General features: G+C 34.5%; 6 protein-coding genes and 1 non-coding gene across 24 annotated transcripts in view; 2 read left to right on the top strand and 5 right to left on the bottom strand.

Moving 5' to 3' along the window:
• LOC103498111 (SUPPRESSOR OF GAMMA RESPONSE 1) overlaps nucleotides 1-2,501 on the bottom strand; it is a 5,304-nt gene extending 2,803 nt beyond the window's left edge. Inside the window, exons 1-2 of one of the 2 annotated variants that reach the window (XM_008460599.3) lie at nucleotides 2,267-2,501; nucleotides 31-163 (exon numbers count right to left, since the gene is read on the bottom strand). In XM_008460599.3, coding sequence (XP_008458821.1) covers nucleotides 31-163; nucleotides 2,267-2,274 — 141 coding nt within the window. In that variant the 5' untranslated portion in view covers nucleotides 2,275-2,501. The remainder of the gene's footprint in view (nucleotides 1-30; nucleotides 164-2,266) is intronic. The other variant, XM_008460598.3, reaches the window with a different exon arrangement.
• Nucleotides 2,502-12,742: 10,241 nt separating this feature from the next.
• TRNAD-GUC (transfer RNA aspartic acid (anticodon GUC)) lies at nucleotides 12,743-12,814 on the top strand. The gene has a single exon. It is a non-coding gene; the product is annotated as a tRNA-Asp (tRNA).
• Nucleotides 12,815-12,858: 44 nt separating this feature from the next.
• On the bottom strand, nucleotides 12,859-17,343 carry LOC103498110 (serine/threonine-protein kinase STY13-like). 5 transcript variants are annotated; one of them, XM_051089691.1, is made up of 7 exons: nucleotides 16,926-17,343; nucleotides 16,051-16,198; nucleotides 15,152-15,284; nucleotides 14,789-14,984; nucleotides 14,350-14,474; nucleotides 14,111-14,269; nucleotides 12,859-13,580 (listed from the first exon to the last, which is right to left on the bottom strand). In XM_051089691.1, the coding sequence occupies exons 2-7, from the start codon at nucleotides 16,176-16,178 to the stop codon at nucleotides 13,260-13,262; spliced, it is 1,062 nt and encodes a 353-aa protein (XP_050945648.1). In that variant the 5' UTR covers nucleotides 16,179-16,198; nucleotides 16,926-17,343; the 3' UTR covers nucleotides 12,859-13,259. The 5 variants fall into 5 exon arrangements, with proteins under 5 accessions (XP_050945648.1, XP_008458816.1, XP_050945650.1 ...); XM_008460594.3 differs by adding an exon at nucleotides 15,435-15,806 and having other exon boundaries at nucleotides 16,051-17,342; XM_051089693.1 differs by lacking the exon at nucleotides 15,152-15,284 and having other exon boundaries at nucleotides 14,789-14,929.
• A 6,015-nt stretch (nucleotides 17,344-23,358) lies between these two features.
• Nucleotides 23,359-26,669, bottom strand: LOC103498109 (ribosomal RNA-processing protein 8). Of its 2 annotated transcripts, XM_008460590.3 has the most exons (9): nucleotides 26,421-26,669; nucleotides 26,251-26,312; nucleotides 26,058-26,109; nucleotides 25,322-25,436; nucleotides 25,090-25,184; nucleotides 24,271-24,377; nucleotides 24,064-24,178; nucleotides 23,943-23,987; nucleotides 23,359-23,561 (listed from the first exon to the last, which is right to left on the bottom strand). In XM_008460590.3, exons 1-9 carry the CDS (start codon nucleotides 26,607-26,609, stop codon nucleotides 23,490-23,492), a joined length of 852 nt encoding a protein of 283 aa, XP_008458812.1. In that variant the 5' UTR covers nucleotides 26,610-26,669; the 3' UTR covers nucleotides 23,359-23,489. The 2 variants fall into 2 exon arrangements, with proteins under 2 accessions (XP_008458812.1, XP_008458813.1); XM_008460591.3 differs by lacking the exon at nucleotides 23,943-23,987.
• A 3,549-nt stretch (nucleotides 26,670-30,218) lies between these two features.
• Nucleotides 30,219-33,321, bottom strand: LOC103498108 (altered inheritance of mitochondria protein 32-like). Its single transcript, XM_008460587.3, has 5 exons — nucleotides 32,954-33,321; nucleotides 32,708-32,793; nucleotides 31,960-32,265; nucleotides 31,772-31,855; nucleotides 30,219-30,866 (listed from the first exon to the last, which is right to left on the bottom strand). Exons 1-5 carry the CDS (start codon nucleotides 33,317-33,319, stop codon nucleotides 30,494-30,496), a joined length of 1,215 nt encoding a protein of 404 aa, XP_008458809.1. The 5' UTR covers nucleotides 33,320-33,321; the 3' UTR covers nucleotides 30,219-30,493.
• A 6,954-nt stretch (nucleotides 33,322-40,275) lies between these two features.
• LOC103498107 (uncharacterized) lies at nucleotides 40,276-42,307 on the bottom strand. The gene is made up of 3 exons (XM_008460586.3): nucleotides 42,059-42,307; nucleotides 41,787-41,909; nucleotides 40,276-40,581 (listed from the first exon to the last, which is right to left on the bottom strand). Exons 1-3 carry the CDS (start codon nucleotides 42,101-42,103, stop codon nucleotides 40,402-40,404), a joined length of 348 nt encoding a protein of 115 aa, XP_008458808.1. The 5' UTR covers nucleotides 42,104-42,307; the 3' UTR covers nucleotides 40,276-40,401.
• Nucleotides 42,308-52,023: 9,716 nt separating this feature from the next.
• On the top strand, nucleotides 52,024-55,265 carry LOC127150950 (uncharacterized). Of its 12 annotated transcripts, none has more exons than XM_051090013.1 (4): nucleotides 52,024-52,431; nucleotides 52,538-52,622; nucleotides 52,709-52,808; nucleotides 54,599-55,265. In XM_051090013.1, exons 3-4 carry the CDS (start codon nucleotides 52,769-52,771, stop codon nucleotides 55,189-55,191), a joined length of 633 nt encoding a protein of 210 aa, XP_050945970.1. In that variant the 5' UTR covers nucleotides 52,024-52,431; nucleotides 52,538-52,622; nucleotides 52,709-52,768; the 3' UTR covers nucleotides 55,192-55,265. The 12 variants fall into 12 exon arrangements, 9 of the variants coding, with proteins under 9 accessions (XP_050945970.1, XP_050945971.1, XP_050945978.1 ...); XM_051090014.1 differs by having other exon boundaries at nucleotides 52,531-52,622; XR_007823590.1 differs by lacking the exon at nucleotides 52,024-52,431 and adding an exon at nucleotides 53,909-53,975 and having other exon boundaries at nucleotides 52,449-52,622.
• Nucleotides 55,266-70,405: the final 15,140 nt, after the last annotated feature.

Below are 70,405 nucleotides of genomic sequence, written 5' to 3'. Positions count from 1 at the left end.
ATGGCAATACAGGGTGGAGGCCGAACTTACATCGGTATTATCAATCATAAAGTTACAGTTTGGACATTCTCGTTTCGCATCACAATCTTTAATTACTTGTGAAGGAGGTTGACTGATGTGCCTGACTTTTCTTGCAATTGTTCGGCTATCAATTATCCAAGACCTGTGAGAATGAGACAATGAAAGTTAAAATGCAGTCACTAGATAACTAAAGAGGACATAAAAAATATTAGATTGTAAAAGCAACAATAAAGAGAACTACAAGCATTCTCCAGGTTTCAAGTGTAGGAGTGGGCCACTAAAAATTAGTATAACTAAAGAAATAAATTCTTCCCGAAGTTTTCACTGTTGATACGGTCAGTATCAATGATTCAAGACCCAAGTGCACATAAATAATCTCATGAGACAAATGGCTAAATACAACAATGTACACTTATCGAGAAACGCTCGAATCAGGGAATGCGACTAAAGTTACACATTGACAATAAAAGAAGGAAGATCATGAGTAGATAAGTTAGGAACATCATCTCTATTAATATGAGACCTTTTGGATGATTCTAAAATATTGAAAATGTGATCGAGCTCTCTCATTGGCTAGATAAGGAAATGATCATAGGTATATAAGGGAGAAGAACTATCTCCAATAGTATGAAGTCTTTTGGGTGATAACAAAAGCAAAACCACGAGGTCCTATGTCCAAAGTAACCAATATCATACTATTGTGGAGATATCTAGAGGTTCGTTGTCCCTAACACAAAAACAAATCTATAAGGACTTTTGTCCAAAAAAGTGAACAATATCATAACATTGTAGATTTTCTTTTTTTTATAGAAACAACTTTCATAGAGAAAGAATGACAGAATACAAGGACCTACAAAATGACGAGCCCACTAAAACACCCCCACTAAAAGAAGGGGAACGGAGTAAAATGTTACCAATGGAATAGTCACAAAAGGTCTTTGAAATCGAAGTCCAAAGGGACACATGAAACCTAATCAAAGGCCAAACCTCACTATGATCCCTTTCGGTACCACAAAACACCCAATCGTTCCTCTCCCGCAAACATTCAAAATCACCACACACACCTCAACAAGTCACAAAAAACACTCTTTCTCTATGAAGGGCAGTTGGAGGAGGAATTCCTTGAACATCCTTTGGACAGCATAACTAATACCAAACTTCTACAGAAAATAGCAATAGCACCACGCAGCCCACACATACTTAAAATCCCAAAAGAGATGATCAAGGTCTTCCTCCGCCTTCCGACAAAGCAAACAACAAAAAGGCCTTATTAGGGACTACATACATCTCCTCATCGTCCCTAATAATTAGAACCGTTGTTTATCCTTGCTAGAGTACCACCTTAAGATTTAAAGCCCCCAAGCTCAATTACCACTAGGACAATTTGTGGTGGGTTGTACATTTCTTATCATATTAGTCGAGTGATTAAAATGATCCAAAAGAGTCGTTTTAGTGTAATGACAGGAAATGAAAGCAACTACCCTTCAGTAGGTTGTCTACTTTGGGTCTGGTAGCTCCAACCATGGCAAAAAGAAATTGAGTCTAGACTTTACATGATAAACACCATTTAAAATAAAACATTGGATGGATTTACAGTTACAGTTCCAAACGCTTTTGCTGGAAATAAATAGGCACAGTCCACACAAACAAAGAAACTCCAGACATTCTCAATCTCGTCACTCGAACCATGAAAAGAATAGCTGAATCTTCATTAACAATCAAACCCGGTACAACTTCTGCAAAACTTTTAACCAAAAGTGTGAAAACAGGAGAAACCCCTATTTCTTCCCCTCAAAGGATCTCGTTGAGCTTTAGAGATGTCATAATGGAGCATGTTCAACTACGCCATTAACGTAAGTGATCAAGCTCTCAAACACCACCACCAAGCTCTCAAGCAAGAAACACAACAAATATAGCTTAAACAAAACAAGTATTGTGTTTCCTTTCAAACTTCAATACTGACAGCCACCTCAAACCCACACCTTCCTCTGTATCAGCGTTTTTCCTCAAATTAGAGTCCAAAAGTAAGACCTATACTTCCCGATTAACTAAAACCAACTTTACATATAAGAAAAAATGAAACGAAACCCATCATTTTCTCACAAAAATTAAATCGACCCAGAAATATAAACTACAAGAAGAACCAAAAGAGAATGAAAAACCACATTTTGCTATCTGGGGTTGTAAGAACTCATCAAACACTCAACAGAAAACCAAGAAATTACAAGAAGAGAAGAAGACTCACCTTGCCATATTCTTCAAGAGCTAAGAAGAAGAAGAACATTTCAGAGAGCAAGGGAAAGATATAATAAAAGCTTCAGCGCGTTTGAGCTTCGGATATTGGTCCACTAAGCTAAGTTTTAGTGAAGAGTGTAAGGGAAAGGAAAGAGCGGAAACCCAAATCCCAACTGTGCTCAGGGTGAGCGGGAAAACTGAGCCTTGGTTCGGTGGAGGCTCGTATTCCAGAGCATAGGCTCGGAACAAAGACCAGGGGAAACATGAAAGGGTGTTGTTGATGGATGTGGGACCCAACGTTGACGGGAAGGTAGGACGGAGGCTGAGGTAAGGCAAGCCGAAGCTGAGGTGTGTAGGTTCGAAAAACAAGTAAATGTAATGTGTGGTGAAATTTCAGGTGGGGACATTGATACTTGCGGTCCAAGCTAAAAGTCACTTCGTCTTTGGATACTTTTTCATATTTGCTACTTTGTTTTATGGGCTATTTCCTTAAATTTTTGTGTGTGTTTTTTCATATTGTTTAAATATATATATATATATATATATACATATATATATATATATATATAACCATAGAAAGTAGCGCTTCAAATTAGGTTTATATTAGGGTAAATTGTAAAAAAAAAAAAACGATATCTAAGTAGGATGGTAATTACAATTATATTCTTCAACTTTCAAATTAAAAATTAAACCTTCAAACTTACCTAATAATATAAATTTTAATAATTATATAAGTTTGAGGATTCAATATTTATCATCTATAGGTTTAGTTTTGGGAAATTTTCATAAATATAACAAACTACTAAAATATTTACGACACGTGTGACAAACCTATAAAGTTAGTCATTATTTAAATATTCCAAATTTGCCTTTACATCTTTTTTCTCCTCTCTGCGATTCTTTTATCATCTTTGTACGATTTCTTTCCCTCTTCTTCTTTCCCTCCTCTTTTTTACGTCGTTTAGATTTGGGTAACCAAATCTAAGTTCTTTCTATCGTCTTTCTTCTTTTTCTCTCTTTTTTTTTTTGCTACATGCATCGTCTTTCTTCTTTTTCTCTCTTTTTTACGTTGTTTCAATTTGGGTAACCAAATCTGATTTCTTTCTATCATCTTTCTTTTTTTTTCTCTTTTTTTACGTTGTTTAGATTAGGATAACCAAACCTAAAAAATCGTGTATAAAGAATCTTGAAAAAAATCGTTTAGCCAAATCTAAACGATCGTGCAACCAATTAATTAAATGATCGTGTAACCAAATTAAACGATGAAAAAATAAATCGTTTAGATTTGGCTATCCAAATATAAACGAACAAATAAACGATCGTATATCAAACAATAGCCAAATCTAAACGATCGTGTACCAAATATATTTTTGGTATTTTTCATGGTGGGCCTGTGTTTTCCGTTTTAGAATTTTTTTATACAGTGTAAATATTTTGCCGCTTTGTTATATTTTTTGAAAGACCCCTTTAGTTTTTACAATTATTCTAAGTTTGAGAGTCCAATTTTAACATTTCTATAAGTTTATCGTTTTAATTGTTATTTTTTGAAAGTTTTAGGATGTAATTACAATCTTTTCAATTAAAAGAAAAAAATATATAAAAGGTCTTTGATTTTATTTGATCGGCTTTTTAACTTCCGAATTTTACCTAATATCTTTTTAAATTTGAGTTTTGTGTATGATTGATGATGGATCGACTTTATTTATAAAAAAAAATTACATACTTCTTGGTATAGGAAACTAAGGGGTGCCCAGTGTCACAATCGTAACTTTTCAAACACGATTGTGCGGCACTTGTTCTGCTTGGTCAACAAATCAGCTGTTTAAAATTCGAAATCCGTAGACAAACTCGTGATATGATGTAGTCTCCCTTCACGTTCTTGAGAAAATTGTTTTATAAAACGTGAGAGAGAGGAAATCATTGAAAACAATATCATAAATGAAAGCATTGAATATTGTCAATTGCAAAGAAAAGCTTAATTTGCAAAAAGTGCGACAAGGTTTGGTTGGGGATTCAACTACTATGTCTCCCCTATAGTACATTTTTAACATTTTTTAACATTTTTAACCTGGATAGGCTTGCATATGAAAATACCAAAATGTCACACTCTAGCTCGGCGACATGAAATGAAAGTAATAGACTAAACAATAAATAAAACATAAAGACAAGATAAATTGGGGGTATTTGAACATGCGGTCATAGGCAAACAATGCCTTGGACAAGCATGTTCATGACAAAGCTTGAACTCTTCTATCTTCTGCGTCTAGGCTTCTAGATCTTCGACACGTTCCCAACTGGTTTCTTCCACAAAAAGGTTCTTCCACTTTACCAGATACTCGTGGATCCTTTATGTGAGTCTTCTGTCCTTTTTTACTCGTTCAACCAAAATTTCTTTGACGTCTTTATCTTCTTTCTGACTCAAGTCGATGATTGGACGGATTACGATATTCTACTACAAGCCTTCAATATCTTGATGGTAGGGCTTCAGGTTACTCACATGAATTACTAGGTGAATTTTCATCCATGTGGATAATGCTACTCTGTAAGATGTATTTCCTACCTTTTTCAGCACTTCTACTAGTCCATCGTATTTTCTAACGAGGCGTTGGTCTTTGCATCTCTGAAATATGATCTATTCTAGTTGTAGTTTAACGAGTACCTAATCCCCTACCCAAAACTCAAAGGGTGTCGCTTCTTATCCGCCCACTTCTTCATCCGTCTCAAGGCATTCTCTAGGTATGCTCAAGCGATGTCTGTTGTTTGTTTCCACTCCTTCATAAAGTTGTGGGCCTGAGGGTTCTTCCCTACATAAGGATGATCGACAAGGTGTGGCAATACAGGTTGCCTACCAAAAACAATCTCAAATGGGCTTCTCCCAGTAGATGAACTCGTTTGAGCGTTGAAACAGAATTGGACTACATCCAACAGCTGGACCAATTCTTTTGTTTTGCGTTTACAAAATGATGCAAATATTCCTCGAGCATGCAATTGAATCGCTCAGTCTAACCGTCTGCCTAAAGGTGGTAGCTTGAGGATATGTTTAGACTCGTCCCCAAGAAGGTAAATAACTCCATTCAGAATGAGCCAATAAATCTACCATCCCAGTTGCTCACTATACTTGTCGTCGGGACTCCCTACAACTTAACAACATGCTTGAAGAATAACTGAGTTATCAGTTCGGTTGAACACTGCTTGGTAATGGGGACGAAGGTGGCATATTTTGAAAACCGATCAATGATGACCAAGATGGCCTCAAAGTCACCTACCTTGGGAAGATGAGTGATGAAGTCCATAGAAACACTCTCCCAAGGTCTTGTTGGAAATGGCAGAGGGTCGAGAAGTCTTGCAACCTTTGCTTTCTTGACTTTATCATGTTGATAGATGAGACATGTCTTTGTGTACTGTATGACATCATCTTTCATGTTTAGCTAAAAGTAGCCCTTCTTCAACAAAGCTAATGGATAGCATACTAACGCAACGGAATTAAGGATCAAAATCTTACCCTAGATGCATTGAAACTAATTTAGATGTTAACATGAATTAAGCAAAAAATCCTAATTACACTAATTAGGGTTTTAAAAAAATCATATCTTTGTATCTTTTCCCAACTTCTCTAAATTTCTTCACGATCACGAACTGGGACCACCATTAGTGTTAACCCGCTATTTTCCGGACTAAGAATCGGGTTGTGGGATCCATTCAAAGTAGAAAATTTGAGAAAGAGATTGATGTTAATGAATGGAAATTGGAGAAGGAAAATTAAGGTTTGAGATTTGGGAGAAAGGTTTATTTGTAATTAAAAATTACCAATTGGCAAAAATTCTTCTTCAAAATGAAAAATGCCCCTTAAATAAACTAATTACATGAAAAATTTGCATGTAATTGGACCACCAAAACCCAACACCTCACAATCTGCTATCCATTAGTGGATTTATTCACCATTCCATTTTCTCTTAGTGGGCTTAGTGTCATCACCATAAGCTTCCACATAGCCCACTAAGAGTTAGTGGAATTATCCAACAAAATGTTGAATTTTTCCACTAACTTTGGTCAAGGGGCAAAATGGTCATTTGACCATTCTAGTCAAAGTCAAACTTTGACTTTTCAAGTCAAAAGTCAACATTTTGACTTTTCATTTTGTTCATCTTGACTAATTTCGACCTCCCGAGCATGAATCCTCATTTATTTTCTTGAAATTCAAATCACATTTGAATATAAAGTTGGTCAAAGTTTGATTTTTCAAAGTCAAAAATCAACATTTTGACTTTTCACAACTTTGACCATTTTCATCAATTCGAGCTTCCAAATATGAATCCATATTCATATTTTTAGCATTTAAATCACATTTAAACATAAAGCCCTATAACCGACTGCTATATCACATATATTCGTCGGTTTCTCTCGTTCTACCTAATTCGAACAATTCGAATTATTCCAACATATTGTTCTGAGTTAATTTCGTATGAGCTAGCAAGACAACCTAATGGACCTATAGATTGTGGGTTCCAACGATCCAAGATTAATTGGTTAAACCTTTTTTAGACTGAGCTAATCAACATTCGTTAACTAACGGGTCATTCCACTAAAGTCCTGTAGTTACACTCTCCTCACTATAGATATATTTGTGTCCATTTGATATAACCATGATCAGTAAGTTAATCATTCACAGGTTGTTCGTAACCTCGGTTGGGTCAAAATACCATTTTACCCTCGAGACTACATCTTGTTCCTTAAGTCTCATTGATCCACTATTGAACATTTGGTTTAAGGTCCAACCTATAAACTAAATCCCTCTCGGTCCAATGAGAGGGCGGGATCCCTTGTTCAAGAATTGGATTCAGTCCATAAGAGAATAACCTATCTACTAACCCTAAAGCTGGTAGGAGTGAGTTTCATCTTGCACCCTATGTCCCTAGCCATCCACCCAGTCTTACCCTTGAAATGGGAGGCTTGTTGGGCCAGTGACATTGAGTTGCCCTCACCCATGCAGATCTAAGAATAATACCGTTTGAGCAAAAGTTCATAGTTAACTCAGGATTAAGATTAAGTTACCTAGGTCATCATAATTGAAATAGTCAGTTTATATAGTCAACGGTATTATAACTTAAAAGTGACTATTTAATGGTTCCAATCTTATGCAAACTCTTTACATAGGATGCTTCTACTCCCATGTCTTTACATGAACGATTTAGGATCACATTGTTTGTACTAACTACAAAGCGGGCCACATCCATAATGTTCCAGAAATAAGGCGTCCAACCTTATTCATACACTATAGACCTTTTGGGCTATAAACTTGAACTTGATCCATATTTATGTCTCTATATAAAGTTCAAGTCTACACTAGATAGCCTTAGGACCTTAGTTATTTGATTCAATATTATAGTATTCTATTTTCACTAACAAGTCCTCAATAAACACTTTATTGAATAGAATGTAATTTTAAACTATAAACTACGAGTTTTAGGACATAAATTCCAACAAAAGCGTACGTCCTCTGCCATCCGAGATGACCAGCCCATAGAGTATCGTAACACTCATGCAACAATTTCTTCCTCAGGTCCTCTACTCTAGGGATGTATAGCCGATTACCCTTTGTTACCAACAAGTCCCCTCGACCCAAAACTGTCTTGTTTTACCTACCTTAGCGAAATTCATGATGTTCTGAGTGGTGAGATCTTTCTGCAAGAACTCTCTTAAGATATCTCTAGCTGACTTGTCAATCTAACTCGTTTGGAGATGAGTTAACATGCACATGACCGCATGTTCATTTTTTTACTCAGGGCATCAGCAGCCCGGTTGCTCGACCCCTTCTTATATTCAAATTCAAAATCAAACTCAACCAGAAATTTCTGTCATCTTACTTGCTTCGAAGTCAACTTTGGCTGAGTAAAGAAGTCTGCACTGTTGTCCGTCTTCACCACAAATGACAAACCTATAGGTATTGTCTCCAAGCCCTCAAGCAATGTACTACTACGCGCATCTCTTTTTCAGACATGGTATACCTCTTCTCAACTACATTCGACTTTCAACTTTCGTATGCAATCGAGTGTTCATTATGTAGGAGAACATTACCCAACACATAATCGGATGCATCCGTCTCAACCTCGAAAGGTTTGGTCACATCAGTAATTCAAAAAACTGAGCCCTTCATCATGGCTTGCTTCAGACCATCAAAGAAGGCTTGACACTCAGGGGTCCATCCCCATTGAACGTCCTTTTTAGTAACTCAGTCAACGGACTTGCTCGTTTGGAATTCAGCTAACTCCAATGCCGCCATACGATAAGCATTTCTTGCAGACAGTTTTGCATCTGACAATAGCTCGATCTCTGATCAATCATCCTTCGAGGTGGTAAAGACTTGGGCAAACTGTCAGGCATCACATCACGATACTTCTCTAGGACACACAGAATGTCCTTGGAGACTGTCTCCCCCGAGTTCTCCAACGAATCAAGTGGGATGGTCATAACGTTGGTTTGTCTCGAGCGAGACCTTTCTTTAATTGCATGACAGAAATCATTTTCAACCCGTTAGGCTGGTGAATGTCAGTCTGTACAACAGTAAGTGCAGATCCAGTGATCACCAAACATTTCGTTAAAGGCATTGGTATCACCTGATATTCGAGTAGAAACTCCATTTCTAGTACTACATCAAAATCATCCATTTTTACAACCATAAAATATACGAGGCCATTCCATCCTTCCAACCTTATCATCGTTTGTTTTACTTGTCCGATAATAGGCAAGGCTGCATAATTCATGGCTTTCATTCTTTTGTATCTTTCTTCCAACGAAGATTTAATCGCCTAGCTTTTGCCTCCTTTATGAAATTGTGGGTTTCATCAGAATCAACCATAGTGCTCTTGATCGGTTTCTGGTTGATTCAAGTTTCAACATACATTAAGCCCATTTCCACTGGTGTACTTGTCTCCCCTACGTTCTTTTGGACAGACGACAAAAATTTTAAGGCTCCCATTCGAGGGTTATCACCTTCCTTTGTATGATCCACTTCCCTCTCGGCTTGATCCAGTTTATCGTCTGAATCTGAGGCTAAAGAGCCCTGGAAAGCATTGAAGGCAATTTTGTTCGAACATTCTCTAGCCAAGTGTGGTCCCTTACATATGAAATAACTGAGAGGATGATTGGACACATTTTGGTTATTTGGTCCTTGCCAGGTGTTTCCTGTATTTGGTTGGTAGGGGTTGCGATCTCCACTAGGATGTTTGTCTCCTCCGACAGTTTTGGGAGAACTCAGGCGGTTGTTTTTATTTCCCACAGACAATGAGCTTGGATGACGTCTCACATCCTAAGAGTCGTTAGACAAGTTAAACAACCTTTCAGCCGTAGCGTACGCTGATGTGAGGTCTTGAACCCTCTGTTCATATAACTGTCTTTGCCCACGGTTTCAACCCTTCAAGAAAATAGAAAACTTTTTCTTTCTCGGACATATCGCGTATGTCCAACATCAGCCTCGCAAACTGTTTTACATACTGACGAATATTGTTGGTATGTTTCAGTTCATGCAATTTTCGTCGAGCCAAGATTTCAACATTCTCGTGGAAGAATTGCAAGCAGAGTTCTTTCTTTAAAGCATCCTAAGTGTATTGTGCAATGTCCTTCTTGAATGTCAACATACAGGGACCTCTACCGTAACTTGGCAACCTCAGATAGATGCATCGTCGTTGATATGACTTTGGCTTCCTCTGTGACCGTGTTCGTGGCCTTAAAGTACTGCTTGAGATAAAAAATGTAGCTCTCTAAGGCCTTTGCATCCCTTGCCCCACAGAAGGGCTTGGGTTCCAAAATTTTTACTCTACTAACAAGAATTGCTCCTCCGGCCGGAGCTTGGTTTGCCATTGCTCGCATTGTGAGATTCATACTCATGTTCACATCTGCGATTTCATTCCTAACGACATCGAGGGTAGCTAAAAAATCCTTTGACATGCCATTTATTTATCTCTAAAAATGTCTTTTGAGAGCTATCTAGCTCAATGACACGTTCCTCAATATGGGAAACAGAGCCCGTCAAACTGTCCCCACATTCGTGGCTACCGGTTCTTTCAACTTTTCCTTCTAAAGTGTCGACTCTTGCCAACAGCTCTTGTATCTATAATCCTTTGATACAGCTAGATACCGCATCGATCGTATCAACTTTCTCGGAAATTTCTTCGAGACGGGACTCCAAAAGTGGATGGAGTCGAAAACTTCCTTTAGATAGAGCATCTGCTTTTCCAGCTCTACTAGTCGGTCTTTTTGGGCTTTGCCCAATTGATTCGTCGTCGACATGTTTCGGTCTTAACTGTTGATTAGTCAATTTGGCTCTGATACCACTTGTCACAGTCGTAACCTTTTAAACATGATTGTGTGATACTTGTTTTGCTCGGTCAATAAGTTAGCCGTTTAAAATTCAAAATCTGCAGAAAAACTCGCGATATGATGTAGCCTCCCTTTACGTTCTTGAGAAAATTATTTTATAAAACGTGAGAGAGAAAGGAAATCATTGAAAACATCATAAATGAAAGCATTGAAGACTGTCAATTGCAAAAAAAGGCTTAGTTTGCAAAGAGCGCGACAAAACTTGGTCGGGGATTCAATTACTATGCCTCCCCTATAGTACATTTTTAGCCTAAACAGGCTTGTATATGAAAATGCTGAAACATCACACTCTAGCTCGGCGACATGAAAATGAAAGCAATAGACTAAACAATAAAGAAAACATAAAGACAAGATAAATTGAGGGTATTTGGACATGCAACCATAGGCAAACAACGTCCTGGACAAGCATGTTCGTGACACCCAATAATGAGTTTGTAATGTGCTATAATAAAAAAAAATTCATGTGTTGGATAGCGTTTTGGGTTTAATTTGTAACGTCAAACTCATGTTGTCCCTACAATTTTCAACTCACCATCTTTTCCAACGTTTGCATGTTTCACGCTCTCATTTTTATCTTGTCCTCGATTTTCCACACATTCCAACACTACTCATATTTCCAATAATTTTGATTACACTTCACTTCCTCAAAAAGCCCCTAAATACGTTATGCTTCATCGATAATAATTTCGTTTTCGTTTTTGTTTTCTTAAATTTATGATTGTTTCTTTTTACATTTTCCTATTATATATCATTTATCTTTCAAAAAATATTTGAATTTTTAACCAAATTATAAAAACAAAAACAAGCTTTTGAAACTAGAACACCGTTTTGATAATCATTTTATTTTTAGTTTTAAATTTTTGAAACTTTTGTTTGTTTCCTTATCGCTCACATATTATATTTTCATAAACATGTTGATGTCAGATTGTCGACAGATGGAGCGGTAATGTAGTGAAAAAGACAATGAGACCAAATCCATGACCAAGCAAGAGGAATCCATCCGTAAGAAGATAAAACTCCCCAATAACTAAAGTTCAATGTTGAAATATGATCAAAAGCTTCTTCTTACGATCCTAAATTCGTTATTTATAGCATTACATGAAAATAACATAATCTCAACTAATTAATTCTAATTTTATGCTCACTAACAACCAAACAAATATGAAACGTCAATATACTATTCATCCTATAATTCTCCTCCATCATACACCCCGACTTAAAAAAAAGGAACTCGTCACGAGTTTGAGTTGATTAGAGGAAGTTTCCTTTACTCATCTCTTTGAGTGTGGTAGACTTCAACTTAGAAACTTGGGCGCAAAATTTTATAAATCCAAATATGAATTAACATTATGTAGATGCTTCATAAAAGTCCCTTGAAATAGGATTTTGTTCAAAATGATTTTATTTTAAAGTGATAACAACAATAAATTTGTATTTTAGGAAGAAGATCATCTCCCGATTAGACATACCACTTAATTTTCATTTAACGCTTAAGAAAATATAAAACTGAATAACCTAAAGTCTTGTGCATAAAACTTCCAAGTGGATAACAAGACATAATAAAATAAAAGTAGTTATCAAATATAACATTAATTTCTTATATTTACAAATGAATTTTATGTTTGATACATTCATTAATTTTAGAAACTTTAAAATGTGTCATGAGCTTTATAAAACACATAATTTAAAATCTAATAATCTATCGTGCAATCAAATTTAAAGTTTAGAGATTTATTAGATATTTTTTAAAGTTTATAGTCCTACTCGATACACATTGAAAATTTTGAAATAAACTTTTGATTTCTCTAAAAAAATCATCATTGATTTTCCCTGATAAACCAGATATTGATTATGATAAACTTATATAATTCTTTTTATAATATATAGACGGGTGGAATCAAATTTTCAATTTCGAAATTATACTATAAGCACGACCCTAGTTGAGCTAGATTTTAGGCCAATACTAAATATTATGTCATGCCAAATAATTTTTTAACTTTTACCAACATAGACATTTTTTGTTATTTAAAGTTAATGTAAGTGATTAAATTGCGACCACTGCTCTCGTTTACTTCCGTTTTAAAATTACTTAGACAACCTTCACCAACAAGTCGTTGTAGTATAGTGGTAAGTATTCCCGCCTGTCACGCGGGTGACCCGGGTTCGATCCCCGGCAGCGGCGAAATAAATTTTATCCTTCCTTAAACTTTTGCTATCCAACTAAAATATTCAAAACTAAAGTATATATTCATCAGTTGAATAACGGTATAAAATTTTTGTTATATGTGACATTTGCAGCTGAAACCCAGATAAAATAGCCACATCATAATATGTATGTTTCAGTTTTAAAAACTCAATACAGAAGAACAAGCAGGAGAAGAAGGCATTTGGATGAATCTTTGTTCTTACAGTTGACATCACAGCAACCCCAACTCCACACTCTCTCTAAGTCCCTTATACGAACTCCATGTCCCTATTATCAGCTTAAACAGATACTACTAATGAAATCTGAATCACTATTTTTCTTCAATTAACTATAAATGATTTTTCTTTCCCATTTTTTTTCCATGACATTTGTGGTTAGGTTTGTAAGGATCTCCAGCTCCAATCTGTGTTTTCTGGATGAATCAGTAACAGTTACCAGCGAAACACGAGAAGAAACCGGTCGGTTTCTCTCCTAGTTCACTGTTCATGACTTCCCCAGTGCCACGTCTTGTGGTTGCCATCAAAGAACTTGTTCCAGGAGACTCTGGTGGCAGCACTGCATTATCAGGTGGGTGCATAGTTGGTGGTGGAACATATTCTGGTTGTGGAATGGTGGATAGACATTTCAAGAGCATCTGTATGATTTGGTTGAAGTTAGGCCGATCGTTCGGATCCTCTTTCCAACAGGAAGTCACAATTGGTGCCAAATCTGCTGGGAGGTTCTCAGCACTCGGTCGTAAATTCTGCATCAACAGTGTCAAGAGGAAAAAAGAAAAAGACGGATATATTACAAGTATTAGTCATGGTTTTACAGTTACAATGCATGAATTTATTCAATCAAAAAGAGGCAAAACAACAATAAGAACAAGTAACGTGACACATAAATCTGCAGCCATAAGTATATTTTGGAAGTTCTACAACTTGCATAACAGGGAGATTCCTCCAATATTGTTATAAGAAAGAAAAGAAAAAACCCCACTAAAATAAGAGGAAAAGAATCACATCTGCTCCTATTGCTACAAGGATATGGTCGCATATTTTGTAGCTACATAGCTTTACCAGGGAGAGATATATGCCAATCATATTCATATGAACCTAATTCTTCAATTTTCTTTCTCTGAACTCCAAAGGGAGAGATCTAACCAAGCTACTCTTATTTACCAACTTATACCATTAAGTTGCTCCAACAACCAACTGGACGACAAATACAAACTCAGAGAAACCACTCGACAGTTGATTGTTTTATTCAATGTATTTTGATTATGATTGTCACCTTAAAAGCAGCCGCATATGCGGCTTGCAGATTTGACATGCCTTCAAAAGGCAACTTGTTTTGGATAAGCTCCCAGAATACAATTCCAAAGCTGTAAACATCCACCTTGTGATTGTAATGCTTCTTCTCTCCATTTCGTAAAGTGACTGTACTGTATAGCTGCCACCAAGTATACAAAGTGAACTATCACAAAGCAGTTGCATTGGCAAACCAAAATAACAGATCAAACAAGATTTTACCTCTGGAGCCATCCATCGGTAAGTCCCAGTTTCAGCTGTCATCATCTCTGTTACTGACTCTTCTCTAGCAAGGCCAAAATCAGCAAGTTTAACAGTTTTGTGGTCTGCAGTCAAGATCAAATTCTCTGGGAACAGAAAGCACTGTTGTTAGAATTATAATGACTGATCTTCCTTAAAAAGTCCAGGATCAAGTTAATACCAGTGTACAGTACTACTAAAATGAAATCTAAAATCTAACTATAGATGAGATGCAGTGAGCCTTCAAATCTTACGCTCATTACACAAAAAACATGTTGATAGTAAAATTCTGAACAACCATCTTGATGTAATTCTAGCCAACTTATATAATCTCATCGGACTTCAAACGTAAATTATATTCTATGTTAACTGAGGAATTATGGTTCATAGAACTTAGAAGTACTGTAAGGTAGAAGCATACCAGGTTTGAGGTCACGGTGAATGATCCCATGGGAATGCAAGCAATCCATTGCACGGGCAATATCTAAGGCAAAGCCAACTGCCTCACTGAAGTCCAAGCACCTTGGCCTTATACTCAACAGGTACTTTCGTAATGTTCCGCCTGAAAGAAGCTCAGTTACTATCACCATAATAGGCTCCTTGCAAGCACCTATAAACTGGGACAAATCAACCCCACAATCCCACAAGTTAGTATGCAACTCTATTTATTATCAAAAGAGAGAGAAAAATGAAGACCCAAGAAGGCTACACAAAGGCATATGCCAAGGGGACAATCACATTACTTCAGAGTTATATGTTATCAACTAAGAACTGCAATTACAACCTTTGCAAGATTCTTGTGTTGAACTTTGGATAACATAGCGACCTCCCGAGCAAAGCGTGCCTCAGTTTTCGTAATTTCTTCTGGGGTTTCACCTTTCCGAATTATTTTAATTGCAACATTTTGGTCTTTATATCTGGATGGTGCAAAAGAATTATCATTGCACTGAAACACGAACCACTAAACAGCATAAGCCACTAAAAATGTGCATTACCCATCTCAAAGAGAGGCACCATAAATGTTCATATAAAATGCACACTTAAAACTCAAAAGATTCAACACCTACCCCATCCAGAAGAATAAAATTTCCATCCTTGCTCCTTGGTCGTCCTTTCTGATGTGGTTTCCTTCTATTTTTATTAAATAGGTGGAATCCACCGATGCTTATTTCAAGTTAAGACAGACCCCATCAGAAAGTAACGACCCCTTACTTGAGAGGGTCAATGTTTTTTTTACTTTCTCCCCAATTGATAGCCTGTTTCTGTTTGTTATCACCTCTAACAGGACCCTTTTTAATCTTCAATACCTCACTCTATGCCAAGTATGAATAAAGTAATTGGAAAATCTATGTACATATACGTAGAGCGTATCCCAATCGGTATTCAAAATCAGAGAAATGAAGAATATTCTTCAATTCCCATCCACAGCCCCAAGAATGCTAAGGAACAAAAGGAAAAGAAAAAAAAAACAACAATTTCAAAGCAAAAACTCAGAAATTAATCAACAAGAACTTAGATCAATTGGCACCCGATATATACTTAGAACCAAGAGGTTCTAGTTCAAACCCCCACCCCAAACTTGTACTAAAAAAAATTCAAAAATCAGAACCAAACAAAATATGACAAACTTCAAACCCAAGAATTCAAATCTGAGAGAAAGATACCAAGGTTAGAATAACTTACTTCCCCTTGTGCACTTTGCCGTGCGCGCCCTCCCCAATCCTTGGCCCAACCAAGATTTGCTTCGGATCAACCAGCCACTTAGCATCCAAATCAAACTCTTGTGAACATAACTCATTACCGGACCCCATTTCTTATACTAAAGAAGACTCTTTAAGACATAGTAATAAGAAAAAACAAAAGGTTTTTGAAGCAAAGTTAGATTAGAACTTCAGAGAGATAATTAGTTGAATTAAACAGCAAGCTAATGAAGTTAAAGAACTAGGAAAATATATGCATGATTTTGCATGATTCCATCCCTGTAATTCTCAGCGGACCGGAATCCAAAATTCATCTCAGTTCAATAGATACTGTAAAAGGAAATCAAAGACTCGGAATTCTAGAAGTTCCGCCATTGGCAGGGATAAAAAATGAAGGGAAAAAAGAAAAAGAAGGGAAACAACAAAAACACAAACAAACGAATTTTAAAGGATAGTTAGCAAAACAACAAAGTTCAGTTGAAAGAAAGCTGAAAGACCCAATTGAGCCCTGGAACTTAACCCCCAAAAAATTGTTCATTCAAGTATGAAACATGTCAAACTTGGTATCAGAAAAGGAAAAGCCGCGGAAGGAACTGGGTCTGTCTCGTAAAACAGTAAGAAATAACTAAAAAAGTTGAAAGGAAAGGGAGAAAGACAGAGAGGGAAACAGAGCAACGGATACGTGGGGAAGAAAATCTGACGGTCTGAAAAGAAATGAAACGATACTCGACGATAATTCTAATCAATCCGATCGAATTCTTAAAGAATTACAAAGTGGGACCAGAAAGAATCATCTTGAAAACGCACCCAAAAGAAAGAAAAATGCTTTGGGTAGCTTTCACTACACGGATTTATTACCTCAGAACTCAGAAGCACCTCCGCCTGCAGGGGAGTTAGTTCAAACATTTTCACAAACAGTTGGAGTGCGTCAAAAGAAAGTAAAAGGGTTTGGCCACCAGGTGTTTGACTTTTCAATCAAAATAAAAACATTTAGAAAAACACCCAATTGAGAACCCATTTCAACCATTGGTAGTTTCAAATTCAACTTCCCCAGACAAGTACAAATGAAAAAAAAAAAAAAAGGAAAGAAAGATGAACAGCAAGGAAATAAAGGGGATTAAACGTAAGGTCATTGGGTAAAAGAGAAAGTTGGGCATGCTTGACAAATGGGCAAGAGAGATCATTCATGAAACCCAATTGAATGAAGTGAGAAACGGAACTCTATTGTCAAAGACTCAAAACGAGAATTTCTCAACCAAAATTTGGTCAAATTTGTAGCTTATTCTTTGAAAACGTATCGGTGGAAAATGGTCAAAATCCAAATGGAATACGGAGCAAGTTAAAATATTGATAGAGGTAAATATTGTTTTTTCTTTTGAAACAATTGGAATGCGGAGATTCAAATCACGGTCACAATAGTTATTAAATTGTACGTGAGTTAGAGCTACGTTTTAACAAATATTATAGAATAATTAAAAATAATTACGAATATAACACAATTTTACTTTAGAGATGTTTATTATTAAAGTGATAAATATTTGTCTATCACATTTTATCATAATAAAAATTAATGTATTTATAAATATTTTTAATAGTTTGGCTATATTTGAAACGGTTCTAAAAATATTGATAAAATTTTACGAAGAAATTACTTTTAAAGAAGTTATAAGAAAAACATATAGACAAATGGGAAAACTATTTGAAATATGAAAGTATTTGTAATTACACCTTCAAAAATTTATTGGCAAAAATTGAATTGTCAAACTTTTACTCAACCTTAAAATTGGACCCTCAAATTTACAATAGTAGAAGAGAGACCCTCAATGATAAAATTTGAAGTCTCAAATTTATACAATTGTTACAATTTTATATTTACATAAGTTTGAGAATCTAATTTAACACTTTTATAAATTTTAAAGATTAAAAAATAAGGTTAAAAGTATCACCGCAACCAACCTCATATGTTACGTTTTTAAATCAATAAATGAGCGTTTTTAAAAATAGCAAAATATTGAAATTATTTACAAAAATACGGCAAAATTCATCCAACCCTCTTTAGTTGATCTGAAAACTTTATTATATTCTGTAAATAGTTTCACTTTTTTTTACCGTTGATAACGATTTCTAATTAAGTTAAATATATTTATTTATTAATTATATTATATTGATATTAATAACCATTTTTAGGAAATGATAATAAAAATGACAATTCACAATTCACGTTGATGTAAAAATGTAGAAAAATGTGTAAATATAGATGAAAAATTAATAAGGTGATTAAGACATGGATTGGTTTGGTTTTGTTTAAAGGGAATTGAAAAGAGATGATAAGAAGATATAAAAGGGTGGAAGGTGGCAGTAGATGAGAGAAGATGAGGGGATGCATTCTACATTGATTTTGGATTAGACAAGGGACATGGTGTGTTTAAAATAATCTTAATTATGAATGTCTCATTCATTATTCATTTCATTATTAATTTGGATGGGTGAGGAATAGTTCTATAATGACCACTAATTTATTGACTTAACTATGGAGAGAGAATAATGAGAAGTTAGATTTACTATTCAATTTTAACTTTAAGTAAAGATTCGAATCTTTGACCTCTCGAATGATCAAAATGTAATGTAATAAGTTAATGTTGGTGATTATATATTATGATTATGTATGTATTGAATGGAAAAACCCATGTATACTAAACTTATTTAGAAATTGAGAGTGAAATGAAAATGATTGTCAATTGATGTTGTCATACTAGAATGAGATTCATATTTAACTTGGGCGCAAATAAATAGTACTCACAACTAAAATAAAGAGAATGAGACTTATGTTGGGTACCTTTGAAAAGAAACAATAATAGTCTAAATTATATAAACTCCCTCGAATTTTTGTACCTTTGTACAAAAAAAAATACATTAAAACTTCTAAAAATGATTTAAAAATTTCTTTAATGTTAGTTTGGGATGAAAATCGTCAATATTTTATGTTAAAAGTATCTATAAGTTTTTAAATAAACGGACAAAGCAAAAAATCGTTAACACTCTCTTGCTCGTCTGATTTAATTTAATTTACTCTATGTCTGTTAATTATTTGAAATTTGTTTATCTAAAATAAATAATATGTAACTAAAATTATGAATTTGAGTTAAGGTATATAGATTATAAAGAGAGTAATTGAAGTATAAAAAGATCTATTGATATAAAAATTTGACAAATAGAAAGGAACATGAGAGTATCTCTAAAAAAAGGATATCTATAATTTATTTTAAAATTAGGTTTTCTTTCTTTTCTAAACAAATCGATCCTTACAACAGTAAGAGCATTTTTTAATTAAAAACTTAGAGCTTTACTATAAGATATTAATTGTTTTTTTCATATATTAATAATTTTTGAAAGTTTAAGATTATTTTTATAAATTTTTGGAGTATTTTCTTTTACGCAAAGTATAAACGTAAGTGTATTTTTATAATTTAGTTAAATTAATAATGACTTTCACTGAAGTACCAAAGTCAACTTAATTTATTAGGAATAGACATGATAGAAGTGAAAGGTTTGATCTTCCTCTCCACAATTGTTTTACTAATTAAAAGAAATAATAGCTTTTGATTTTCATTTATTATCTAAAGAAATTTAAACTATGAAGCAAGTATATATATTTCATGTGAGACAAACAATCTGTATCATATATTGATACTTTCATAACATATTTTTCTAAAGAAAAAAATAAAGCTCATCTAATATTTCTCAACCTAAAACTAAACATTATCTTGTCCAAAACTTAAAAAATAAATAAAAGACCAAATCTTAAAATCATCGGATCGTCATCATCATATTTGAGTCCTCGTAAAGTCTTAGTAAAAACTCTCTTAAATATCTTCAACAAATTTAACGAAGATGTTCTTCATTTATATTCACACTTTCCTCTAATCTTCTTCCTCTTCTCTAATTAATTTGTGTTTATTTTCTATCTCATGCTATTGATTATTATACTTTAATATTTTAATTTTTATGTTATTTTTCTGTGTTACACTTTGGGATTTGTAGTGTATTTCACATCAATTGTCATTAATTTGACCGTTCATGATTTTTTGTTGACTTAGTAAATTAAATTTAGTATATTTATATGTTAAATTTACCTATACCCTAGTATATCTTTAAACGAATCAATAAAAGTGTATCTTTAAACGTATCAGTATCTTAGTTTTTTAGAAAATAGAGTATGATTGTGTATCCTATTGAATCTGATGGTATCTCGTGGTGTCTCACAGAAGTTGAGTAAATTTGGTGGAAAGGGAAGAATAATTCCATTGGATTCAAATAAAGAATGTTGAAGAGAGGGGTTCATTATGGCAAAAATTATGAATCTATGAGACAGTGGATAATTTGAATTATAAATAGCGATTTGAAATTATTTGTATAATAATATTTGACGTGTGGGAAAATGGATATTTGATGTGGAACTAACATTTGTTTACCAAATCATGAGACTAAGTGCAATGGAGAAGATGTACAAACAAAAAACAACACTTCTCAATTCAAAAGTAGGGATGCCAAATGGATATTATTATTAACTAAATCTCACAATCAATAAAAACAAAAATAAAAAAATAATAATAATAATTTAGGGGTATTTAGGTAATTAGTAAAAATGTTTAATCATACGATCTAAAGTTTAGTAAGTATGTGTTTGAGGTGTAAAATTTTAGATTAAAAAGTTTTTTAATAAATATGAAAAGTAGATTAAGAGAGGAATATGAAATTACACGACAAATGTAGAAAAATACAGATAGAGTGGAAGATGAAGTTCTTTCTAAATGTGAAAAGTAAAGAGAGAAAAAATGTAAAGATAAAACTACTTGATAAATGTGTAAACTTTGTCAACAAAGTTATTTGCATCAAATTAGGAAGTTGGGTGAAGAAATAACCTATACATCATTGAATTGATGTTAATAAAGTTGTAGGAGCTTCTGTGGAATAAAAAGTAGTGGACTAAACAAGAAAAGAAATTATCGTAACTTAGAGATCAACACTCCCTCCATGTGCAGTGATGTTGGTACTCGTTTAGGCCGTGGAGAATGAGGGAGGGAGTAGAGGAAAAAAGTTATGGAAAGCTAAATAGGAAGATGTACAAGGAATGCATCCCCTCGTTCACATCCTCACCTCCACCCTTCAAGCTTTGTAATTATATTTATTATAAATATTTAAATCTTATTTTATTTGTTCAATATGTTTAAATTACTGTAACAACAACATTTATTTGAGTTCTATTAGTATATACGAATAATTTGATAGATAATTATTTCCTTCCACTTCAAAAATTTAAGTAATTTATCTTTATATTTTAATTGTTTATATGAAATTAATCACGTGAAAATTAACGATCTACTTAAAACTTCTATAAATAGTGATTTACTTAAAACGTTTTTATAATAGTGATTTACGTTCATTATTTTATAAAAAAGATCAAATGGAAAAGAAAATATTTGTTAGGAACTCGATCCTCCTAAATTTCTAGTAGAGAAATCCCACCCAATCTCCACAGGGAATTGGGCGAATACAGAGAATAAAATTGTGAGAGTGAGGAAGTCATCCCCAACCTTGCCTTTGGACATCTCCACTTACCAAATCCCACCAAGCGCTCTTAGTTACTCAATGAACAATAATATAAGAAATGGTATTTTAGTTAACATAATGGAAAAAAAAATCACACTCACATATCATATTTTGATTCTTTCAATTTTCAAATATATTTTAAGATATACACATTAGAATTTCATTTCAACAATAGTACGGCAAACATAGATTATAACGACTTTTTTATAGCATTATTAATACAGTGAAAAAAAATACTATGGCATCGATTATATGAATTCATTATCATATTTTTATCTACCAATCTTCAAATATGGTAGCTAGAGAGTTATTTACCTAAATTTTTATTTTCCTTTTTTAGGGGCACTATATATATATATAGTGGCCAGTGGCCAATTTGACAATTTGTCATATAAATAATTTTTATTTTTTGAAAAGTTATGAAAATAATGAAAATGAAGTAGAAAAGCAGATGAAAATGACTTGTTCCTAACATAGATAAAAAGGAAATCCATTTCAATGGGGGGAAAGAAAAAAATTTGAAATGACTTTTGAGTGGTAATGCTTTTGAACAAAGCACTACTTTGTAAACCATTTTAAGATGCTCATTCAGAGTGAGACTAGTATTAATTTTTTATATAGTTTTGCATGTAAAACGTTTTTTTTTTTTTTTCTAATTTAATATTTGTGGAGAAAAATACACTAATTAAGTACTTTATTCAAAAGTAATCATTTAAAAATAAAATAAAAAATTTTAAAAGTATAGATACCCTAATTTAGGGGTGGGCCTTTTTGCACAACAATAGTTGATTATAAATTATAAACTTAATCCAATACCAAATTAAATTTTGAAGAAGAAACATACTATTTTTAAAAACTGAATTTTAATGTTTTCAAATACCCAATCAAATTTTGGAGAAATAAATTATTTTTAAAAACTTGTTTTTATTTTAGAAATTTGACTAAAAATTTAACAGTAAGAAAGATGACCATATTAGACATATTTTTTATAAACGAAAAAAGCGAAGTAGTTACTAATAAAGCTTAAATTTTCAAATTTGCATCCGTTTGATCAAGTAAACTTTCAAAATATCTAACAGTTATATGTCCATATTTTTTTGTCTAAGTAAATTTCCAAATCCCTCTAGTTAGCTTATAAGCACCCGCATCGTCCTCAAAATTTCTTACTTTATTTTAGACTTTTTATCCAAGTTAAATTCTAAATACTAAAAAAATAGATTTAAAAAACTTGTTTGCTTTTTAGATTTAATTCAACTCTTATTTATTGAAAAAAGCGCAAAACAATTATTTTCAATATAAAAAATGACTCGACCTTAATCCTAATTTCTTTAAAAACACAAAAATAAAAACAAAATTATAACTTGCTAAACTTTTGAAATGACTAATAATTTTTTAAGAACTTTAAACTTCATATTTGATAGGTCAGTTACCAATACCCAATTTTAAAAGTTTGATCAATCTATATACGTTGAAAATTTATCCTCATATTTGCATTGAAAATTTATCCTCATATTTGCATGGAGCATTTTGAACCCAAATCATAATACTAAACTCATTTCAACAATTTTCAATTAAACTCTATTTTCCATTATTTTCATTTTTTACGATTTTGTTATGTCCTCACCTCGACATGTCCTAAATTATTAGTAAGAGGGACAAAGACTCTTAAAAAGAAGTAAAATTAGAAATAACTGCCCAACCAACATTTCATTTGACAACATCAGTGAAGTACAAAATAATTTACGATAAGATTGTAGAAATATAGACGTGAGTTTCTTTTTAACATAACCAAAAAAAAAAGAAAATGCAAACTCATCGCCGTTTGTACAAACAAGGTTTTAGTTGGGGCCAATCAATGTCTTTCCCCTCGGAAGTTTTCTCATCCTGCAAAGAAAAGAGGCTGAAGAATTATTAAATCCAGCAGAAAAATGGCTACTTTTTTAGTTTTTGAAAATTATGCCCACAAATGTCTTTTTCCTTCTAAATTTCTTGCTTTGTTATCTATTTTTATTATGTTTCCAAAAACCAACCTAAATTTTTAAATTTATAAGGAGTTTTTAAGAATTTGTTTTTCTTTTCTTTGAAGTTTGGTTAAGAATTCAACCGTTGTACTTAAAAGATGCCAACCATCATAAAAAAATGAGAAAAACTAGGCTTAATTTTAAAAAACCAAAAATAAAAAAAAACGAAATTGTTATCAAACATACGAAAACAGACAGTTAGACCTTTAGCGTGTAGAGTAAGGTACTTGGAACATTTACAAACCTTTTTCTTGAAGTACAACAAAATAAACATCTTATTTGAGAAATCCTGCCACATGATACTTATTAATTAGCACCAAGAAAGGAACAAATAATGCTAGCTAAATAACAGAAAATGAGTATACCTTCAAAGCTGAGACGAAACCTAGCTCACAAACAGCCTTTATGAACTTTTGGGGGTCGGCTCCTCCATTGCTAGGGTCAAATCTGCTTTTAACTTCTGATATTAAAAGCCATCCACTGCATTTACAAACAGAAAGGTTAGCAGCCACATGATAGACAAGTTTGATGAGGCTAAAAAGCTTACAGAGAGCCAAAAATAGCTCACAAACCGTGGTTTAAGCACTCGTCGTGCTTCTGCCAAGTAACTTGCATAATTGACTCCCATAAGTGAAAGGCAAAAGACAGCAACATCCACAGATGCAGAGTCGAGAGGTGTCTGCCAGTGGCATAAACATTAACAAGCTTTTAGAGCTTTCTTGCTTACTTGAAGACAACGGCCAAGGAGTTTAATATAAATTTCATGAAAGACAAATGAAAAAGATGGTAATGCAATGCTCCTCACTTTGCACTGTAGCTGCTTCTAATAATGATTGTGATAGTTGACATTAATGTTATTATATTTTTTTATTCGTGTTGCGCCAACTTATATGCACCTCGACTAATATCACGGGACAACCCACTTGACCCTACAACATTTGAGTGTGAAAGGAAACTCGTATGAAATTAATTCTTAGATAGATGGCCACATGGATTGAACCCATGACCTCTTAGTTCATTATTGAGGTTTTCACATTTTTTACCACTAGGTCAACCGGTGGCTGACATTAATATTATTATAGAAGTTATTATCCACTTTATGTCCCTCCCTCCAATCACTAATGGCAATTCACCAATGACTTATTCTCCCTAAATCACCAAATGTTGTGGGAGGAAAAAAAAATGTAAAACTAAAACCTTTTCAACAACTTCTACTCGTTAAGTTAATAAGTCATAATAAGAGCTTTGGCCTAATAATAAAATTTTATAACAAAACAACGACGTCGACAGCAAGTGAATATTATTATCAATATGGCTAACTTTCATGCAAGAACTGAAGATGTATGTCTAAATGCATTTTACGGCATTAAATTCAAATACAGTGCACTTACATTTGACATATCACAAGCAATAACAGAAGGATCTTTTGAAACGAGATCAAATGAGAAAACTTTATTCTTCACATTCTTTGAAAGGCGTGCATCCCCTGTAATTAAATTTGAAGGAGAAAAAAAGATGAGGAAAATGGAGAAATAAGAAGGAAGGCCCTTAAAACTATCGAACACTTGATCAATAGTAAGTTAAAGGAATCAAGGGAAAAATAGGTTTTTCCCTAAAGCTCACCACAGCCAAAATCAGCCACGATAAATGAGGGATCATGCTCCTTCAGCCATTTTATGATTAAATTCACAGGCAGCTCAGGCCAATGTGTCATTTGCTCTTGGTATCCTGTATGATACTAGCCGTCAAAATGTTAGTTAACCCTAGTACTAGGCTATATAAATCAAATTCACCATCTAAAACTTCCTTGATGATCAATATATAGACCATATTCTAAAAGGCTACAGGCGATCTTGAGACTTTTCCAATCAAAGGCCTAGGGATATGAGGCATAACTGTAAGCCTCAAATTCAGTTTAAAACACTATAAATCCTAAACTGTGAATTAACACTTACACAAAAATTCTAAAAGGATGTCTTCAAACTCGTATTAAATCATAAATAGGATTGACTTATACTATAATTTTTGTATTCAATGCTTTTAAAGTCACACTAGCAAAATTAGTACTAGTTCAAATTCTCATAACTCAAAAGCTTCTCAACATAGAACCTTGCCTCAAGATGTTAAGTCTAAAAATCCTTTTACAACGTTGTATAAATAGAAAAAATTACATATTTACAAGAATGATGATTGTAACTTTTGACCCAAAGAGAGGTAAAATTTCCTCTATTGAAAATATTTTGTCCCAAAGAGAGAGAGGTTGAGATATGATCTTCTTCTCTGTGCGTGCGTGAAGAAACTAGTTCTTAAATAGTAACATCTACTGCATTTGGGAAGCAGGAACAGAGACAAAACTTACCATATCAAACAAAAGCTTGTCTTCCTTGAAATAGTTAAGCGCCTCTTCCCCTCTGAAACACAAAATACGAAAATTAAGAACAATTGGCTTCAAATAATGTGGCTCTAAATATGAAGTAAATTAATAAAGTTTAAATTATAAGAACCAAAAACACAAGATGTGATAGCAAAAGAATAGAAGAAACAATCATTACGTGCAAGTATACAACTTCTCATTAAGCATCCTGAAATGCCCTCCTGACAAACGAGCACGCATCTGCATCATTACCCAACAACAATGTATACAATTATAATTACAGTCCTTAAACTTCCCCCAAAAACAACTATTTAAAAAACGATGATAGTTTTCTAAAAGAAGTCGAACCTTATCGAGGAAACTAGACGAGCCGGAAACCCTCTGAGTTTTTTTGCCGTCGGAAGAAGAAGAAACAACGATATCTTGGCTACTGAGCTCAGTAGCATCCGGTAGATTATAGGTAGAATCTTTGTTTTTGTCAGTTCCGCGACGCTTCGCCCTCTTCCGCTTTTTGCTTGAGCGGCCCTCATCCGCCATTGTTTGAAACCTTGATGAAACAACTAGGGCGATGATTGTTGAGTTGGGGATTGGGATTTTAGCAAAACCCCGCCTAAAAAAGAAACCGAAGATGCGGTTCGATTGGACACATATGGGAAGTCAACCAGATCGAACCGATTACAATCGGTTTATTTTATTATCTTCTTCCGACAGTCAAAAAACACGAACCGGTTTGGTTTGGTCGATTTTTTCATAGTGGTTGGTCTTCTAGCTTCCACCCCGGTTTAGGTTTGTTTAATGAATTATTCAAAAATTAAATTGATCTATTAATATACAAATTTTATATTTTATATTATATTGCAAAATTTAATTTTTCCTTGGGGTTATTTTTATAAAATGTTAAATATGCTACGGTGATATCAACCCCAAAATGCGAAAGTTAAATCCATCAGATATTTTTATATACATTAAAATTTAAAAATATTTACGCATTTCTTACAGCTTGAATATACCTTTATAAAATTATAAACTATACTTGTAATTTAAATTAAGATAAATTAATTTAGTGAGACGAATTTATCATAAAATAAATATAAGAAGTTTTAATAGATGCATAAACGAGATCGAGAGCATACATCTTATACTAAGCTACTCATTATGATATTTTTTTAATATTTTTAAATTTAAGAAATTATCAAAATATCAAAATTGACAAAATATATTTAATTTATAATTCATAGAAAAATCATGAGTGGGTTTTTTTTTTTTTTTTTTTTTTTGGTTTTTCTGTGTTTTTTCTATGAAGCATATATGCACTTTATTTATTTATTTGAAATACGGTTGAATATTTGCCTCTTGAATGTTTTAACCCCATGCAGTGGCTCCTTTTATTTCGTCCTATTTATGATAAACTTTAATGGGATTAATACTTAAATTCAGAAAAAAGAAACATGTGAAATTCTATTTTAAAAACTATTTAAAATTATATCAAATTACCTAGATATTTTATTTACGAAATATTATAGTATATCTAAGATGAATCGCGATAAACTAAAATAGATTACTGTTTGCATACTTCCATCATGATAGAAATCTTAATTCATCACACACACACATATATATATATATATTGTAGTATTTGTTATATTTGTAAACATTTTCAAACATTTTGTAATTTAAAATAATATTTTTTTGATTGTATTGTCCAAATATGCGAAATTCTATTAACAGAAGTGGACATTTTTTTTTTTTTATCTAATTCAATGTTTTGGATTGATGGTTTCCAAACTCAAACTTGACTTACTAAAATGACCATTAAAATGTGAAGTGAGTAATTGTCAATAAGAAACTTGAAATTATTATAGATGGAAAAACTTGTAATTGTTATAGATGGAAAAAATTGAAATTATTTGAAAAAAAAAATCTTAAATAGATATCAATCAATTTTGCTATATTTTGTATATAGTTTTAATATATTGCTTATTTTTTAAATTACTCGATAAAATATAAGGGCGTTTGTAAAAATAGAAAAAAAAATTATGATACATATCGCTACATTTTTTAAATTACAAAAATAGCAAATTTAAGAAGCGGATAACCTTTTAATACCCTTTGATAATTGTCTAATATATCTAATTACTTCTCAAATTTATCATATTTGCAAATATAAAGAAAAAAAAGTATTATGGAATACTTTTTTAATTTTTTTTGTTATCTGATGTAATTTTCTTAAAAATCTTACATTTATTTCTTAAAAAGAGAGCATTGTATTGAAATGATTTTGATCTGTTCTTAAAAACAACACATTTAATTTTTGGAAAAATCAGAAACAAATTCGTTAAATTAAAAAATGGGGAGAAAAAAAATCGAAGAAAAATAGAAATAAAAAAATCGAAGAAAAATAGAAATCCCTCGGGATTGTTTGCTCTTTTTTTCAGTAGTCTCTTTCTCCAAATAAGAAAACAAAGAAATGTTATTTTCACCGTCAAAATTTTATTTTGTGTTTTATTAAATTGACTAGTAATTTAAATATTAAAAATGGGATAATTTAAAAAATATAATAAAATGTCATGATATTTACGCAAAATAATTTTGAAAATGAAAAAAGTCCACGGGCCCATGGTGAAAAATACCACAAAAAATGCCACTTTAACTATCTACACCGTTAGATTTGGATCAACGAATTTTTTTCCAAAATTGGGTATTTGTTACACCATCATTTATTCGTTTATTTTTTCAAAATTATTTAGTACACGTTTAAATTTGGCTAAACGATTTTTTTAATTCTTCTAGTACGCGCTCGTTTACATTTGGCTACTCCAATCTAAATGATTTTTTTCAATATTTTTTATACAGAATTTTTACCCAAATTTAAACGATATAAAAAAAGAATATAAAAAAAGAAGAGGAAAAAAAGAAAGAAGATAAAAAGAAATCGTAGCAAAAAAAAAGGAAAAGAAGAAAAACAATGAAAAGAAATCGCGGTGGAAAAAGTGGAAGAAAAGAAGAAAGAAGATGAAAAGATTAAATGACATAAAAAATAATAGGAAAAAAAGAAAGACGAAGGAAAGAAATTACAGCGAAAAAAACAAGAGGAAAAGAAGAAAGACATGAAAGAAATTACACGACGAAAGAAATTGCAACAAGGAGGAGAACGAACCTGAAATATTTAAAAAACGACTAAGCTTTGTTACACAAACAATAAATAGTTTGATATTTTGTTATATTTATGAAAATTAACTTTAAAAAAAATATATTATTATAGCATACCTAAAATGATGGAATTAGAGAAATTTTTTAATCCTATTTTATATTTTCATTAGATTTTTTTTCTGTCTGACTTTAGCGAATGGCCTCTCTACCAGCTCTTTCTCAACAAACTCGGATATGAATATAGTCCAAGAGAAACCAAATTCTTCGCTAGCATTTTATCTAACTTCATTCAACTTTACAAAGAAATTTAACAGTGACGTGACTGAAAACATAAAAGACTATGCTACCTTTAGAAGTACTGGAAAAGAATACCCAAAATAACAACAAAACCAAAATATATAACATAATTCATCCCTCACAATTAAGTAAAAAAAAAAAAGTAAGTTTTTACATTTGGTAAATAAATACAAAATATCTTATTCTAGATATAATAACTAAATTAGACATCTTACCAACTTTCTTTTTCTTAATTTAAAATTTAAAATCACTGTTTCGTGTGATAAAATATGTTGTCATAGATTAAATTTAAATATTAAGAAATTATTGTATTTAACTTCCAAAAAATAGAAAATAGATTTAATTAGATGAAAATAGATAAACATATAGTGACCAAATATTTACAATTAATGAACTTTTTGGCTTTTACTTATTTTTTAAATAATTTTTTTTTAATTTTTGAAAAAAACCTCTAAATTAAATATTCTTAAAAGTATAAAATTGAAAATTAAATATTAATTAAAAAGTAGAGCTGATTTTAGAAGAACAATTCTGCTTTTAAAGTACATCAGAAGTGATTCTAACAGATTTAGTTTTAACAAACTTAAAAAGTGATTAAGAATATTTTCCAAATAGCTTTTAACAACCGCCCCATGCAATGCCCAACGTAGCCTAAAACAACTTTTCTCTCAACATATTAACTTAACAAGTACAGAGAAATGAAATCATTAATCATCCAACAAATATGATATTCCTGATTTGTATGAGTATTGAAATAAACAAATAATTTTGATCCTTGAAAGCAATAGAGCTAAAACAATACACTCTCTAGTTTTTGCTTGGATCATCCCTGTTAATATCATTTTACTATCTATATTTCTAATTCGTCAAAGTTCTTCATCTTTACCAATATCACCAAATCTACCACCAAAAAGAAAAGGAAAAAGCAGTGCACAAACACTTTAATGCTTAAACATAAACATATCGTTTATACTTTACCCTGATCTCCTGTAGATGCTATAGGCAACAGCAACAGTGGCTACAGCTCCAACCACGGCAACAGCGGTAAGGATTTCACTTTGTTCCCACTTTCCTGTCCAGCAAGAAAATTTACTTGCCGTCGTCGGGACCTGTTCATCGTTTGAAATTTCTTTCGACCTTTCTTCAATGCTGCTACTCTTCCCTGAGCTTTCATCTCTGCAACAAGTGAATCCATTGCTGCCCTGGCAACAGCTTGCTACTGTTTCCACTTTGCTTTGATTGCCATTTTCTTTAATTTCAACCTTGCTTTCCTTTGAATCTTCTCCATTTGGAAGCTTTTGTTCACCTTCCTTTTGGACTTCCTCAGGATTTGTGCCCATTTGCCCTCTGGAATAGGAATTCCAATGTCAATTTAATGTTCTACTATTGGGTAAAAAAGATAAATGATGCATCAATGGCACTTTTAAATTCATAAATTGTTCTTAGAGTAGCTCTTCTAAATCAGTAACAATCATGAGAAGATGATCGAGATAGCTGTAGAGAAGCCAAAGTAAGTTGGTCAAGTTCATGTAATCACAAGGATTCCCTTACTGTTTGATTGAAAGATGAGCAAAAAATGGACACAAACAAGAGAATCAATGGAGATTGGAGATAACTCCAAGTTCAGTAGACTAGTGACTAGTGTGAACTTCAAAATAACTGAAAGACAACTGAACACTCAGCTGATTTGAGAAAGTGGGTAGCCCCACTCGTACCCATGCATTCCGCTGCTCACCATCCCCCTCAGGGGATGGTGTTCCCTTTTATACCCTTCCTCACATACATTTTCACTATAGGAGGTCTCACAGTAGTCGAAGGATATATTGCACTACCAACTTAGGCCATTGTTGTGCGATGCAGAGAGTTAAAGTGAAGTTGCAAGTCAGTTAAACATGAACGATGACTACTAACAATAAGTTGCCTACTCAGATATCTAATTGAGAAAATATAAAGCTCCAGTTTTAGAGCTCAAACGCTCAGGTCTACTCAAAGTTTCCCAAAGCAACAAAGGGAAGATAGAAGAGTTCATAACACCAAATCTGGAGAGAAATATGTTCATGATCTGCAAACTACATGACCAAAAACCTATGGGGAAAAAGTTGTTCATTGATACAAAACGTATCTCCAACAAAATTATTGCGTGGACCAACAAAAAGGAATTATTTATTCTTATAACTACACTATCATTATTCTCAGACCAGCAAGTCCAACATAAATTTAGCATCCAGTATATGCACTAGAAAAGCACAAACCTCAAAAGTCTTTCCACGACCTCGCCCTTTGCAATGTGCTGTTCAAACAATTCAGAGAGATCTTCTGGAGTTACATATCCATACCTAAAACAAGAAAATTCAACCAACAAACATTTAAAATATTCAGTTAAAGAGTTTTGTTTTCCAGTAAATACGTTAAGCACCATATTGGCTTTGAAGAATCTTACCAATGACCGGTAGTTTTCCCATCCGTACCAGGTTGGTATATGATCAAGTTTCCGGCATACTTGTGACCTCCAATGTGTGAACATGGACTAACATAAACCTGATCCTTCAGTCCTCGTAATTCAATCTCTTCATCCAACTTTTGAACAAGAATGGGTCCACAGACACCACATCTCCGATCTCGACTAGCATGAACACACACAAACACGTGCGAGCCGGTGAAAACCTCTGGGACTCCAGATGCCCAGGGTTTATTATTCACAAGCACATCATCAACAAAGCCATCCACATCTGAATCTTTCAACCCACTATTATCATGAAATCAAAAGGAAGAAAATGAAATTGAAAAATGTCTCAGAGACTCAAAACAGATAACATAAAACTTAAGAGAGGAAATCAAACGAACAACAAAAAAGGTCAACGAAATATAGCAGTAGGAATAACCGGTACACAGCATTCCAATTTCTCCAAAATTTAACAGATTCATAACATGTCTAGGAAACTAGTAATTCGTTAGGATCACATTACTTAAGCAATAAGGAACAAGGTCCTAAACTTCACTATCCACATGGCGATGGGAACCAAATAAATTAAAGTCAACGTGAGAAGAAATAAAGAGGAACAAAAATATTTCATACAATATTCACTATTTCCTTCAGAAATAACACAGCACATTCCTGCATATCTAACTGTTTCATTCCCCGGAATTTTTTCAGCTAAACTAGATTTCATTTTATCCTCGAAATTTACCTGTATTTGATCATGTCGGGGAAAATCAACAGATCTCCATCCGAAAATCCAGTTTCATAACGTCCCGAGAACATCGTCAGCTTCGTCTGAAAAAAAAATCAAATAAAATTACAAAGTTAGAGACAAAAGCATCCAACCGAATCCGCAAACTTCACCAATTCCAACAAAATCAAATTAAAAGAAAAAAAAACGACAAATTCCGAAGAAACAGGACTTTCAAATAACATCGATTCAATGAACGGAAACCTTGAGAGAGATATCATCCTTGCGCGCTTTGAGAGCGGCAGAGAGGAGCTTAGGGAGAAGGTCGCAATCAGAAGATTCGAGATGCGAGGGCCAGGCCTCAGGAGTTTTGTAGCAGAGAAATACATGGCGATCATAGGCGCTGACAGTGCCGGCAAGGTTGCTCTGATACATCTCCTCACGACGGAATCCATAGTTGTCGTCATCGGCGGCGCCGGAAACGGAGGAAAGGTTGTCGGAGGCCATGGAGAAAAAGAGGTGGGAGATTGTGAGAAGAGAAACAAAGAATGTGGAGAATGGCAATGAAGAGAGAGTGAGTGGAGCGCGGAAGGAGAGGGGATTGGATGTCTTCGCGTTCTTCAATCTCATTTTGTGACGTTTTAATAGGCCTTTTTGGACTTAACCTAAGCCATCGTAGTTGCGTGGTCACACACGAGCACGAGCTTACCCATGATTATTTTATTTTGGATTAAAATAATAAATTTGATTCTCTCCTCTTTTACTTTTCTTTTTTCAAAATTAGTTGACTTTTATATTAATCACTCGAAAAGTCGTTCTAAACACACTCTTCCGAAAGCAGAGAGTTGAATTATGATTATTTATCTTTTGTGGAAATTATTTTAATTTGGACTATAACACTATTAGTTTAAACATAAACTATTTTAGTTTGAGAATAAACAATATAAACATTGTAGTAAAGAATTAAAAAAATGAATATAAAATAGTAACAACCCATAGTAAATAGTGGTCTAGAAGTAGAATAGATAGTAGCTAATTGAGGATTAACAAAAATAGTATTCATTGTAACAAGAAGTGGTTAATATAGTCTTATGACAATCCATGTCCCAAATGCTCCATAGGAGTTATTTGGTTAACTGTAGTAGAATGAGTTTGTAATATAATGTAGTCTCATGTTTGGATTGAGTGTTTTCGATCCTTTTTGTAATACTTAGCTCATTTTGTTTAGATGGTCAATAAAACCCTCTTTTGTGTTGTTTTCACGCTTTAAGATTCTATTTCGTCTTTTATTGTCATCCATCCTGACACCCCTCAAAATTCTCGATAATTTAGTTACATTTTAACTCGGGGGTGTTTGGCTCTCAAACATGAGTTGAGTTTAGTTAGTATAAAATACCAACTCATGTGTTTAGCCCACCGAATTGGTATATTTTACCAACTCACCATTCTTTTAATGTTTTCAATGCTTTGTTTATTGGCTACTATTGGGAACGATCGTTGCCACATTCTGGGAACCCTTGAATGACCACTTTCACTTGGCCAACTTAATTTAGTGTCCAACTCCAAGCTTCTATGACCAATTCTGCAATTCGAAAATTATTCCAATGTGATTGTCAGAGAGTTGTTTTGTCATCGTAGTGGTTGTCAAAGTTCGAAATTGGTCATCGAAGTGATTGTCATAGTTCAAAATTGAACGTCGGAAGTTGACATTAAAGCGATTGTCGAAGCCCAAAATTGGTCATTGAAGTTGGTCGTTGAAGTTTTCATTGGAGTTCAGATTTAGGCCCCGGAGTTGGGTGTGTGGATATTGAAGTTGGTTTTCGAAGGGTGGCAACAATAATTATATGTAATAGACTACGATAGACCGCAATAAATATAAACCATGTTTATATTTATTAGTTATTATTAAATATTTAATTAGTTTATCTTTTTTTTTTTTTAAATTCGCGAGTGTCCAGTATTGAGACTATGTCTATTTGTTACCACTAGGTCAAACCATGTTGATGGCAACTATATATCAAGATTTAATAGTACCGATTACACTCAAACGCACCAAACAGCCTCTAATTTTTAGACGCATGCATGTCAACTTTTTGGGATAAAGATTATGTAGGATTATAATAGTTACCTCTTGTTACAATAAACAATATTTAAAAGTCTCCAATTAGCTACAATAAATTTGGTACAATTTTTACTATTTAACAACCACGGACGGATTTAGTATAGACCTTGGGGCTCGAGGCCCCTCAACTTTATCGTCTTTATATAATATACATAAATAAAACTATTTAATTTTTAATACTTATAGATAGCTTAATGGTTATTCTATTTGTTAGCCATTCTTCCAATCCAGGTGTAGTTTATTTTCCATATTTTTCTTTTTTAGTCCTCTATTAATATATGACATTTTTCTGGATCTGTCACTGATCATTTTTTTTAGTCATCTGTCAAAACTATAATAATCTATATACCAAACACATACTATTATAACTTAGATTAAAACAATTTATATCAAAAAATAAACTATTATAATCGAACTATAATAACTCAACTACAATAAAATCACTTCCGATCCCAAAACACCTACTCAATAACAACTCGTGCGACGTGAGGGATTGAAGAAATGTGATGTACGGAGCGTGGAGAATCCAAGCGCGTGGGGTTGAGACAATAGTTATTTATTCTCATCGAAAACGAAGGGATGACTTTATTTTACAACACCACAATCAATATTCAACGCCCCCTCCATTTTGATAACCAAAATATCAATTTTATATCTTTTAATTCAACGTGACAGTGATCTAACATTAATATTTTATACATTAATATTTTTGTTGCTTCATTGATCTTTTTCTTAAAACGCCATCCATCCTAATGTTACCCTATTTAATCTTAAAATTGATAATTGAAATAATCCTATTTTTTTTAATCTTTCATTAGTTCAAATGAAGACAAATGCAAATATTTGAGAATATATAAATGTGTGGGTAAAAGACACAACTATATCTATTACAAGATGTTCTTCGATCCAAACACAGGAGAGAGTAGTTTGGTGATTATGACAAGTCAAATCACTAGCGACATAATTATTGATTCGAGGGTTAAAAGGAGCAACTCAAAATGGAAAGTTCTAGTGTCATCAACAAAAGAATTGAATTTTGTTATTATAACGGCCTCAACCTTAAGTAAGTTCTAAAGGGTCGAAGAAATAGACTGGAATCCAACTTCCTCAACAATATCATGTTGTTTAGTAGAGCAATAATATATGTAAGAACTATAAAAGATGAATTGAATTTGGTAAAAGACAAATGAAAGTGAGAATGATCGGTAAGATATATATCAAATCAAAAGTTTATAAGTTTGAATTCTCAAGTAAAATGACATATTTTTCAATACGAATATTAGAAAAATATATATTTTTTTAGGTATAAGAGAATTTCAAATTTGGAGATTATTATGAATAACAAAAAATTGAAACTATTTCAAATGTACCAAAAAAGAAAAAAAAGAGAGAAAGAATTAATAAGCTATACAAAATTTGATAGATCTTGCTATATTTGTAAATAGATTCAATTTTTCACTATATTTGAAAATGCTCATTCAAATTTTATATCAACAATTTAAGTTGTGCACTTTAGAGATACTCAGAGGGTGTTTAGGAGAAAAAAGGAAAAGGACTATAGTTAATCCCCTTGTTCCTTTTTAATTCTTCTTCTTTTTCCTCTTAATCCCTCTTATTCCCTTTTAATCATTCTCTTTGTTCCTCAAAAGTGTGATATTATTATTATTATTATTATTTTAAGTTAAGGAATTTATTATTATTTTAAATTAATAAATTTATTATTATTGTGATTGTTATCAGGCATCTTTTCAAAAATATAAAAAAACGGCAAAATATTTACAGAACAATTCCAAAAACGGAAAAAGGCAAGAGGCCCATCATGTAAACTACCAAAAATGCTCTGTCAACCACGCCGTCAATAACGTGCGCGTAATATATTTGCGATCGTTTATATTTGGTTATTGTTTGATACGTGATCGTTTAGATATGGTTTAATATATATACGATCGTTTAGATATGGTTCAATATATACGCGATCGTTTAGATTGTTTAGATATGACTACAACGCGATCGTTTAGATATGACTATGATTTATACGCGATCGTTTATATATGACTACATTTTATACGTCATCGTTTAGATATGACTACAATTTATCTTTTAAATTTTATCGTTTAATTTTGTTACACGATCGTTTAGATTTGGGAACCCAAATCTAAATGATTTTTTTAAAAGAATTTGGTACACGATTTTTTTAATTCTTTTGGTACACGATCGTTTAGATTTCTTTACACGATCGTTTACATTTGGTTACTCCAATCAAAATGATTTTTTTTTTCAAGATTTTTTATACATAATCTTTTATTTTTTTTACATGATCGTTTACATTTGGCTACTCCAATCTAAATGATTTTTTTCAAGATTCTTTATACACGATCTTTTAGATTTTGCTATTTTGTTGTATATAATCTTATACACAGTCGTTTAGATTTGGTTACCCAAATGTAAACGCGTAAAAAAAAAAGAAAAGAAGAAAGACGATGGAAAGAAATCACAGCGAAAAAAGAAGAGAAAAAGTAGAAGACGATGTAAAGAAATTGAAACAAAAAAAAAACGAAGCGAAAAAGAAGAAAAACGATGGAAAGATTAAACGACATAAATAAAGAATTGAGAAATAAGAAAGATGATGGAAAGAAATCGCAAAAAATAAAAAAGAGAAAAAGAAAGACAAAATTGTAGGGAAACACGGGGAAGACGAAATAACAGGAGGAAGACGAATCACAAGGAAGAAAAGAAAGATGAAAGAGCAAATTTGGAATATTTAAAAAATAGCTAACTTTATGGACTTTGTTACAGGTGCCGTAAATAGTTTACAGTTTTGTTACATTTATGTAAATTTTCCTTGTTATTATTAATATTTTTATTATTTTAATATTATATTTCAAAATAGAGTTGTACGATATAATTGATGTTTGTCATTTAACTACATTCGAAAAAAAAAAACATTTGTTTCCCATATTTCATTTCGTTTAAATGCTATTACATAATTTTTCGATATTATACTTACAATGTCAATTTAAATAAAATACATATAATTTCTTTCGCACGTAACACATCAATTAATTTTTTTGACACGGAAAGCTTGCGTACAAAATGTTCAAAATTAACCTTGTATTTACAAAAGCTAATGAAACATGTTTTTCAATAAAATTCCAAATTTCAGTTAATAAAATATGAATATTTGTATAGTGGATTTACAATACAAATTTTAAAAAAATACATTTGTATGAATTAAAAAAAATAATAAAACTTTTTAAATCGATTGTTAACTATACACAATTTTCTGATATTACATTTACAACATCAATTTAAAGAAAATACATGTAATTTATTTCACATGTAACGTATCAATTAATTTTTTAGCATGAAAAACTAACGTACAAAATGTTCAAAATTGACATTGTATTTACGAAAGTTAATGAAACACGTTTTTTGACAAAAATTTTAAATTTTGGTAAATAAAATACGAATATTTGTGTATTTGATTTACAATATAAATTTTTTTAAAAATACATTTGTACTAATTTTGAAAATAAAAAATAAAAAATTGTTATATTCCTTCTCAGATTATAAATAATGTCTCATAATCCTACACTTATTCTTTTCCTCAAACAAGGATTATAATAATCCTTCAACTTATACCTTTACCATCCTAATATTTCCTTTTCATAATTTCCTTTTTTTTATTAAATTATAACCAAACCTTGTCGGTGTCGTTTTAATTGTTTAGGTCCTGTTTGATTGTGATCCAAAATTTGTTTTAGAAGAAAACACACAATTCAATAGGAAAAAAAAAAAAGAATTTAGTAGAAAACAAAAAGAATCATTCTTTTTTCACTATACTTGAAAACAAGTTTGGTTCTAATTTGAATTTAAAATTCAAAATTTGTGTGTGGTCACAAATTAAAAAATGCAATAGTATATTTGACGTTCGTAAATTAAAAAAAATTTATAATTTTATTGTTTTTGAAAATGAGTTATTTTTTAAAACCATTTTTATAAATAAGTATACCAAACACATTTTACTTGATTTTGATTTTCTTGTATTGTCTGTATTCAAAAACATAAAAATGAGAATACGATCCAAACAAAATCTTAAATTCTCACCACAATTCTAGCTTCTCTTTCGATTTACTTAAATTTTGTTTTCAAGATAAAGAACTCGTATCATAGATAATAAAAACAAAATTTTGAAAACAAGAGATTCAAAATAAATTATAGTTATAATCAAAATTTTCAATTTTGTTTTCGGTAATAGATTTACAAATTAAATTCTAATTTACACAATTTTTTGAAATATGTTTGAGAATATATTTATGAACTAGGCTGTAATCGGCTTGGTTACATAAAAAGATCCAATAACCGGTAAGCATCTAGGTTGAACGGCTCGAACCGATAAACTATGGGTTAGGGTTCTATGGTCTTAAATTTAAAACTTTTGAATTCAAAACACAGATACTCTATTTTCAAAAAATTATTATAGTGAGATCACAAAATCTAAAAAAAAGGGAATCCAAATCGCGAACCAAACACATATGTAACAGCCCTTGGATAACATGCCCTAAATTACTGCTTAGACTAATCCGTTTTGATAACTGACAACAACCATTATACAATATAGAAAAAAATTTATATATTAAATGCTGTCCTCTCTCTTCTTAATATTCCCACTTAAATCCAACACAATAGAAAGGAGGAAAAAGTGAACTGGAAGCTTTAATTGCTTACTAAGAGACGATGGGGAAATGGAGGAATTGAAGGATGAAGGAGATTAGGGAAAGGCGGATGAATGGTAGGAAGGAAAAGAAGATTCTACTAATAAAACCCAAAATTCAAGTTTTGAATTTTTGTAATATAACCTAATCTAATCGGTCAGACTATTGTCTCTTTTTAGGAAGTGTTCGACTCCAACTTTAAGTGATTGGAGTAAATTATAATAATCTACTCAAGGTTTGGAGCTCAGTTATAACATTGGGTGCTTTCAATTATATATTATAACCCACAATAAATTATAATATTAATATTTTTTTTAATAAATAATTGTGCAAATGAGAGTTTGAACCTTTCACCACTTCTAAAATGGTATGTCAATTATCCTTGATCTAAACTCAATTTGACATAATATTATTATTTATTTATTTCAAATTTTTATTTGTTACAATCTTAACTATGATAACCTAAACTACAAACTGGAAAACTGAAAAAACCGAAAAGTATAAGCTGATCGAAACTTTCCAAACTAGTATTTCATAACTGAACAAACTGGAAAAACTGTATAAGCTGATCGAAACTTCGTCGATTCAGGTTGATACAGGTCGATTAGGAGGCGTCAGGTTGAAACTATTAAAAACCGAAAAGTATAGGTCGTTTCGGGCTAGGCAGGAAAAAAGGTTGGAAAACTGAACTTTCTTAGTCAAGCTGGTAAGTAGGCGCTCATGGAAACACTAAGTTGCTAGTTCGAATATGTACGAATTAGTTCAACTAATGATCATTGTAATAGGATAATATCAGGACGAACATTACATTATTTTATCGATCTATGATACAACATTTAAATGGCTTTCTACAGCTTCTCTTCCCTCAAGAGGTATCAAGATTTTTCTAACAAATTTTCAAGATACAAATTCAAGATGTACCTTCCTGTGGACAAAACATCAAGTCTTTTTTCACTTGGTTCATACTTCCCCTTCCTGAGCTGATAGCGAAGAGTTACAGCTGAGATAGTATATGTTTGACCTTCTATTGTAACACTCTCTCCACATTGTAAGTTCTGAAAGAAGTCAAAAGTGAAAATGAATCATGCCTTTTCCCTTCACAGATAAAGAAACAAGACTATTTTGGTATGTGAAGAACACATGAAGAGAGAACTCTGCCTTAAGACTAGTGGTTCAAAAGTGATTTCAAACAAAAAAAAAAAAAAAAAGAAAATGATTTTAACAATTTCAAAATCACCCTCAAACATGCCATAAGTTAGCTTCATTTGGGTTCTTATGGTGCACATAAAGGTGGAGCAAGTTTTTCTCATATTGTACAGGCCTTTGAACAAGTATCTCAATTGCGGAGCTCACATTGGAGATGAATATTTTACATTTCTAACTTTTTAAAACTCTGAACATTCTAAATTGGAATGATTTCATTCAAGCTACGTGATTATGTCATCATAACATATAGTACTATATTTGTATATGATGAGTGGTATTGCTGGGGAAGCAAAAGATTAGAGGATCTTGTGTTTTCAGCACAGAGAAACAATACAAAGAAAGCATCTCATATGACAAGTGGTTTAGCTGGGGAAAGCAAGGAAAGCTGAATGAACTCAGTAGCGCAACAAAGATACATGCAATCTGAAAAGGTGGAAATATTTCATGTGTATAACAATTTCACGCCCAACTCACATGGGCTGAAACCTATCAATTAACTCCACTTCTATTCTCAGCAGAGTGGTATTATGTTAAAATTAAATCTTTTATAAACTGAAACATAAAGCACAAGTTTTAGTATGAAACTCATGAAGCACACTATTAAAACCCTCTTTGATAACCATTTCGTTGGCTTTCTATGTATCTACAATCGAAACTCTATTTTCATCCATCTGCTTCTTTGCTTTCTTATCTCTTCAATATATTTTTCACTTTTCTTATACAATAGAAGCTGCATTTTTCATCAGAGACTTGCAAAGTCCTGGAGAGGGCCATGGATTAGTCAGAATGATCGAAGGGGTGATGGTTTTTCATGTAGAGAGACTAACAAACCGCATCTAATCAACTCCCAATAACCCATTTCTTCTCCCACTGTCTCAAAAACAAACGAAAACGAGCTACTCCCTATACAAATTAGCATAACAGTAAATTACATAGCCAAACGTGAACTCAAACAAATAATCTTAAGCTCGCTACTCAACATCAGTAAAATATATAAGCGTACGAGAAAGCCAATACGCAGTTAAAAGATCGAGAGTCAAAATGGAAAACTCACAGGAGGGAAGCAACGAATGCCGAGGTTCTTGGGCGGAGGGGTGATTTCAATAACTTTGTAAGGGTCAAAATTGTTGCGTTCCTTTTCTTTCCTTCTACAAGAAATTTGGAAACGCCCCTGCGTCTGCATAGGAGAAACAAAACGGAGATTGATTACAAGGATCAACTAAACTAGATTGTGGAGAGCCAAATCCGATGTGGATTGAAAACAGTAGAATGGGTTGGAGAAAAGAAAAAGAGGGAAAAATCAAATGAATTGAAAGGCTTCTTTACCTTGTTATGAGGAGCAAGAGGTAGATTGAATGAAGCCATTGCCATAATCCAAATTCTTTCAAAATCGTGGTTTTGTTTTGAAGATGGAGGTTTTTTTGTGTAGTGGAAAGAGACGGAAGGAAAACTAGAAATGTCAGAAGATTTTTGTGTAATTTCTTTTGGTGTTCCATTTTAACTCCGTGCAGAGAGATCGAGAGGAAGAAGGAAAGCCAGAAAAAATTATTTGTTTATTTCTTTTTTCTTCTTTCCAAACAAAGAGAAAAAAAAGCACATCTAAATATAACAAAATAAAACCAAATTTTAAATTAAAAAAGTACAAAAACATCCCAATTTTTAAAGACAGAAAGTTTGAAAGATCTTTTTAAAAAATATAATATATCGGCAAAATATTTAGAGAAATTGTCAAAAATAGGTTAAAAAAAGAGGTTTAAATGAATTTTGGGACAAGATTTCAAAAGAAAGACTTTTAGGACAATTTGGGTGTGAATGGACAAAAATGCCATTCATTAAATTTCTATCCCTCTCTATTGAATTTTTTGCCTACCCACGTTCGCTTTCCCTTATCTTTCGCGTCGAACACATGAAGTAAAAAAAAAACATCTCCTTTCGTTGGCTTTTGAAATTTCCCGCTCTGCTCTTCGAAGATACTCCGACTGTTCGTCGGTCGTCGGTCCTCCAGTGTATTTCGTCGCTTCTCCTTTTCGAACCTAAGAATCAACTTTGAGCATTTTTTCTTATTTCAGTGAGTTTTATCTGTAACCCATTTTCAATATATTTGCTGTAAATGTTTGGTTTTGGAATCAACTTATTTGCTGGAATTTGTTCCTTTTTCTTCAGGCTTCAATCATGACATCGACATCGACCGACGGACCCTTGTACAAGATTAATCCTTTCCATCATTTTTATTCCCTAGTAAGTTGTTTGTCTCATTTAGAAAAGGCAACACATAATATTAAGGCCAAACTCAACCCGATCAATTAGCCTTATTTAGGAAAACAAAGTTTGGGCACTTTTTGGACCTAAATATTGTCTTTAATGGGCCATTCATCCACTACTTACTGTTAAGGGAGGTGGAAGATGAATGAAAGGATTCTATAAGTTTCTTACTAGGGGGCGTTGTTTGTACTTTCGGTAGGAAAGAGTTTAACATCATAACTGGACTATGAGGTCCTAAAGAGGACTATATTCAGTTGGTTGGGAATGGTCGACTGTTGGAGAAGTTTTTCAAAGACAAGGAGTGTATTTATGTTAGCGACTTAGAGGATATAGTTTTGGAATACGAGGGTGATGACGATGATATTCTGAAATTAGCTTTAGTCTACTTTATAGAGATATCTTTGTTGGGAAAAGATAGGCGAACCAAAGTCGACATTGGTTTTTTCAAGATTGCTGATGATTGGAATACATTTAATAATTATAATTGGAGTCGGATTATTTTTGTACGCACGCTAAGTGCCTTGAAAAGAGCCTTGGACAAGCAATATGCCAAGGGAAAGAAGAAATCAACACATACAAAAAAATATACTATCAATGGATTTCCGCATGCATTACAGGTATGTGACTTCTTACTTCTTACTTCAAAACTTATGCATACATTTAAAATTAAATGATCGTTTAGTTATTTTAAACGATCGTTTAGTTGTTTTAAATGATCGTTTAGTTATTTTAAACGATCGCTTAGTTGTTTTTTAACGATCGCTTAGTTGTTTTTTAACGATCGTTTAGTTATGTTAAACGATCGTTTAGTTGTTTTCAAACGATTGTGAAACCACTTGTTTATATATCTATATATATCTTATGGTACTTCCTAAACTTGTTTGTCAAATGTCGAATAGGTTTGGGCATATGAGTCTATACCAACCATCATTGGATGTGGTGTAGATAAAGTAAACGATCATGCCATACCACGAATGCTGAGGTGGGTGTGCCAACAATCACCAAAGTCCCAAACTATAAGCCAGGTGTTTGACTCGCCAATGGTAAGTAGCAAGCAATAGTAACTTACTTAAAGATCGCATGATTTTGTGCTTATTTCTTTGTCCTAAATACATTTGCCTTTTTCTATTTGCAGTTTATAATTAAGGCGGTCATTGAGATGACACCTGAAGAGGAGCAGTTGAAAATTGCTTCAGGTGAACTTTTTGAAAACTTCCGCTCATCTACCATTATTCAGTCGAAGAATGGTGGTTCAAAAAGAGTAAGAGAAGTTGTTAATGATGAAGATGACTTCAAAAAGAGTAAGAAACAGAAGTCCAAGACTAAGATGAAAAAGGCTATTCGGAATCTCCAAGATCGAGTAGCGGTTGTTGAAGGGCAACTTAATAGTATAAAATCAGATATTGACGAATTGAAGGGCATGATGTCAACCATATTGAAGCACATTGGACTTCAAAGAAAGGTTAGGAATGAAACTGTTAAGTGTATTGACGTTAGTTGTTTCATATTTGGTAATTACTCATATGTTAAGTTGCATGTTCTCGCTAATTCATTTTGAGGTTCCATAGGGTGACGAAGGAGACCACAAGGTGTCTGAAGGCTTAGTAGATCATACATTAGAAAGTAAAGAAGTGGATAATACTAAGACCGAAGATGTTGACACAGGCGGTACTCCTAATTGGTTGAGGATGCCAAAGGAGGATGAACACATTGAACTTAAAAAGAAGGTTTGGTTCCATGTTCTTGCTAATATTGATGTTTAATTTCTATCATTATCCACACTAATGCATTATGAGCTTCCATAGGGCGACGAAGATGTGTTGGAGAAGAAGGTTGATATTGGTTTAGAGGAGCCAATAGATGTCGTTGACGATGAGGTTCAAATTGAGGACAGTGGGGAAAAACATCGTACTCATTTTGATGAAGACATCACAGAGATAGAACCATTTCACACTCAACGACCACACGTTCGGCCCGCCCGTAGGAAGCGTGCAAGTGTTTACCTATCAACCCCATTCACAACTCTACCTAAACGGTCTGTGACATCAACCACCAGCACCTCTCAGTCTGAACCAATTGTTTATGATCCTATGCACAAAATACTTGACGTCCATTTAGATAGATTTCGAGCTTGGATTACAGACAAGCGTACAGACGATGAGGTGCGTGAAACCTTTCATGGGAAAAAATCGAAGGTTTTTTTCAGAGACTTGTTTATGTGTCGCCGGTGGTTGGTGGATGAGGTAAGGGATTATCTTATCATTTATGCCATTATAATTTTTTCATTGTTATGGTTCTATACATTTACTGCTTACTTTTGTTTCTATTAGCATTTGGATGCACTTTTTCTTTTCATTCGCTTGAAGATTAAGGCAGCCGTGATACCTTCTTCTCAGAACTTCACAACTGCAGACACAATCTTTATGGTTTGGAATCATCACGTTACTTTATGTATGTATTTGCTTTTGATATTTGTCTCGATCTGATATTTACGTTTGTATGTTTTTCTTTGCAGCGCATTTTAGTTGCGAAGTGGCCCCTATACAAAGAATGTATTCAAGAGAATCGCCCGTTTGACTGGGAGGAAGAGTATAGGTTGGTTGACTATGTTGTCGGGTCAAAAGAGGACTTCCAAGATCCTTAGGCAAGTGTTGATTACGTTTACTCTCCATTCAATGTCCATGGAAACCATTGGGTTTTATTATGCTTGGATTTGGTAAGTTGTCAAGTGAAGGTATGAGATTCGCTTCCGTCACTTACAACTACCGAAAAGATGAAAAACATATTACTGCTTATTCGAGAGTTGGTGCCAAAGTTGTTAGATAGTACTGGCTTTTTTGATAGGAGAGGTAGATCATCGACATACAAGGAACCTTGGCCAGTTGTCATTGTTGACTCAATTCCACTTCAACGAAATAATAGTGATTGTGGCGTATTCACAATTAAGTATTTTGAGTACATAGCTGCTGGTGTTGGTTTAGATACATTATGTCAAGAAAACATGTCCTACTTTAAAAAACAATTAGCATTTCAATTATGGACTAACACTTCTATGTATTGAAATATTTACATAAATCACAAGTATCAATTGGCTTTTCGATTATTCTCTATGTTGCATTTCAATTAGTATCAATTGACATTTCAATTAGTAGTATCGATTATTCTCTATGTTGCAAAACTACTTGTAGCTAAACGATCGCTTAATATTTTTTATGATTTTAAGAAGATCGTTAAGACTTTTCTAAACGATCGTGTAAAGATATGTGCACGATCTTTTACATTAGTGTCATACATATAAACGATCGCTTAATACACTTCACCTGAACGTTTAAACATCGTTTATTAAGAAGATCGTTTAGACATCGTTTATTAAGAAGATCGTTTAGACTTTACTAAACGATCGCTTAATATTTTGACGTTTATTAAGAAGATCGTTTAGACTTTACTAAATGATTGCTTAAACATATGTGCGCGATGAGTATTTCTCTACACGAATATTTTGTGATATGTATCTAAACGAATACAAATATTAACTCAAATATTCTTTCTCAATTTTGGCCACGTTTAATTGAAAATATCAGTTTTTGTATTGCTTTAGCACCACTCCACTCGTAGTTGTTTTGATTTTTTTTTCTAGCAAAGATACTCCAATTTAAATTTAAACAAAGTATTTATTTTATAACAAAGTTTAAAATTATAATATGTTATTCTCTCTATAAAAATTACATAAAAAAAATAATATAAACGAATACAAATATTAACTCAAAAGTACAAGGACAAAATATATATTTTTTTATTTAGAAAAAGTATTTATTCGCCCAAAGTTCCAGCACATATTGTTGTCTAAACAGTTTCATGTTTGGCACAGTTAGACAACCAAGGTCACTACCAGTTACAAGGCATTCAACAAATTTAGAACAGAAAATTCCACAATCCAATGAACGCCCTTTCTGTAATGTGTCCTTCGATCTGCGTATTGGCCAAGGGCCATATGTGAAATGATCTGAATGGAGGTTGACTCCAATTGCAATTGCGAGTGAGGCGATGCATCGTGCAGGCATTTGAAGAGCTTCATCAACAAGTTTTTGCTCAACATAATTTGGCATTGAGTCGAACACGTAGATCTTGCATTTTCTCATATCAGCTGCAATAGCCAACCAGTGTTCTTTTATGTTGATGCAGCTAGTCACGTAGTTGACATCTCCCCACCCTGATATTTGGTCGTAATCACCAACAACTGTGTTAAATAGTATTCCACATCTTTTTCTGTCCATATAGTTAGGTGTGTTGTTGGGTCTGTCCATTCAGCTTTGTTATTATCTGGTGTCACCAGATGAGTATCGAAAATATGGTTCCAAACAATGCAGTCTGGTTTATTGATTCCAAGCTTGAAGAACAAGTAAAAAAAATTAGTCAGAATATAATGATGCAGTTTAACTTCTATACAAATTTTTTTTAAAGAATAACAACTTACTAGAAACGAGGAATGTAATATTCTAAAAGAACGCTTGCAAAGGTGCTTGAGATGCAACATTTTATTCTGCAAGTGGGATAATAGCAAATCCAATGTCTACAAAGAAAAAATAAACGATCGTTTAGTGAATGAAAGGAGAGTATAAGCGATCGCTTAAGAAATGTACATGTGATCGTTTACTTACTAAGCGATCGTGTAATATTAACTTAACGATCGTTTAGTTAATAGAAGCGATCGTTTGGGAAGAGTACTTACGTCTCCATGTACCCATGTGTTTTCTTCAAGCTGTCTGAAAAAGTCTTTCTTTCTGGTTGTGGAGACTACTTTCCTTTGTTCATAGGTTGTTTTTCTTGATCTTTTCCATTGTAAGTATTCCTTCCATAATTTTGAATCCACTTGCCACATCGGATTATATGTATCTACTTCTCTGATTTCTACATCTGGGACAGGTATTGTAGATTCTGACATGATCTTAGTAGATGTTGTGGGTGGATTACCTTGTTCATCTTGTACCTTTTTATTTTCTATTTTACATAACTTTCTTCTCTTTATTGGTTTTTCTTGTTCATCTTTATCAGACACAGTTACTGGTTTTTTTTCAACCAAAGTAACTGCTTCGTCATTTTTTTGAATCTCAACCTGTTTTTTTGTTGTGTCCTGCAATGTAATCGTATTAAACAAGTAACAAACTATTAATTCAAACGACTACAAATTTGTTGTGTATACATACCAGTTGAGATTCTTCATTTACAATTTGTACAGTTTGATCCAATGGAGCCAATTCACAAAGTGCAAGAGGTTGGCTCACAAGTGGAAGGGTAGTAATCATTTGTGGCAGGTCTGTTTCTTTCTGAATTTTAGCACTTAGACTATCCGATATATCTCTTATAGTCATTAGCAAGTCTGCATCCCTGCCGTCTATGCTTATATCACTACCACATTCTTGTTGATGTTCCCTAAACAAAATGAGAAAAAAATGAGAATAAGAAAAAAAATACAATTGTTAGGTATTTATAAACTAGTAAACAATGAATGAAATGTTAACCTTTGGGTTTCCTCTTGATGTTCAGTATGTTGTTCTTGAACAACATACTCATTGTCATTCTGATCAGTATGATCATTCCCTTGATTTTCAGTTTGATTCTAATAAACAAATAAAAACGAACATAAAATTAAAAAAAATAATGTATTGTTAAACGATCGTGTATATAAAAGTAAACGATCGCGTAACTTTGATAAACGATCGTCTATCGAAGTTAAACGATCGTGTAACTTTGATGAATGATCGTCTATCAAAGTTATACAATCGTGTAACTAATGTATTATGAAAACAAATTTTATCTGGACCAATCTCTCCAGCATCTGCTTCATTTCATACAGCTCCAATGACTGCTTTGTGATTGTGTCATCCATCCTACAGACTATAGAAGTTAGTGTGGATAAATTCTTACGAACTTCTTTTATTTCCTTCTTCAGTTTCTTGTAGGATTTTGAATGACTTTGTTCTTCTTTGTTATTGGACTTCTTTGATCTGCAATGTTTCTTCTTGGTGATTGGATGCATTTCAGACTCGTCAGCCACTGTTTGACTTTGTTCTCTTTGGGGTGACAGTTGTTCTCTTTGTGGAGATGAGTCTGATTGCTCCAATGATTTGTTGTTCATTGCTCCAATGGATTCATCGTCCTCCATTTGCATGTTATCATCCCCTCGAATTCGACTCTCCATGAAAATCTTCTCTTGGATTGACATCTTCAGTTTAGGTTGAACAACAGTCTGCAATGTAATTGTATTAAACGATCGCTGACAAGTTTTACTTACATTTTTGTTGTCGAATATATTCTTCTGCAACATTTTGTAAGATGGAGCTTGCGTACAATTCCATCTCAATATCCTAGGGATTAATCCCTTACTGTTTCTTATGGCTAGGTGCTCATTTGCAGTTGAGAGTACTTCATAAGCCCACACCTACAACATTTAAACAAATATTTTAAACTTTGATGTTCAATTGACATTTACTTAAAGTGTATGAACAAATAAAAATCACCTGAAAAGCAAGCACGTAGCCTTTGATGTTGTAGTATGACACAACTTTGGAACTTGTTGTCTTCTTCAGCTCGTATGCTTCTTTTTTTCCTTGGAGACTTGTCTTTAAACTGTTGAGTAGACGAGTGTAGAAGAAAGTTGACCAATCGAAGCTTTTAAATGCTTCTTTATCATCAACTCTTCCCAAAATATCCATGTCAAATTGTGTTTTCTTATCCTTCCCGACCATCACAATTTCTATAAAGACAGCCAAGGCGACCTTCACAGCATCGTCATCATTTGTAAACTCAAAATTCTTGAAAATTTCCTAAATTTCCAAGCATGTTATTAGTTTCTTATTTTCTGATCCGAATAGAAGACTTTGTAGGCGCTTGCTATCGCAATCTTTCTCCAATGGATTGTTTGATGGCCACAATCCAGCTATGATGTTGAATTCCTTTTGGGTAAAATGGACGTTCTTCCGCAAAACTGAGAAACAAATTCCATCTGCGTTACCGTCTTCAGGTATCTGCCTCAACAAGAAATGATGGATCAACTGGCCGTTGAAGACCATGTTCACATTCAGCAATGGACCAAAAATTGTTTTGTCGAACATTTGCAGCTGTTCCTTGGTCAGTTTATCCTTAATAAGACTGCCGATCTTGTGGCACTTGGCATGACACAGTGGCAGGGAAATACTTGTCGCTAGGTACAGCCATCCTGAAAATATAGTTAATCGAAAAGTAATAAATTTAACAATCTAGAGAACTATATTGAAGACAGAAGTCGAATCCGAAACCCTAAAGACTTCACAATAATAATTTAAGAACACAATGATAGTTTTTCAAGACAGAAGTCGAAACGTTTGAAATATAAAGAAAGGAAAAGTGTAACGTTATAGTAGAAAAAGTTCGGGAAAATACCTTTTGACGTTGACGAAAAATATGGACTGAGACAAAAATGGTCTGAGAGAACAATGGACTGAGAGAAAGCGAAGGTGAGTGATCAGTGCGGTTGTGTATTGCGAAGTGACAAAAAACGAATGAAGAAGGCGGAACGTATATATCGGTTGTTTTTACCAAAGGGGCAATATTGTAAATTCGCGTACTTTTTTTTGAAATGTTGAATCGCGGTTGTAAACAATTCACGGGTGTGTTTTGTTGTTTTAAAAGATCATTTAGTTTTTTTAAACGATCGTTTAGTTGTTTATAATCGATCGTTTAGTTAATTTCAAACGATCGATTGGTTGTTTTAAACGATCGTTTAGTTTTGTTTGATCGATCGTTTAGTTTTGTTTAACTGATCGTTTAGTTGTTTTCAAACGATCGTTTGGTTGTTTTTACACGATGTTTTGTTTTTTTTAATCGATCGTTTAGTTTTGTTCAACCGATCGTTTAGTTGTTATCAAACGATCGTTTACTTTAGTTTTGTTTAACCGATCGTTTGGTTGTTTTTAACCGATCGTTTAGTTATTTTTAAACGATCATTTAGATATTTTTAAACGAACGTTTAGTTATTTTTAAACGATCCTAAAACCAGTTTCTTATGTTCCTAAATGAATAAGCCAATTATTATTTTCGTCTTCTTCGTTCATCTGGAAGCACAGAAAGTAAGAATGTTGGGACAAATCATTAAGAAAACACATCATTAACAAACATTCATTAATTAGTGTAATAATTAGTACATTGGTAGAGAAATTTCTAATCTTGTATGCTCGACTTGTCCGTATATGAAATTGGATTGGTACACGTTAATCTGTTGTGACCTATTTGTTTACATTGACCACATTTATGCAATTTTGGAGCTTCACCAACACTTGGAATCCTCTTTTTCTTCGGTCGACCAACTCTTTTGACTACTTTTGGAGGTAAAACAGTCATATGTATGTAGTCTTCGCTTGTCTTCCAATCTGACTGATTCCCAACTGGGTAGACGGCCTCCGCATATGCAGCCAACAAACATTCATTAGTGTAATAATTAGCACATAAACTATAAACATTTATATTACGATCCCGTGCTGCAGCAATGGCATGTGAGCATGGTAGTTGCTCAGCTTGAAACTCCTTGCAAGTGCATTCTTTAGTCTGAAGATTTACGACCTCCTCCTTATCTAAATCTTTGACATGAAATTGGTAACAGTCAATTGGGTTGACCTTCATTGTCAAAGCTCCTTCTTGTTTCTTTTGAATAACTAACTCTGCCCATTTGGTCAATGTAGGCGTCACTTTAATGCCTTCTTCTCGACGCTCCCAAAACCAACGTTGTAGCAAAGCTCGAACATTTTCAAGGAATGAAGCAATAGGCAAATCTCTAGGTTCTTTCAGTATAGAATTCATGGACTCTGCTATATTTGTTGTCATCATGTTATATCGTCTTCCTGGGCAGTGAACACGAGACCACCGTGCTATTCCAACATCATTTAAATATTTTCCTGAACCATTAGGAAATGCAAGAAGATGTCTCCACGCTTCTACAAACGTTGATTCACGATATGTAAACCCGATATTTTCTTGGTTTAATTTCTTTAAATGTGGAAAAAAAAAAGAAAAAGAAAATGGAAATTAAGTGTAAATATAAATATATATATTTATATATTAAATAGTTTTATTAAATTAATTAAAGAAAAGAAAGAAAAGAAAGGACAAAAAGAAGAAAAGGAGAAGAAAATTTCATTTTCTCTTTTCTTCTTCTTCTTCTCTTCCCTTCACCGCCAAGAGTTTGAAGACATCCAAGTTCCCTTTATTTTTTTTTCTTTTTCCTTCTTCAATTTGCAGAGAACTTATAAGAGAGAGTTTGGAAGAAGAAGAGAAATTTTACTAGAATTTTTAGGTTGAAGAAGAGGAGGAGAACTCAAGCAAAGTGTATCAATGGCTGAATTTTAGTTCATTCTGCACATAACTGGTTTTTAATTCGGTTTGAACTCTTCAAAAGGAATTAAGAGGTGAGATTTACATTTACTAAAATTTAACTCATTTTTAAACAAACTTTATGAAGAACGTTGGAGCAAATTCGGATATTCATTTGGTGCTTTTTGATGAAGAAAACAGGGCAGTTGGTTTTCACTCGAAATCAGGAGGTCTCTGGTTTTTCTTGTATTTCAGAGTGTATCGGTGGAGTTAGAATTTCTATTTGGTATGGTTGGAAAGCTTATTCAATTTACTACAACTTTCATGAAGAAATTGTAAACCAAAAACGACTAAAAATTGGTTAAATTGTAGGAACAAGTTAAAGAGGTCGTGTGCGCGCGATTCTGGAAGTGGTTCTGTTTTGAGGGTTATATGTGTTTATGCACGGGGAATCAGATTTATATGTCTTCAGGTAAGTTTTAGAGGATCTCAAATTGAAGAGTTTGATATAAAGAAAACTCATTTTGGTTAAGTATTGAGAAAGTTATAGTCCTTTGAAGTTTATGTTAGAAATCTGGAAATTTTAGAGAATTGTTGAAATAGGATTTTATTTCTTAAGCTTTGTTTTCGTGAGCGTCATCTTTGGTGCGACATGTTATGTATATCTTTAGGAAACCAGAATGTTTAGGGTTTTAATACTCGGTTGGGTTGTTGGCAGGCCGAGAAGAATTAAACCGAGCTTATAGACCAAGGATCTAGCCCAAGACTGTGAGTGACAAAACCAACTTTGAAATATTTTCCATAACTGTTATTATGATTGAATGCGATAAATGTTTATTTATGAAGCCATGAAAGGTATTTGAATTTCATGACTATTTTCAAGTATACATTTGGAGACTAGATTTCTTAAAGAAATTTATGCTAGCACGTAGATATTAAATGTTTGGAAAGTATTTAAACCACAATATTTTAAGCAAAGCATGAATTAGTATGAAGTTTTGTTTTAAGAACTACAATTTTCCACGAAAGAGCTGAGTAAAGTTCGAGCTTTGTGTAAAATTTATAAGCAGGCATGTTTTAATATTTTATGATGATTTATGAAATTTTCATTAACTACATGACTAAGATCTTGAGCCTGAGGCTAGAGATTACCGTGTGCACACTGGTTAGATTTTGTTGTTGACGTTGAGTGTACTCCGTAACAACGATGCTGTCGTGAGTGCTGGGCGGGCCCCACTACGACAAAGACGATGGGAGTGCTGGGCGGGCCCCACTACATCGTAGTGCTTGTAAACGTTGTTGTACTAGGTGTACCCTACACAACGTAGATTCGTCATGTTAGTTAAAATGCTTCGATATACTTGATATGCCTTGCTAGATTTCAATGATGAACATGCTGAGTATTTAAGGAAGCTATTCTTACTATTACACATTTACATTTACGACTTGTATAAATAGATTTATATGTGTAAAGTTTTCACGTGCTCTTATCTTTAAATTCATAGTTTTAAACTGAGTCACTCACTGAGCTTCATAGCTCACCCTTTCCAAAATGTTTTACCCATTTTCCAGGTAGAGATCGACTTCCCGGTGCCTGATAGACTGCCTTAGTCTGCGGAAGCTTCATTATCGATTGCCAGTACGTGTTTTGAGTTGGGCATAAAGTCTGTTGTGTTGTGATGTATTCACACCCTTGTATGTTATAGATACTCCACAGTTTGTATAAGCTTTAGGAGCTGTAGTTGTGTAAATTTTGTTGGTTATATTTTGATTAAGGTGTCTTTAGGTTTACTCGTGAAATCGGTAAATTTTGAGGTACACTTCATGTATGTGTTTGACTAGCTGTGTTTGACTAGCCTAGGATCCGCTGTGTTTTGTGGCATGTACAATAGTTTATATACTAGATTGGCAAGTTCATCACATGAAAGTTTTAAGCAGAGTCGACAGATACAGGTACAGAAAAACGTTGTTCGTCGGCTTCACGCCATCTTTCGATCTAAGGTAGCAGGTAGTCCGGGAGGGGGTGTGACAACTTGGTATCAGAGCAGTTTGCTCCATGGGAATTAAGGTAGAGCGGTTAGGTCTAAGAAGAAATTGGAAAGTAAATAATTGAAAGTCAAGTTAGCTTAAAGGGAACTAGTGGAGTATGGTCTAGGTAAGGGTAGAAGTGAGTCCAATTATTATTAATACGTGAGTAGACATTTAGTATCATGCATTTGAGTTAAGTATTTATAGTATGTCTAATGTGTTGACATATTATAGGAGTCATGCCACCACGTACTGGTAGACGACGCCGGCAGAATCAGGACGGGATGCAAGGTCCTACCCAAGGTCCATCTGTAGGGGAATCTAGTACCCTAGGAGTTCGAGGTGGTGCAGGAAACGAGCAGTTTGCGAGAACAACACAGAAAATAGGAAGGCCAGATAGAGCAGAGCCTAGTGATCCAGAAAAGGCATATGGAATTGAACGGCTGAAGAAGTTAGGGGCTACAGTGTTTGAAGGTTCCACAGATCCAGCTGATGCAGAGAACTGGTTGAATATGCTTGAAAAGTGTTTTGATGTGATGAATTGTCCTGAGGAGCGAAAGGTTAGATTGGCCACATTTTTGTTGCAAAAAGAGGCTGAAGGATGGTGGAAATCTATATTAGCAAGACGCAGTGATGCACGTGCTTTAGACTGGCAGACTTTTAGAGGCATATTCGAAGATAAGTATTATCCCAGCCAACTCTTCACTTGTAGAGCTTTCTTCGGACCAGCCACTCTTCAACTTCCGACTAGAGGAGCTGTAGTCAACTTTACCTTTTCCTTTGCAATCTTTTGTAGAAGCATCTCTTTGTTCTGGGATGTCAAATAATTCATTGTACATCTCAACTGACTCCCATGTAAAAGTATCATCTTTTGAATGATATGACTCATATGATTCCCATATAGCCGAATTAGTCCCTATCATGTTATCACACAAGCCAACCTGAACTTCACCAATATCAACTTCATTCTCATCTAATGTATCCATTCCAATTGGAGGATGAGGGTTTAAATTTTGAACTTGGTTGCTCCCAGATACTGAATTGTAATCTTTGTTTAACACTTTCATGCTTCGGTTGCTTGTAGGCTCAAATGATAGGTATAGGGGGACCTCCAATGGATTTTCACTAAGAATATAAAACTTCAAATCACGGTCATTGCTTAACTCAAATGGAGGAGCTTCCTTTTCTCCTTTGATCTCATATATACATCTTATCTTTATGTCGAACTTTGTAGGGTCAACTTCTGCAAGGTCATATAATTCATACTGTAAATCTTTGTGCGTTATTTCTTTACTGACAACAATGCCTTTTAACACTCCTCCTTCATATTTTCTTCGTTCCTCATCCCATGCACCACCGTGACGCACTAAAATCCGAACATGTGCCATCCTTAAACTACCTTAAGTAGTTTTGTATCTTCAAAAATTGATTTGAACTTAAGAACCTACAAGATGCGTGCAAGATGTAAATAAATAACAAAAATAACTGCAAGATGTGTGCGGGCCTAAGAGAGTTACTAAACATGCAAAGAATAACTCTAAATGGATTAGGAGGTGTACCAATTTGATTTTGAAATAAATAGTGAAAGTTTGGAACGTGCGAGATACGTGCGAGATGTGTGCGAGATAAAGCATGAGGGCCTAAAAGAGTTACTAAACATGCAAAGAATAGCTCTAAGTGGATTAGGAGGTGTACCAAGTTGATTTTGAAATAAATAGTGAAAGTTTGGAACGTGCAAGATACGTGCGAGATACGTGCAAGATAAAAAAAACGTGCGAGATAAAAAAAAACCTTCATTCCTTCTATTCCTATTGCTTACTCCTCCTCTATTTGATCCAACTAAATCCTCATCCTCTAGTTCAATTCATTTTTCACTACCCATTGAACTTCCTAAGAACCTAAAACCAAACTTTGACCAAACTAATTTACGGCAAATAAGTCCAATTCCAAAAACCAGACAATTACGGATGAAAATAGCACCAAATACCCCAACCAAACATTTACTTACAGCAGATAAATTGAAAATCGGTTAGACATGAAACTCACCTAAATAAGAGAAAACGCTCGAAGTTGATTGAATGGTTCGAAGAGGAGCGACGAAATGCACTGGACAACGACCGACGAAGGGCAAGCGTCGAAGGGCAAGCGACGATGGGCAGAGTAGGTTCAGGTGTTCTACGCGAAAGAAAAGAGAAGGGAAAGGGAACTATATGAAAAAGAGAAGGAATCGATCGTGGAGAGAAGGGAAAACAAACGTGGAAGAGAGAAAGGAAAAGAAGGGCATTTTTGTCCATTCACACCCAAATTGTCCTAAAAGTCTTTCTTTTGAAAACTTGTTCCAAAATTCATTTAAACCTCTTTTTTAACCTATTTTTGGCAATTTCCCAAATATTTACCAAACAATTCTGAAAATGGAAATAGTCTACACGTTCACAAAAAAAAAAAAAAAAAAAAATACAAAAAATGCCTCGTCAACCACGTTGTCAACAATACATAATATATTTGGTACACGATTGATTAGATTTGACTATTGTTTGATGCACTATCGATTTACTTTTTCAACTCTATTGTTTAGATTTGAGTACACGATCTTTTAAATGATTTTTTTTTCAAAATTTGGTACATGATCGTTTAGATTTGGCTAAACAATTTTTTTTGAAGATTTTTATACATGATCGCTATTTTTTGTACACGATTGTTTAGATTTGGCTACTCAAATCTAAATAAAGTTTTTTTCAAGTCTACACGAGTTGCCACTTCAGAACTTTCTTTTGCTGATGATCTTCTACTTAACTGCTTTTGTAGAACTGTGATCCCTTCCACTACTCTTGCTACACCTCTTCTTTGAGTTCCTTTAGCTGGAGAGGAACTGAGACTTCTACCACTTTTCACGAAATCCCTCAATGCGCGCTTTAGCTCCCATTCTCAGAGCGTAACCAAGAACCTATTACTTTGAGAAAGATGAATTGAGACTTTCCCTTATTTCGTCGTGAGACCTGAACTCGCATCGAAGGAAAGAAATCTGAAAAATGCCTATTTGTCTTGGGTAGATAAAAAATAGCACTTCAAAGAGTAGCATATTCTTTGATGTTATTCTCGTGTCAGCCAAGCGAAAAGTTTGAATTTAGGCCATTTGCATAGTTGCATTAAGAGTGGAAGTTGGAGTGGTTTTCTAGCCCTAAGCAGACTAGTTTGTCGCCCATTTCCAATCAAGCTAGTTGCTTTCTTTCACCTTATCAATCCTATCCCATCCCTAGGGATGAAGTGGCGTGAGCTCTTTTTTACCTAAAAAAGGATATTTCCAGCTGGGCTCTTTAAGCTGAGCTTTTGATGTTGATGTAAGCAAGTGAGCGAGATTGTGATTAATATGGATATAAACAAGTCCGATAGCTCTGGCTCCGTAGGAGCAGTATGATCTTCTTCTTCCCGCTCCCTCCGTAGGTTCAAAGAATATTGCATTTTCCATCATATTAGCTATTTGATCTACAGATGAATATGGATATAAACAAGTCCTTCAGACCAAAAAATAACCGAATGAATCCTTAGTTTTTTTGCTAGTAGTTGCATCTAAGTAGTAGCTGCCCATCAAATTCCATTCCTATGGCTAGGAGTCAAGATATTGTTTTCTCAAATCTCTGCCCGCTTCGTAGGTATCTTCCTCCACTCCGCATAGTAGTGCATTGAGGAAACAGTTGTGGAGTTAGTAAAGTGATTCAAAGTTGATACAGTGACTTCAAAATCATGGGTAGGTTAGGAAGCAAAAGTAGGGGAAAGTAACGTCGGTGCTTAGTGAGAGGAAGGAAGCCCATGCCTCAAAGAGGAGGCAAACCCCACCTCTGTGCAGGGTTAGGGCTCGATTTAGTTCTTTTAGAGGTCTTCAGTTTCCCTTCTTCTTGGAGCAAAAGGAATAGCCCTTTCATTTGTCCCTTTGTTCATTAAGGTTGTGTGAATAAAGCAAGAGATATTGGAAGTAGCTTTCTTTCAAAGCATGTCTTTTCTATTTTCTATGATGAAGGAGTCAAATCCCTCCTTGGTACAAAGAGAGTTCTAGGAAAAACTCCCCAAAAGAGGGGGATCAAAAGTTGAATCCGTTAATCAAAGACCCCTTAAACAAGGCCCCACTCCTAGGTTCGACTAGTAGGATTGCAAAGAGGATGGAATCAATCGTAAATATAGAGGGTCAAATCCCATTCAAGCATAGATTACTTATGCCTTAATCTCGCTGGTGGTCTTTCATCAAAATGCTGTCTTCTTGTCCACTGAGCATGAAAATCAGTCTCTACCCTAGCTTCGGCAACTGCTCTTCTTCTTATCGTGTGAGCTTGTTCTCTCTCTAGGGCGTCCTCTCATAACCAATTTCTACTCTACCCCAATGTACCTGGAAGTCGAGACAGGTGGATTCTCTCTCCCCAAATACACATGATTGAGATTCCTCTTCTCGAGTAAATTACTCAAGTACTAGTCCAACCCATCTATGGTGGCCCTTCATCAATTGTGTTGGCTCAAGGGTTGAGCTTCCGGTTCTAGTTATGAAGAAAGGGACCGATTTCAGATGATAATGAGACAGCCACTCATCCCTCTCCTAACTCAAGTCCCTACCCTAAAAAGGTCAACTCAGTCAGCCCGTAGGTCGAGTGTCTTAGAGTCACATCCTCACTTCATGCTTGAAGAAGGAAGACCTACCGTGGAAAGGATTCTTAGTTCCTTTGGAACCAACCCTGGTTCTTTACTATAGGACCTTTCCCAAAGAGGTCTTATGTAGAGAGAATAGTGGGACGTCATAAGGCTTTTGTGCTAGTATTGAAGAGAAAGAAGTCTTTCCATCCACCAGATAAGATCGGCTGCTTTCGGACGAACTAGGGCTACCATAAAGAAGGTTATGGATATTCAAGGTCAAATGGTTGAAGTTTGGGGCAAAGTCAATCTAAAAAGAGGGAGGATGGGAGTCAGAAGAAGTAGATCCTTCCTATAAGGGTTCTAACTTGCACTCCTTTGAAGGAGCAAAGAATCAATCTCCTACTCTGCCTCTCCTTTTTAGTCGAGCTTCTTCACACTGCTCCGTGGGAGTCTCAAAGAATTTGATCCTCTTGATTGTCCATATTCAAACGATCTTTCTCGTTTTTTGACTGATTTTTTATCTTTTCTTGCTGCCAACCATAGCCTAAAGTGACTAAATGTGCTCTTTCCCTAGCAAAGAGTGAATTTTGGCTCTTGCATTTTTAGAATTTGAGCTAATATCGGTCCAAAGGACTTATTTATCCATAGAAAATTGACCTAATATGAGGGAAGCGACTTCAAAGGAGGGCAATGCGACATAGGTGTCCAAACGAGGGGAACTATTATCATAAGAAAGTCTTCTCCCCACGTAGTAGTTATGCTTATAATATCTCTTCTGTCAAGGATCGGGATTAGGTAAAACTACTGTAATTGAGGCTGTATGAGATCCCATATATTTCTATCTTATAAAAGGTGCAAGCTATCCTAGAGGTCTGAATCGTTTTCATCAATTCCTTTAATAGTCTGCTGTCTCATTTTCAGTAAGGGAGTCGAAAGGTCACATCCCCTGTGGATCTTGGATCGAGAAGGTATTCATAACTCAACTTAGTAGAATGACCTACGGTAGATGAGAGGAAGAAAGAATGACTCTTTCATTCTCAAGGGTAGAAAGGTAAGAAGAAGAATCGAAATGAGAACTTTCTTTTGAGTATTCCCCATATTTCTTGGTGTGACTTGGATTAAATAAAGGGAATACTCAGAGGAAGTGGCACTCAATAGAGGAAGGGTTGTCCAACCAAACCGTTTGGTTGTGAGCCGGGCTTGATTTAGGAGTCTTTCAATAGGAGCTATAAGGCTCGACAATATTTAGGTTCCATTTTAATTGAATAAGGGTTGAATCAGTCACTTCTTTTGAAACTGTTTGAAGTATTTGTTCTTTCAGCGAACAATGAGAATCAGTACCATGAGAAAGGGGACATCCAAAGGTTCAAGTGAATATGGATTTCTCAAATTCTTTGATCCTTTCTGTATATATTTCAAAAATGTGCACTACATGTCATCCTACTACGTCTGATTTCGTGCTATAGGTCTGAGAAAAGCCTTGTAAACTGAATATGGATAAGTCCATAGGTCTTGAAATTAAACTAAAGAGGATGAAATAATTTGAGAGCGTAGGAGGAGAGAATTCTTATTCCATACCTCTGGTCTTGTAAAAGCCTTTCTAATCATCAACACTCATTGATAAGGTGTCCTCAATCATTGATTTATTGTTCTCTTCTTTGTCTTTACAATCATCAAAACCAGAGGCTCCGTAGGATTTGAGGGGCCTAATTAATTAATTTAGATTTCTAAAATTCTTTGATAAGGAGTTCACTTATCCTTGTTCATTGATTTATTTTGAGTCGAGTTATTTCAAAAAATAAAGGGCAATAAATAAGGGATAAAAGACTCTCTCTCAAATTCTAAGATAATTCTTTGATCCTTTATGTTTTAAGTCAAGTTATTTCATTAATGCACTCCTTCACATTCCTTTCGCTTCACACCTCCAGACAGGTTCATATGGATTTCTGACTCATCTAGAACTTTCTTTTAGGACTACTAAAAAACCACTAACAAAGAAGAGGAAAATATGTCAAATCAGGTTTTGCCCTATCAAAGTTGACTCTTAAGAGGTTGAATTGCTCTTGAACATGGAAAGTTGGTATTTTGCATCAATCTCAAAATCTCTACTTTCTTTAAAAAGATAGAACTTGTTTTGACTATCTAGGCGATTTCACAATAGGAGATTTCCTGTGACCTTTCACTTCCTTTGATTTCAACAATTGAGCTTCTTTCGACCAAGACAAAGTGGCTCTTAGTTGAGGAGAGGATGGACCTCTCCCTTATGCCCGGGTATCATAGCAAAAGTGAATGAAGTCTTAAGTAAAACACAGACAATTAGCAATTCATTCTCACTTCAAGCATTTATAGTTCGCAATCTCTCTTCCCCCCCCCCCCCCTCAACGTAGCGGTAGAAGGAAGAATTCTAAGAGTCTCCCCTGGGTTAACTCCTTACAGAGCCTTGTACAGTAAAGGGTCTTTTGGCTTGAATCCATGGGCGAGAGGTTAAAGCGACTCCACATAAAGTTTCTCCTTATAGTCCATTTTCTCAACAAATTCGTCCCCTTCCCCGTCTAACTTCAAAAGCTAAAAGAGAATGGGCCCCCACAAGACCCATCAAAATGCAATTATTCCTTTAAGTAGGTGATAGGACAACCTTTGATCTAGGAATTACAGCTATCATTATGAGTCACTTGACCGCTGCCTTTCTTTCTCATTCAATCAAGTTATGACAGATGACTCGAAAGAAATGGCACAAGATCTCATGCTACTAGGTCAAGCTACGTAACTTCCCAAGGAGTCTGAAACCATTCTTCAACTTCTCTTTCTACTTCAATATGGCAATATGGCCTAGGATCGTCTTAGTTGAGATATGAAACTCTTTCCTTCCCCTTCCGATTTGACTTGCTACCCTTTCCCCATTATGTGAACAATTCCCTTTCTTTTGAAAATGGTAAAGGGACTGAATACTATTTTGAAATACCGTGTGCTAGTCAGATACTCAAATAGATAGTTTGGGAAAGCTACAATCGTTTAGCACCAATCGGCTAAGCATGTCCCCGGATAGCTGAACTTGTGCCACTAGGGTTAATGTAGTATGGGGTCTTCCTTTTTTAACGATTCCTCGAAAAATCTCCTACTTTGAATCTACCTCTTCGACAAAAATGCATCCTTCTTCTACAAGACCCAAGTCCGTCGACTAAGAAAGAAAGAAAATTTATCTCGTTATGAACCCCAATCCGTCCGTCAACTCCTTGCAAAGCCTTGCCTCCGGTCGTCTTGTCCCCGATCGACCTCATAGAAGGACTATGTTCGAACTTCTCCTACGGCATAATCATGAGATTCCTTTTCCTTTAAGTAGGTTTTATAGGCAAAGTTAGAGAAAGTCAGTTCGTATCCCAGGTCTCATTATCAGTCCTTTGTTCCCTCCCTCTCTTGTTGTACAACTCGCTCCCACCTTTCTCCCTTACAGTTGCTTTCACTTTCTCTACGAGACAGTCTCACCTTCTTTTCTCCTCAGCTCTTGGTGGGGAGTTATCTTATACGAGCTTAATTCTTTTCTTCTGTCGAAACTAGGAATTCATACTCTATCTTTTCTCTGACTTTCTCATTCATCAGCTCTTTAGCTTCTCACTAAGTAGGGAAAGCGCTACTTCTTAGAAAGATTTCCACTTATTCAAGAAATAGTTCCTGCCTTTCGTACTTCTGCTTCTGCAGACATCCCACGAAGCGGTCAATCCGAAATAGCATACCCCATACCTATCAGAAGAAAGCTAGCTAGCTTTATGGAAGAGCTATTTCATCCTATATTGAGCGAACTTCTGTCTCTTTCATTTTTAAATAACCCCTTGGTGATTCTATCCTTACCGCTATGTGGGATTTCGAGATATTGAATAAGCGGATCTAACCTCTGTTTTATAAATTGGTATTGGTCAATTACATCGACCCTTTCCCATCTCGACCACTATTGAGTGGTTTGGGCTACGGGCTTAGGCTTAATACGATCTTTCTATAAAATATGCTGATTTTTCTTCTTTTCTTCTTCTTTTCTTGGATGGAACCTCAAATCTAGACTACTTGGCTTGCTACCTTGATTTCTTCTGTTCTTCTTCTTTTCTTGGTTCTATTCTTAGTCTTAGTTATGTTTTCCCCTTCGCACTTCCCCTTTGTAGCCCTTCTTCTAGTAATTCTTTCATTCTTGATTGATCTCTTTCTTCATTTTCCAATCCATTCCCATTTTCTCTTTGATTTTCCTTCTTGTTAACAAGTGAAATTAAAATCTACTTATTGATTTGATTAGTCGAGTTTCAAGTTCAATTTCTCATTCAACCTATTCTTTTTTAGCCAAACTCTCTGATTCTCCATTATGGTCAGTCAAGCCCCAATCTAGAAACCTGAAAAGAAGCGATTCACCGACAAGGGGGTTTTCTTTCTAATAAAGGAGTAGGATCGAAACCCATCTATCTAAGCAATTCACATATAGAAACTTCCCCTACTAATACTAATCAAAATACATGAAAATTTCTCCCCTAAAATTGAGGGATTACAAAAACACATGCTCAGAATCATTGGTTTCATCTTACTTCACTTTTAGCAATTTTTAGCGCTAAATTTGAACCAATCATATATGGTAACTGCCTTACTAATTAATCAGGTCAAAAAATAATCGATTCCTTCTGGGAGGATTTGAGTTAGTCAATCAGTGAGCATCCGACTGTCCTTTGGATTGAGCGATACACAAACAACGAACAAGCAGGCCAAAATATAATTTGATTGCATTCCTTAGAGGGTTATAAAGGATCCAAGGTGGTGAGTGAACTTGCTCCATGTACAGGGGCCTTCTGACTGCATAGAGTAGTGTCAGAGAATAAGCACCTTCTATACCTTCTCGGACATGGAAGGGGGCACCCCTTTGATCAATATGTAAGCGACCGACTGGCGTAGGGTGTGTATTGCAAGAGAGATAGGGTAGATATAGACAGCATGAGAAAGAGGTCATTCCTTAGAAGAAAGAAACCATCTCAGGTGTACCATCCAGAAGGATACAAGAAGGCACTAACTGTGCGACCAACTACACCCCTAAGAAAAAAGGGGGTGAGTAGCGACTACCTTTATGAAGAAAGAATGCTATCCCTAGCTACCATTTATCACCCTTTCAAACCTCATTCATGGAGGGAAATCAAAGGGCTCTAACTAAGATCACTATATTTGATAGTCTGAGTCCCTTTCATCTTCACACGCCAAGCGAAGTGAGTGACGAAGGGTAGTCTACCAAAGTGAGCCTTCTCGCGAGGCACGAGTTGAGTTGAATGGTTACTACCTAGGACAAATAAAGAGGTCGTACGGGAGATGTGGAAAGTCCTTGGTGGGGTAGTGGCCCCCAATAACCTAACGATCTCTCGGTGAAAGGATTACTAATTATATCCATACCACAAAAAACAAACTAGAGGGAGAAATGGCTATGATTTAGTAAAACAATAGTATTAGATCGAAGATCCTCAAAACAATGAAAGACCCAAATCTCTCTCATGGAGTCTAGCTTTAAGTTTTCTCTTATGCACAGGCTCATTCATTAAGAAGGGTACCCGAGCCTTTAATACGCACTCAACGGTAACAGGAAGGGCTGCATTACTCTAAGTTTTGCATGCTCCCCCTAAGCAGGGAAAATAGATAAAGGAAAGGAGAGGGCAAGGATACCTTGTAGTGGAAGGCATACTTTAAGGATACCATATACCGCAAAGAGTTCTTTCTTATTTGATTCTACTTTTCAAAAGAAGGAGCAGCAAGAGAGAGCAAGCCCTCGTCCTCGGAGCCCAGATTGAAGTCGAAAGTACTAGATTATGTTAGTGATAGTTCCATGCTCATGTAGTGGTAAGTGGTAGTTATAATTTTAGGTCTAGGTTCAAGGCCTAGAATTGGCTTAAGATATGAAAGAAGTCCCTTTGTTCATTGAAGCAGTCGAGCACTTTCCTTTCTTGTTCAATGCCTTGGGTCGAGTTACTTTGCTTTGGTCTCTTTCCCTCTCTCTTGACTTTATGCCTCGCACCTTCTTCTATGCTATTTCATCCATTCGTAGGTTCAATGCAAGCATTTCATAAGAAAATGGAAAGAAAAAAAAAGAGGTCCCAACTTCGTCCGAAGGACTAGTCTTTTAGTGGAAAGTCCTCCTCTTCTTTTGTACCGAACTTACGCTCCATCTTTTACTTAGTGGATCAAAGAGGCTCAAAGGATTTGAGTCGCTTCGATCATTCTGCAATATTCTTATAGTTCCATCTTTGACTTAGTGGATCAAATCAAATATGGAAACTCCTCTGATTTTAGACTCCTAAGTGAGCAGTCTCATCTGAACTTTTTTTAGCTCTTTCATATTCATATGGATTAAATAAGGGTCCATCCGAAGGACTCAAAAGTCCATATTAAAAATTAGTAGGAGTCTTTTATTCCTTTAAGTAGGTTCTGGGAGTCTTCTTCCTCTCCTTTATCTTCTTCCAATAGTTTTTCCTTCCACTAGGCTTGAAATTAATTTTTCTTTCTTCCTCTCCTAATTTATGAATGTTCATTGATTGCCTTAGGCTTGATTTAGTAGGTTTCAAAACATAAGAGAGAAAGTTTGATCAATTACATTAACAAGTCCAACTATCCACTTAAAGTAAAAAAATGATTAACTTCAAGAAGAATTGCATTTTGATGCCTTCTTCTCTGAAACTGGAGGTTATGTAATAGCGAGATCTATGTTAGAAAGAGAGAAAGGAAGGCTCTCAAAAAAATCGAATATTTCTTTGTAAATTCTTTGCTCCTCTCTTTCTTAGTTGAGTTGCTTCACACCTTTCCAGTCACTTTGCTTCACGCCTTCAGACGGTTTTGACCCCACTACGCAGATGCCTCATGAGGCAAAGAGGCTAATCGATGGAACAAAAAAGAAAGACCCAAAGAAGCTAGGGTGCGACTATGCCAGTAAGTGCCCCAGCGTGCTCTCTCTTTTAAAAAGATGAACCTAAATGGGTTTTAGGAAATCTTTCCCCCTTTAATCTCTTTGTGGAATCCGAGTAACTTTCTTTAGAAATGGAACCCTTCATTGTAGTCAAAAAGGTCAGTTCCTACAACATACTTACTGACTTTTATACGACTTATAAATAGTCCATTTTCATGGAAATGAGAAATATCGAGAAACTAGAAAGTTTGATTGTCAAATTAGAAAATGAGAAGTTCTTATTACAATTGGGAAATAGGACCCGAGCAGCCCAACCTGAAAGACCCTCCTAGTCAAAGCCAATAAAAAAAGAAGTTGCCTTTCTTTAATGTGGGCCTTTTCTAGTCCTTTCTTTGTCCCCCCAACCCATTCTTAGCCCTCAATCGTAAAGTAGTTTGACCTTTCAAGAGAGTTGAGGAGAAAGGAAAGAAGTATTCCATAAGTTCGAAAAGGAAGCATCTCCCACTATGCAGTCCCCACAGAGCGGTTTAGAGGTCGAAGTAGCTATAGAAGCTTTTTGAGTTCTACTTAGGGGTAGGGGAATTCAGTACTCAAAGCAAGAGTGGAAAGGCTATCGGGCAAGCTAGCTAGCTTGCTTCAGTAGTTTTGGCACACTAGGAGAATCTTACCCTACCTCCTTCTAACGAAAAACAAGGACTCATCAACAGTCATTCAATCTAAGATAGTATATGCTAGCTCGAGTCTCATAGTCAAGGAATAGGCTAGACCAAAACAAGATCCAAAGTAGGCTCAAACAATTTGAGTTTAGGCGGAAGAAAGAGTTGTGTCACTAAAATCAAAGAGGAAGACTAAAAGATCCACACCTACAAGTTGTTATCCCAATAATTCAAGGGATAGGAGTTCTCTCTTGAGGTATGAAGCGAGAAAGAGGGAGTGAGGCTGGCACCTGGCCTAAGAGGATCAAAGTCACTCTTTCGCGAAGAACTTTTAGTAGGACTAGCCCTAGAAATATGATCGAGAAGTTAGTATTTTTTCTTTCCCTAGTTCACGAGGAAATAATATACTCAAAAAAGAGGAAGGATAGAGAAGAGCTCTTTCATTCTCTCTTGAGGAAGAGTCAAAAAGTAGCTCTTATCAGCAGCATAACCTCAATCAAAAGCGGTATTCTAAGGAAGAGAGATATCAGAATGAGAATCAGTGGTGCGAAGGAAGGAGTTGGGTCTTGAAGTTGAGGAAGAGTTAGAAAGTAGCTCAGTAGTAAGGGGAGTCATGATAAGTTTCTCTTTCTTCCATTTAGGAAGAGTAGTCGCAGCTTAGAAAGAAGTGAATATGGATACATCAGTCCCATAACATTCAAGTTCCATAAATGAGTCAGAAAGTCTTGATGATGACGAAGACTATGTAAAAGATTAGTATGCGAAGCGCAACGACTGTTAAGGATCAAAGAATTTGAGACTATTATATCTTTATCTTCTACTAGATTCATTTTTTAAGGCTTTCTATTGTTATGTTAGGCTTTCCTTTCTTACTTAAATATTCATTGTTATAGGACTCTTAAACTATCATTAAATCCTTTTCTTCCATTGGAGAAAAAGAAGACTTAAAGTGATCATTCTCAATTCTCACATAATTTCCCTAGTGCTGAATGATAGAAGAATCGGAATCGGATGAAGGAATGGGAAGTGCTTCGCTACTAACACTCGTTGTTCTATCTTCTTGCTTCGCTTTCTTTTAGCCCCTATAATCTTTCTTCTTCTCTATATAAAAGAGTAGTTAAGCTTCTGCCTTTCAAGCTTCCTTGTTCCCATAGGTGGTCAATCTGGGGTCTAGCCTTTGTGCACTTCTTCTTTGAATAAATGAATCTAAAAATGCACATTAGGAGCGGCTTGCGCAATGAAAAGACTTAGAGAGAGAGATACGCCTTCCTTTCTATAAAGAGATATAATTCCCCAACCACTTCTTATGCAAGACTGCTAATGCAAGCACTTCTGCTTCAACCACTTATACCCACTGACGAAAAAAGAACAGTCACAGACTCCTCAATTCACCTTCACTTTGTTTTGTCACTGCAACTCTTTCTATTTCTTCTGCATTCAAAAGGATTCGCCCTCTCATCTGGCAAGGCATACTCTTTTCCTATCCGGTTCGAGATCTGATCCAACCAAAGAAGGATTCATTCCTGAGTGGACTTACTTGACTGACGAGGGATACCTAGGGAAGCCTTCTCCCATGCCCTAGCTTGTCTACCATTCTGGCTGAAGGAAAAGGGGATAGTAAGAGTTCGCCTCATTTCTTTCTTAAATGAGTTAGTTCGTTGTGGGCCTAACGAGCTACTTCTTCTACCTCTCTTTCTACAACTCTTGAGACGAAGGGTAAAGATCGGATGGTGAATCCTCAACTGGTGGTACTTCCTTGTCTATAATTCCTTCCTCTGAAACAGAAACTGAAATTTCGATCCTACCAACTTTAGAGAGTTTGAATGCTTCGTTTGGGAACCGAGTTCGTCATCCGCTTCCTTTGGGAGTCCTGTACCAGGATAGGGCGCTTGCTTCTACCTTTAACCACTCCGTGGGACTAAGTGGTCTTCTTTCAAGCTAGAAAAATCAAAATAGATGATGATATATGAAATAGCCCATACTTAGGTCTTCCATAGGCATAGGACAGGATGCCGAAAGAATACCTGTGCTCCACACCAAGCTCCTTCGCACCCGCTCCGTGGGCTGCCTCTTTCTCATTCATGACTCAAACCAATTACTTTTTCTTAGATAAAAGCATCAATTGAAAGCACAAAACTGAGTTTTCAACTTTCAACTTCACAAAACTTAGTGAAGAACTGGTAGTTTATTTTCTCACTTCATAATCTCTTGAATTGAGAAATATCGTCAGTTCAAAATAAGAATCAAACTACTCCGAAGGAGCATCCGAAGGACTCTTCACTTACTAATAAAGGGAAAGCCTAAATGGAGGACTCTATATATGGATTACGAAGTCCTCCAAACTCTTTCTTCCTTATATCCTGAAGTTCAGAGGACTGCTTAGAAGGCTGTAGGACGTAGAAGGCAAACTTCGAAGGCTCCTATGACGCACAGTGAAGAGACTTAACAAGAGTGCAAGTAGAACTAACTACTACTCCGAAGGAGGTGTAAAGCGAAGTGCATTTATGAAAGAGAAAAACAAAGGTCCAGATTAGCTTAATTAGACCTTCCGCTCTATTTTCCTTTTCAGATAGGCGAACCTTTTCCTTGAACTTCTTCTTTCTTGAACTTGAATATGATAGTTTCCTTTGTTATGGTAGAGAAGGCGTAGTAGGATGGAGAAGGAGCACAAAGAAGCGGAGCAGAGGCTCAAAGAATGTTCATCTTTCTTCCTTTTATTCCTTTCTATTCAAACCACCTCAATGAGAATAAAGTAAAAGACTTTGAGTTGAACTAGATTATTATGGAACTTCAGCATTACTAGTAAGCCTACAGAGCGAAGGACTAGAATATCTAAAGATAAAGAAGGAGCGGAGTCAGGTTCGGAACTAATGGACCTCAATGAACAAGGAGAGGCTCAAAAAAAGTGAATATGTTCTTATCTGCACTTTTCTTTCGTTTTGGATTGTTGAATCTGATCTTTCCTCTTCCTTGAACTTTAAACCCACTATTTAGTCTTCCACGGAGCACAGTTCGAATGGAATAAAAAGAAGACAAAAATCAGATAGCAAAGTTCGACAACCTTTACCTTAAGAGCTCAATGGAAGTCCTCCTTCCTCTAATTAAGCTACTCTGGACTACTCCTTATCTCTTCTTATGGCAGAGTTCTTATCTCTAATAATGCTGAAGTTTCTTTTAAACCTACTAAAAAAATTCAAGTTTATCCAACTTTCTCTCTAATGTTGAGAACTTGAACTTTCCATAGGTTCCCACTCCTTTTGCATCAAAATGCAATTCCTGACTGAACTTTCTCGTAGGCATTGTGGTTTGGAATCTTGCTTGATTGGCCCACCCTTTCTTTGAACCTTGTCAATGATCGAACTTAAAGATATGAACTGAGTTCCATTTGATGAGTAATTGAGAACAAGGAAGAGGGATATGGAAAGGATGAAGTAATGAAAGAGGAAGTAATTGCTAGTAGTAACGACTTCTCACGATCCATTTGTTCATATAGAATCATGTCCTAGGTGTATCAAAAAAACATTCTTTTCGCTAAGCGTATATAATAAAATAGAGTGAAAAGGTCCACCCCAAAACCAAAGGGGTACTAACTCAGAGCTGAGTCCTCTCCGAACCGCAGGAGATAGTTGCCCATCACACGGCTCACCAACTAAACTTGCCTCTATGGGAGGCTCACTTTGGGCAGGTTCGGATCACTGACAATACACGACTCTACGAAGGAAGCGTTTGGTGGGTTAGGAACCTTTGAAATATGATGATTTTCTGTCTTTGTTTGATGAGAAATGTGAGATGAAAAAGGAACTTTTTGACTGCCTTAACAAAAAAGAAACAAAAGGCGATCTTGCTTCTTAATCTCGT

The sequence above is a fragment of the Cucumis melo genome, chromosome 9, assembly GCF_025177605.1.
Source record: "Cucumis melo cultivar AY chromosome 9, USDA_Cmelo_AY_1.0, whole genome shotgun sequence".
In the NCBI taxonomy this organism is placed as follows: Eukaryota; Viridiplantae; Streptophyta; class Magnoliopsida; order Cucurbitales; family Cucurbitaceae; genus Cucumis; species Cucumis melo.
Note: the sequence above shows the minus strand (reverse complement) of the source record. Positions and strands in the feature narration are given on the sequence as shown.

What these genes read in the sequence shown, in the direction of transcription:
- LOC103498110 (XM_051089691.1), bottom strand. Translation starts at nt 16,178, where the DNA reads ATGGGGTCCGGTAATGAGTTATGTTCACAAGAGTTTGATTTGGATGCT. An exon ending in TCACCGTGACCTCAAACCTG is followed by an intron (nt 14,475 to 14,788) that starts GTATGCTTCTAC and finishes TTCTGTTCCCAG; the next exon opens with AGAATTTGATCTTGACTGCA. An exon ending in ACCGATGGATGGCTCCAGAG is followed by an intron (nt 14,270 to 14,349) that starts GTAAAATCTTGT and finishes ACTTGGTGGCAG; the next exon opens with CTATACAGTACAGTCACTTT.
- LOC103498109 (XM_008460590.3), bottom strand. Translation starts at nt 26,609, where the DNA reads ATGGCGGATGAGGGCCGCTCAAGCAAAAAGCGGAAGAGGGCGAAGCGT. An exon ending in ACAAGCTTTTGTTTGATATG is followed by an intron (nt 25,437 to 26,057) that starts GTAAGTTTTGTC and finishes TTTGACGGCTAG; the next exon opens with TATCATACAGGATACCAAGA. An exon ending in TGTTGTACTTCAAGAAAAAG is followed by an intron (nt 23,562 to 23,942) that starts GTTTGTAAATGT and finishes TTTTCTTTGCAG; the next exon opens with GATGAGAAAACTTCCGAGGG.
- LOC103498108 (XM_008460587.3), bottom strand. Translation starts at nt 33,319, where the DNA reads ATGAGATTGAAGAACGCGAAGACATCCAATCCCCTCTCCTTCCGCGCT. An exon ending in AGGATGATATCTCTCTCAAG is followed by an intron (nt 32,794 to 32,953) that starts GTTTCCGTTCAT and finishes TTTTTTTTTCAG; the next exon opens with ACGAAGCTGACGATGTTCTC. An exon ending in GGGAAAACTACCGGTCATTG is followed by an intron (nt 31,856 to 31,959) that starts GTAAGATTCTTC and finishes TTCTTGTTTTAG; the next exon opens with GTATGGATATGTAACTCCAG.
- LOC103498107 (XM_008460586.3), bottom strand. Translation starts at nt 42,103, where the DNA reads ATGGCAATGGCTTCATTCAATCTACCTCTTGCTCCTCATAACAAG. An exon ending in CTCTTGCTCCTCATAACAAG is followed by an intron (nt 41,910 to 42,058) that starts GTAAAGAAGCCT and finishes TCTCCTATGCAG; the next exon opens with ACGCAGGGGCGTTTCCAAAT. An exon ending in GCATTCGTTGCTTCCCTCCT is followed by an intron (nt 40,582 to 41,786) that starts GTGAGTTTTCCA and finishes GACTTCTTTCAG; the next exon opens with AACTTACAATGTGGAGAGAG.
- LOC127150950 (XM_051090013.1), top strand. Translation starts at nt 52,769, where the DNA reads ATGTGTTTATGCACGGGGAATCAGATTTATATGTCTTCAG. An exon ending in TCAGATTTATATGTCTTCAG is followed by an intron (nt 52,809 to 54,598) that starts GTAAGTTTTAGA and finishes GACATATTATAG; the next exon opens with GAGTCATGCCACCACGTACT.